This window comes from Ahaetulla prasina, chromosome 2 (assembly GCF_028640845.1).
Source record: "Ahaetulla prasina isolate Xishuangbanna chromosome 2, ASM2864084v1, whole genome shotgun sequence".
In the NCBI taxonomy this organism is placed as follows: Eukaryota; Metazoa; Chordata; class Lepidosauria; order Squamata; family Colubridae; genus Ahaetulla; species Ahaetulla prasina.
The window spans coordinates 253,465,265-253,526,724 of NC_080540.1; the positions used below are offsets into that span (position 1 = coordinate 253,465,265).

At 35.8% G+C, this 61,460-nt stretch overlaps 1 protein-coding gene and 1 long non-coding RNA gene across 12 annotated transcripts in view; one reads left to right on the plus strand and one right to left on the minus strand.

The window, feature by feature from the left end:
* The window catches only part of LOC131193258 (uncharacterized), an 8,040-nt gene extending 3,660 nt beyond the window's left edge, over nt 1-4,380 (minus strand). The window contains exons 1-2 of one of the 2 annotated variants that reach the window (XR_009153873.1): nt 4,183-4,380; nt 738-884 (exon numbers count right to left, since the gene is read on the minus strand). This is a non-coding gene — a long non-coding RNA (uncharacterized LOC131193258). The remainder of the gene's footprint in view (nt 1-737; nt 885-4,182) is intronic. The other variant, XR_009153872.1, reaches the window with a different exon arrangement.
* Nucleotides 4,381-7,308: 2,928 nt separating this feature from the next.
* Nucleotides 7,309-57,636, plus strand: PJA2 (praja ring finger ubiquitin ligase 2). 10 transcript variants are annotated; one of them, XM_058167468.1, is made up of 11 exons: nt 7,475-7,511; nt 14,799-14,912; nt 18,830-19,030; nt 20,871-21,918; nt 24,794-24,979; nt 30,659-30,844; nt 31,857-31,968; nt 41,983-42,024; nt 50,488-50,602; nt 50,806-50,927; nt 53,149-57,636. In XM_058167468.1, exons 2-11 carry the CDS (start codon nt 14,870-14,872, stop codon nt 53,275-53,277), a joined length of 2,184 nt encoding a protein of 727 aa, XP_058023451.1. In that variant the 5' UTR covers nt 7,475-7,511; nt 14,799-14,869; the 3' UTR covers nt 53,278-57,636. The 10 variants fall into 10 exon arrangements, with proteins under 10 accessions (XP_058023455.1, XP_058023448.1, XP_058023449.1 ...); XM_058167467.1 differs by lacking the exon at nt 7,475-7,511 and adding an exon at nt 10,510-10,597 and having other exon boundaries at nt 14,800-14,912; XM_058167472.1 differs by lacking the exons at nt 7,475-7,511; nt 14,799-14,912 and adding an exon at nt 7,309-7,355 and having other exon boundaries at nt 18,830-18,924.
* The last annotated feature ends 3,824 nt before the right edge of the window (nt 57,637-61,460 follow it).

The following is a 61,460-nucleotide window of genomic DNA, read 5'->3' on the forward strand; positions in this document are numbered from 1 at the left end:
CTAGAAATGTTTTGAAAAAAAATCAATATAAGCTACTTATTTGAAAATGAAATCTATTACATTTCCCTCATTTGCCTCTATAATTATAATATTAATAATGTATTTTTTTACTTAAAGCATCAGGAGAAGTCATTCTATTTAGAATTGGTACAGATAAGTCAATACCATTCAATAACGTGTCATGTGCTTGGAAGCGACATGTACACAAATTATTTTTTATGTAAATAATAACAATAATGACAAGTGTGATAGTAGAAGAGTACTATTTTATTGGACTACATTATTCCATTGTTCTTTTAAATGTAGATTCCCTCATATCATTTCAGTAAAGGATATTTCAAGAGAGAAAACAAAAAACCCTGATAGCAGCCAAGGGGGAAATCTTAGTTGGAACACATTATCAAACTGGCACAAAATTCCTATTTGCTATCCCAACTTACAAAGTCCTTATTAAACAGTACTGAGCAGATTTCTGAAAATGACAAGGATCAAATTGCCAATTATTTTGCCCAAGTATAGCTTCTGTGCCTTGGGAAAGTTGCACAACAAGATGTTGCTCTAAGGCAACCAATTGTGAAAGGAAATATGCTTCCTGTTCTTTTCATGCTTACTGAGGTGTGCAAATCACTGATGTAAATTATTATACAACAGCCCTGGATCAGTTTAGTAATATTTATTAAAAGTAAGAAAACTTCCCCATTTAAGCTTTTTCATCCCCCTTCAGAAAATAACGTCACCTGCTGGTTGCCTGTCATGCTGCTTCTAACAGGAAATTTTCCAACATAGGAAAATGGCTAGAATTACAGTGATATGGATAATGTCATAGGCTTTGAATTGGGTCTGCAAAGCACTGTGAGCAGGAAATCTCTTCTGTCTATGGGAACCTAAGAAGGAACCAAAAATAAGACTTAATTTTTAGCAGTTGCAGTAGGGAATATGTGGACCACAGATCATAACAGATGTTTGCCAATAAGTATGTATATTCTGGGCCCTTATTTCAAGCATTTCTTCTGCTGTTGGGGAAAAGTATTATTACAGTGTCTGTTAACAGACATTATAATACTTTTGTTTAACTTCCAAAGTTGCACTAGACATGCAATGCCAGCTATCTCCATTATGAATTATTTTTTATTTTGCTAGACATCAGCTCCAACAAGGTTTCTGTTGGATTAAATAAATGTTCAAAATTTTAAATATTCTGAGTTTTATATCATACAAACATCCTTCCTTTTCAATATTTTGTCTGTTTGTCAGAACCTTTCTCTCTAAAATTAATTTCCTTTTATTCTTCCAGCATGTTGTTCATATTCACTTTTGTTGAATTCAAGAAAACAAAATTATATATAGCTTATACCAGGGGTGAAATTCAGCAGGTTCTGACAGGTTCTGGAGAACCGGTAGTGGAAATTTTGAGCCGTTCGGAGAACCGGTAGTGAAAATTTTGAGTAGTTTGGAGAACCAGCAAATACCATCTCTGGCTGGCCCCAGAGTGAGGTGGGAATGGAGATTTTGCAATATCCTTCCCCTGGAGGGGGGTGGGAATGGAGATTTTACAGTATGCTTCCCCAGAGTGGCATGGGAATGGAGATTTTGCAGTATCGTTCTCCTGCCACGCCCACCAAGCCACACCCACAGAACCGGTAGTAAAAAAATTGGGATTTCACCACTGGCTTATACTTTTCAACAAACAACTGTAAATCTCTAAGCATGCTAGTTGATATTTTTACCATTTAACAGTGACCCAGAATTTTTTTTCCATAATGAGCTCTCCTAAATCTTTTATTTTCAACAAAAAAGTGACATCTTATCTCAAACTGTTAGCATTTCAACCTCCAAATTTGTTTCCAGCTATCATCCTTTCAAATCCTGCCATTCTTATATATTCTGTATTTAAATTAAAAAGATATGGGAACAATATACATTCTTGTCTCTTTTTTATTCTGAAGCATTCCTTTTCTCCCTTTCAGTTCTAATAGTAGTTCCTTGCCCATTATAAAGACTCCTCAGTGGAATAATCAGGTATTGTAGCACACCCATTAACTTTAATATATTCCACATACTAACGTGATTGACATATTCAAAGGCCTTGCTGTCGTTAATAACTTATTAACCATTATCCATTTTACTTTTGCTATCTGATCATGTGTTCCTCTTCTTCAAACTTTCTAGCCCATTTGACATTTTTCTTTGTATTCACTGCTTAATTCCTCTTTGTAAGATATTAATATTATAATTGCAACCTTGGCTTGAGTTCTAACTTTAGGGTAAGACATTTGGAAGATTGTCCATATACAAAGGGTTTCCAGAGTAAGACAACATGTTTTTCAGAAGAATATAAGGTAGTATAAGGACTGTGGAAAGGAGTGTGGCCCTGTCAAAATTGTAATCCCATAATTTTCAAGATATAAGTAACATTATTTGGCACTTTGAGTACTTTCCAACCTTATTTACTTCCAAAAACAATATTGAGAAAGATAATAAAGACTGAAGGGCTGTCAGAGTGTTTGGTTGCTATGACATGGATATTTCCTTTTGGATCCAGTACAAAACATATAGAGCACCAACAATAAAACTTCCTGAGTTAAATTTGTCTGATGTTTTATATTATCTTCAATACATATTTCATTTATACATTTAGATGGTTTTCTATTCATAAATTACTTAATAGTTCACTGGACATTTTGTTAATTCCTGCATTTTATTTTTAAACTTTTCTCAGTTATTAAAGCTATTATAGTTTTGAGGGTAGCTATAATCAGTAGGATATCCATTTATCTAGTATCTTTCATGTGTTTCAGAGTTCTTTTAAATAAAACATTTGTGACCACAGGTACGGGTACTTATTTTTGTTTTTAACATATCTCATGCATATTTTTGTGCATCTTTATATACATAATTTTATTAAAACTTTTTAAACAAGGATATTAAAAACTAACACAAACTGATAAAAAGTAAAGAAAAAAAGCAAAAGGTGCAAGAGAAGGACGAAATAAAGATAGAAAAGAAGGAAAAAATACAAAAGACTTTAATTTAATTGATTATTTGGAGCTTGTTGATGCATGGAGATATAAAAGGAATCATTCAAAAGAATATACTTATTTTTTCTGAAAGACAGGTATTTTTGAAGAATAGACATGATTTGGATTTCTAAGACTTTGGTTATTTGGCTATATTTATAAAGCAGAGATATTAACAAATATCTTTTCAGTTTTTTTATCTTGATTTCCAAGCAAAAACTTTTGCCTACAATTCAATTTTTCTATAACCTGCATTCATTTTTTTTCTGTTTTGACATATTTATTTGGTCAATTTTTTAATAAGGTATTTGTTCATCTCACAAGCAGAATTAGAACATATGATCTCATAGTATAATGGTTAAAATTATATTCACATATTTGCTGTTTTCTTGGACTTGTGATTTCAGACTTTTTTGCCTACCAGTTTAGCCTTTCACCAACTCACTTCTCTCTCCCTTTCTCTCTCCCCACTTCCTTTCCCTCTCTCTTTACTTTCTCTGAAAGTTAATTACAATTCAAGAGCTGCTACAATCAGGATAGAGCTACTCATTTCCAGCTTTCAAATCTTTTTCTTACGTGGCTGCACATTTTTGGAACTGAAATGTAAAATATCTGCTTGAGGAAGACTCTTCTCGAAATACTTGATAATGATCTGAATGTCCCACACAAAATACAAATAGTCCAAAATAATAATTCAATCAAATGTCATTAAAATATTATACCCCATGTATTTAAATTGGTGGCAACTTTTGGAGGCTGCATCAGGGTTTTTAGGAGCACTAGTGTCCTTGGGCATCAGCTTATACATTCCTAAGGGTAAGTAATATGAGTTTTGTTTTAGCCCAGCATTTCTAAAATTTTCTACAATCAGCAACTACTAATAATATTGTCAGAAAATGCAGGGATTCCCTAATTAACTAACCACTTCTTTCTATGCTCTTGTGTTTAAATATGTGAAAATTCACTTTTTTGATAAATAAGGGGATTATAAATGTATTCATGTATGCCTTTCCTTTGCTTTCATTTTTAAAGACCTCTTAAAATTAAAATGTGTATTTTAAAATTTAATCCAAATGTTTTCTTTGCCATTAGATTCATTCTATGCATCTTCCCCCATATAATGTATGGAGAAAAGCTTAATGCTAATATTCATGTCGATGCTTACCTAATCAGCTGCAAGCTCCAAGGCATTTTCAACCCACTGATCCATTTGCACAATCCAGCAACATTAACTTCTAACTGTAGTCTGTCCAGTTGACTGGGATCAGAGAACTGACAGCACAAGACTTGATGTTGCATGTTTTTGATGCATCTAGCAGTGCTAAGAGTGGATGGGGCAACTTTATTCGGGATGTTGGTGAGTAAAGAGGTAAAAAAAACCTACTTCCTTTCCCCCCCACACCACACCCATATACCAAAGGTATATGGATCTGGGAAACACTAACCAGAGCTTGACGGGTATATACATGCCCGCAGCAGCCTTAGGAAGCCAATAAAAGCAGGGCAGGTTCTCATTCCTAATTTTACTCCAAGGCAGGGGTGAAATATAAAATTTTTCCCTACCCATTCTGTGGGCGTGGCTTAATTGGTGGGCGTGGCTTGGTGGTCAGATGACCAGGTGGGTATGGCCAATAACAATAAATAATAAAAATAATAAACAAAGTACACAAAATAAGATAACTTTCACACTTTACACACACACACCACAACACAACACAACACAACACAACTGAGTCACACACAATGTAAAAGCAGCTGCACCTCATCCAAAATGGCCCCTGCAACAAGCAGGAACCTCACACAACCCCAAAAAGCCCCAAAACCAACTTTCACACTTTACACACACACAACACAACACAACACAACACAACTGAGTCACACACAATGTAAAAGCAGCTGCAGAAGGCTTCAATTTTATTATTAATTTGATAAATAGCATTCAGCTCGGATAAAATTCAGCCGGTTCTATCCGAATCTGTGATACGGTAAGGCCAACTGCGTGAAGTTCCGTCCACCTGCGTGAACATCATGACGTCCCTTTTTTGCGACAATTTTCAGCCTCAGTGACGACGGCACACACACATTTGTGAACCGGGAGGGAAGGTAAGTGAATTTCACCCCTGATTCAGCTGCAGAGAAATAGGAGCGAGATGTTTCTTTTTATGCCTTTTTCTAATTCTACATAATGTATCTGAACTAAACAAAATTATATTTGTTATTCCCTTACTTATGTAGACATTATGAAAACAAAGTAAATGCAGTAGCAAGAAAATATTACGATATTGTTGCAATACCATATCTGTTTTATAGCTTTATTTATAGAATAGAATAGAATAGATTAGATTTTTTTATTGGCCAAGTGTGATTGGACACACAAGGAATTTGTCTTGGTGCATATGCTCTCAGTGTACATAAAAGAAAAGATACCTTCATCAAGGTACAACATTTACAACACAAATGATGGTCAATATAGCAATATAAATCATAAGGATTGCCAGCAACAAAATTACAGTCATAAGTGGAAAGAGATTGGTGATGGGAATGATGAGAAGATTAATAGTAGTGCAGATTTAGTAAATAGTTTGACAGTGTTGAGGGAATTATTTGTTTAGCAGAGTGATGGCCTTCGGGAAAAAACTGTTCTTGTGTCTAGTTGTTCTGGTGTGCAGTGCTCTGTAGCGTCGTTTTGAGGGTAGGATTTGAAACAGTTTATGTCCTGGATGTGAGGGATCTGTAAATATTTTCACAGCCCTCTTCTTGATTCGTGCAGTATACAGGTCCTCAATGGAAGGCAGTATGGAATAGCTTAGTTATAGACTAAAATTGTTTTGCATGTAGGTCTGCAGTATAATCTTTGGATCTCTAATAAAACAAACATCAGATTGCAAGTATTAACGTTAAACAATGTTGACCAGAACGTTTCCTCGATGATTAAATAATTTGACCTACTACAAGGCAATTTGTATATCCCTTGGTAACATCAGGATGATACTTGTTTTTCCATGATGCGGTGAATTGATCAGTTTTCTAATTGCCATTATTTTATACTAGAAGAAAATGTCTTTCAACCTTCTATGTATTTTATATTTTCAAAGCCACAGAGCCTATTTCAGATGTCCTAGTTACATGCAGAAAATTAATCTGTATAAGGTGATTCTTCCTGAGTATGCACTCTTACTGTAAGCTAAATTAGGTGTTAAGGGAAGGAAATTTTCTTTTAAGTCTCCACCACTGACATGTAAAGCTGCCTGATTTTGAAATTAAGATTTATTTGATCACTGACATATTTAAAGAAAAATGCACAAACTATATGGAAACGTATTCATGTGTACTGGACACTTTAAAAACTTGGATGAAATTACCTTGGTGTTAGAAAAAAAATTCACGAGTTAAAACTTTTAAGTTATGCGGCTTGTACTTGTTTTATTTTTGCCACATTTGGGATTAAATCGATAGGACTGTTTAGGCTGGTAGTTGCATAACATTGCATGTATTCCTCATTATAACACCAGGATGTGGACATTATCAAGAAATTAAACATTTGGGGCATGAGGAATGGAAGCTGGCCAAAATATTCAAGAATAATCTACGCCTGATCTGTAGCAGTGGATTCCGGTGGTATGTTATTGCCTTTTGCATAAAGATTCGTTTCTGCTGATTTGACACGAGGGCATCGGAAAAACTCCTGCCTGAATCCCTGGAGAATTTGCTGCTGGACAATGAAAACTCTATTGGTCAAGATGGCCTGATTAAGAACACGGAGGGGAAAGAAAGCAAATGCCTGAAGAATCACACAGATGGAGTAAATGTTCTCTATTTCCCAGAGAGCTGGACACGGAATAGTGGTTTTTTTTAAAAAAAATATATTATTATCAATATTTATAAGAAGGCGGATTCCGACTAGATACCCAGGCAAACTTCCTAATGCGGAACTTGACAGTGGAGACAGCTACCTTAGGCAGCTGGAGGGTTTTCCACTGCAGGACAGCGGGCTTTCTTTTCAGCTGTATTTAAACTGCATTTCGCAGGGACTGGCCAAAATGGCCCCTTTCGGTTCTGCGATTCTGACTGAAATGACAGCAAGCCGCCCATCCTCTCCGGGGGGGGGCGGGGCGGAGGGAAGGCGATGGGGAGAATTCCGCGCTCTGCCAGGGAGGACAGGACGGGAGGCAGCTGTGCATCGCTCCGAATAGGCGGAGTCGCAGATGCGACGAGGGCCCGAGAGAGGCGGTGAGGACAGACATCCGCAAACCAACCCCCAACCCAACCCACAGAGAGCCGGGCTGCTCCATCCAATCTCTGTCTTATGTTCCACCTCGATTGGTCCCTGTCGGCTAGGTGAGAGCCGGGATTGGTCGGCGTTGCCCAGGCCGCGGGCGGGATTGGCTCGGGTAGCTTTCAGTCCCCAGACCGTCTCTGTGTGTATGTGTGTGTGTGTGTGTGTGTGTTGCGACTGCCGCTGGTGGTGCCCTCTCGGCCTTTGGCTTGGGAAGCGGGTAAGTGGCTGCGTCCGATGCTTGGAGGGCCGCCGAAGGCTGGACGAGAGACGGGCCAGAGATGCTAGTGTCTCTGTGGAGGGTGGGAAGAAGGCGAGGGCGCGGGTTGGTCCTCCGCCATCTACCTGTCCCGGCGTTGCGGCCTGTGCTGGAGGAGGGAAAGCAGGCCGCGCCTTCCAGGCCGGCTTTCCCCCGCCTGGTCTTTGGTGGCCGCAGCCCGAGCGAGGGGTCGGATTGGGTTGATGCCCTGGGTTATTCTGAGGCTGATCGTCAGGGTCGCTTCAGCTGAGGGGAGGAAGCGGCCGACGGTGACAGGGTTGCGCGATACCGGCATCCTATTCTGACAGGCAGGGGAGATGGGGGAGGGGAGGGGGGCTTGCGGACCTGAAGAGCTGGATCCTGAGCTCGCTTCTGAAAAGAGCCTTTATTCGGGTCAATGGGAAGACGTGGAGAATGCGGTGGGGTGAGGTTCAGCTCTGACAGCTTTGACAGGCTTGGGGCTGTTTCCAGGCTTCTGGTTTGGGGGAGATCGGAGACGTGTTCTCAATTGGTCAGTTTAGGCCAGAACCAACCGAATAGGCTCTCTTTCCCATTGATAATGTTTGCTTATAGTACACCAGAAACTAGGTAGGCAAGGCCTGGAGGGCCATAAGTCTGTTTTTCTCTTTTATCCGACCATTTAATTGGGACAGACATGTATATGGTATCTTTACTGTTTGTTTGTTTTTTCTCCACATCAGAGTGTTTTCTCTAATTTGATACCAGATCAGTCTTTTCAAGAGCTGGCTAAAACTTTTGGGTGAATAGAAAAAAGACCATCACATCTGTTTTGTGCGTATTAAATCCTGCTAGTCAGACAGTTCTGAATCATCCCCTCCCCCACCTTGTTTTTTTTTTACATCTTGTGCCTGTATATAGGATAGATATTTCTTATCCACTTTTGCTTACATCATGTATGCATTCATAAAGCTATACACATTTGAGCAGAATGTACACAGAATGATTCTATTTTCCTAGTCCATATTTCTTCCCTGTATATCATTTTACCTCGACTAATCAAAACTAGCCGTTAACTAGTATTTCATAGAACATCAGAACATTTGTTCTAAGTCTTGCTAAACATTTTGTTTTCACTCTTACCATCAAGCTGTGTCATATAATATATTGTCAGAAAAGGTATGCTCTTTTATAAAAATGCTTCTATGTGGCAAGCAAGTGATGACTTATGTCATCCACAAACCAGAATTGAGAATATTTAAAGCTAGGCACCATCTCAGAAAAGTGCAAGCGACATTCTTTTTTCCCTTAGCTGAAAATAAGAAAAAGTACCGAACCTAAACATATGGGTAAAGGTTTAGTGTATTGGTTAAAATAAAAATGAGAAAGCTAGTTTGTATTTATACAATCATTTGATTTTGATTAGTTGCAATACCTTCTAAAAGTTGTATACTTTTAATAAATTAAATGGAAAGTGGGTACTATACTAAATCTGGTACTGTTCTTCATAATTCTTAAAATGTCTTAATTGAAGTTGCATTTTCATATGTTGATTTATAATGTGCAGAGTTTATCCCTGCATTTAATAGACTCAAGAGAGCGAGGGCTCAATGCTTATAGACAGTGAACTTGTCAGCTGGAAAGCTGAAAGTCCAGGTTTGAGACCCGAGAACTGCATGACTTGCCCCAGCTGCTGCCCACCTGGCAGTTTGAAAGCATGCAAATGCAAATAGATAAATAGGTACCACCACTAAGGTGGGAAGGTAACATTCAGTACACCTCCACATATAATCATGCTGCACGCATGATCACAGAAATGTCTTTGGACAATCCTAGGTCCCTCAGCTAAAAAATGGAGATGAGCACCGCTCCTTATAGTGAACACTTCTCCCTAGAGTTGGACATGACTGGATAGGGGAAACCTTTACATTTACCTTTTTATTACACTCACATTAAATGTTTTAATAGTAAAAAGTGCTATATGATGGCCAGTTAATATGTAGTAGGTTTTATTAAAGTCAATTATTGTTAACATTCTAAGATTTATGCTCAGAGTGTTAAAGCTATTCTTCTTTATCAAAGTTAAAAAGAAGGTAAGTTCCTCCCAATTCTAATACGTTCATATATGGGTAAAAGTACAGAAAGCAGTTTTGTGTTTACACAGGTTTAGTAAATAATATATCCCCTTTTGCTTGATAATTATTGGAAAACAGCTTTTGGAGACTTATCTATATCTGAAATATACGCTGATCCAAGTCATGACTGTTTTGATATTTATAATATACAGAAAATATACAAAATAAATAATTATATAATTGTATCAGGAATAACTTCATATATTGTATGTATTGAAACACAGATATGTAAATGATTGTGCTGAGGCTGTAAAACTGAGACGTTAGAGAAAGAACTCGTGAGAAATTTTAATTTGAGAGTATGGAGGGAGGCAGTAGGTCTGTATTAGACCTAATAGCATGTAATCTGAATCAATGAAATACTATAAATGAATTAATGCATAATAAGTAATGAATATCATGATAAGATGTTAGGCCTTCTTATGTGGTGATTTAAAGTTAAGAGGCATTTGTGTGTAGTGTAAAATATTTTTTACAAAAATAAAAATAAAATTTCCTGGAGGCAGAGCAATAGAACTAGTTATCTCAAAATGGCTGATGCCGTAGTTATAAGAGCATTTCACTTTTCAGCTGGCAACAATGAAATATTGTATACCGTAATTCAGTATCAATGTTCCAGTAGTTTTAAGCTGTGTAAAATAAGGTATAAGAGTTTCTTACAATTGATTACTAATATAAGAAAAATATTATCGTAAATAGAGTATGAATAGATTCATAAAATCACTGAATTTTTTTTTACAAGAAATGCCTCAGAAAAAAAACTTATTTCTAAAGTAAAGTTCTAAATGATTTACAGAGAAAAATGTAGAAAAAAAGAGTCATTTATATGTGCTTGAAAGTATGTTTTTCAACTCTTTCAGGCTGCAGAACCTGTTAATTACATTTTTGGGACCCCTGATTCAAAGGCAAAGTGCTAATGACAGAAAATTGGCTATAAAATGAAAAATAAATGGTGATTATAAATTTTATTTGTTTATTGAAAGGATTTATTTAAAAAGTGTACCTTTTAAAGCGAATCCCATGCTGTCGTTTAGCAAGGATGTCACAAAGTCACCATTTGCGATTTCCTGCCAACTTCACACTTGACTTTGATTGTAGGAAACCAGTAAAGGTTGCAGCCGTGTAATTGCAGGAATATTGCAACAGTCAGAACCTTTGAGGAGCAGACATAAATACCACTTATTCAATATTGTCACAATTTCAAACAATAACTGAACAAGTGGTCATTAAGCAAGGACCATCTGTACTTTAAAGCAGGGTGAAAGACTACCTTTGTCAGTAATGGGACAAAATGAATGAAAGCAGATGTCAGGCCTGGAAGCTATCTTTTGCAGGTTTTACAGACTGGTAAGATAGAGTTGAAGTAGCTTAACTTCCATAGAATGGGCAAGCAATGGTCTTCCCTCAAAAACTGCATATTCTGATCAGTAGAGGTAATTCACAATACTTTTGCGATGATATAAATATGAGAATGGGTTGGTCTAATGTTCCAAGGTTTGATGTTTTTTTATCAGTACAGTGAGAATATGGTGAAAAACCTACCAAATATACTGTGTTTCCTTGAAAATAAAACCATGTCTTATATTTTTTGGAACCCCTGAAATAAGCATCGGGCCTTATTTTGGGGGATGTCTTATTATTTTGGGGCGCGTGGAACAAGACAGGCACATCTTGCCATCTTACCTGATTTCTAGCTCTGTCTCCCTAACCCTAACCAGAGGAAATGGCGGGGACCGGCTGCGCATGTGTTTAAATATTTTCGGGGAGGGCTTATTTTGGGGGGGTATTTTTTGGGGGGGGTGTTATTTTAGCGCATGCGTTCAAAAGCCCGATTGGGCTTATTATCAGGGGATGTCTTATTTTCAGGGAAGCACGGTAGTAAGAGGGAATAACATTGATTTTGGTATGCATTTATTTATTTAGCTTTCAGTCCTCCACATCTCAGATGTGTTTTTCACTTAATTAGTTCAAGAGAAAACTGTTTAAAGGTTTTAAAGATACTGAAGGAATAGAATTGCATTGGCTCCTGAATTGGCAGGGAAGTGCCACACAGAGGAAGTAATATTTAGCACCACCTGGCAGGCTAGAAGAGTAGCTTAGATGTGGTGTTAATAAGTCTTGACATTAGAATTACTTTAATTAAAAAAAAACACTGTTGTGATTTTTCCTAAAGTTTATGCAGAATGGAAAATTGCAGTAAATAAGTACTCTATGACTCCTGGGATGTTCTTGTCATGCAGTCTGTGTACATTTTTTAATAACAAAATGCTTCAATTTATCTATTTTGATCTATTGAAAGTATTTGAAACTATATTGAAAGTATTTGAAACTATAACTATGCACATTATTTGTTTATATAGTTTTAATTAACAAGGGTATATTGGTTGAATGGGGTTGGTTCTTCAGAAAGAGAATTAGAAGTTTTAAGAACAAACGACAATATATAAAACAGTACATGAATATGGTGGAAACTGGAATTGTTTGCAAGGATAGATAAGGAATATAAGAGGTATATTGAAAAGTATTGGTATAAAATAACAAATCTGTATTACTTTTTTTATCATTTTCTGCCTTTAATTTTCTTTGTCCGTTATATCTCTCCACTTCTCTGTACTTTGCATAATATTGTTTATCCTGAAAGGGAATGGTGTGGTGGGTTATTTCCTCAGTAAGAGTTACAAGAGACAATCAAACTTCCTAGGAGAAATAATACAGGCAAAACATACTTGTTGCAAGTTATTAGAACATGTCCTTTTGCCTTCATTAAAATAAAAAGCTCACAGGAAACAGATCTTAGAACTTTATAGTCACAAGAATTGTTCTCTATTGCTTTTTTTAGTAATCAAAAGAGAACTCCATCAATGTAGTATAGATATATTGCTACAAGAAGGTGTCACGAGTAATGAATATAGGAGCATTTGCAAATGATTCTAATGCATGTTGTCCATAATAGAAACTTTATATGTATTCCAAATCTTATCACCTGGATCAACCAGATTCATCAGATTCCTATTAATTCCCAGATAAGGCAAACAAAAATGGTTTCAGTGTGATTAAGTCAGTATTTAAGGTCCTGAGGATTAGAAAAGTATATAAGTACTAAGAATGTAAGTACTGGGTATTATCAAAATAGGATATTGTCAAAGTTAATAGTATGCTATACTATTGATCGATGGCCTATTAAGATGAACAGTCTATGCAGATACCAGATTTCTAGGATGTAATGATTAGAATAGACAGTAATCTTGAAATACCTTGTAAGTATATTGTAACTTGAGTTATCAGACAATTGATATGCTGGGAATTCTGTGGTTGTATTGACAGTATATCTATAAATCAGCAGGTTAGGAAATGCTGAATTAGAACACTATTCTCTCTCCTGATGCATTCATTGTGAGAACTGCATGTAGCTTGAGGGTGAAATTTCAAGCTTTCCCAGCTATCTTTTTAAAAATTAAAATCCAACATTTTTCAACTAATACAAAATGCATATTTACAATTAGTTTGCTTCCGTATTCTGACCAGAGAGATCAGGGCCAGAATAGTCTCAATTTTTAAAAAATAAGGGTTCATCCTGCTAATCTGAAATGGTATACGTTTCACAATTTCAGTAAATAAAAGTATTTTGTTTTTGCTATTGTTAAATAACTGGGCATTTTTGGGTGATGGAAAACTTTCCAGATGCCATTGTATCCCTGGTTTATAAAAGTCACATGAAAGTGGATTGCAGAAGGAAATTAGTGTAATCTGGAGCAACTTTTTTATCCTTCAGTAAAGCACTAACTAATCAGCTGGAAACAAATAGAGAATCTGCTTGCTGACTGTTGCTCATTTATTCTGAGGTGTGCTTTTAGTAGTTCAAAGGCCAAACAAAATCCTTGCCATCTGCTTTACGGGAAGGGGGGAGCCCACAGAAAATCTGGACTAACCTGAATATTTTTCATATAGTATCTATACATTTTCTAAACCAAAGTTCTCTTTAATTATATGTGTTATACAGGGGTGAAATTTACTTACCTTCCCTATGGGTTTGAAAGTGTGTGCTTTGCGTGCTCATCACATGCGATATTGGACCCTCTGCCGGTTCACCCAAACCGGTGCAAACCGGTAGCATTTCACCCTTGTGTTATGGCACCAAGATAGGCCTTTGCTTTAAAAGATAGAAATGCCCTCTTTATTTATGCTGATCCAAGACAGCATGTTAACTGTAGCATGTAGTTTGCTGATGTATTTATTGCCCAACTGTTTTAAATAATCTTGAGCCTAATCTTCAAAACTAGCATATTTAAGTGATTTCATTATGAAACTCCATGTCTGCTTGACTAGGAATATGTGATTGTTCCACTGTACAGTCTGGAAAGGGTAGATTTCAAATATTAAACTATATAATATTTGGTCCTCTTACAATTATCAGTATAAGAAGTAAGAAATAACAATCAACATTTTTGCTTGACTAAAGTGTGATTAATCTTATTTTACTAATTTTAAAAATACAAATTATGCTTAATACATAGATAGCTTGAAGGAATATCTAATGACAAATTTCATGTGATCTGAAACAGATGATTTAAGGTACACTAAAGTGTAATTAATCTTATTTTACTAATTTTAAAAATACAAATTATATTTAATATGAATAGCTTGAAGGTTAATATTAATATTTAATATTACTGAGCAGTATTCATTTGATTGTTTTATTGCTTATTCCATTGTCATCACAATAAAGTTGATTTACTATTATTTATTAAGTAATTTTATATGATCACGCATATAAATAAGATAATTTACCATTTATCTTTATAGAACAGCCTACTTTGGTAAATATTCAATTTACAACCCAAGTAATTGCATTCTTTAGGAATGGATATTATTAATCTATGGGCAATAAGTCCATACATTTTTTAAACCAAAGAAATTGAATTTGATATGGATGGTTCTATCATCACTGGAAATGTTCTGATGAAATGCTTACCATTCTGGCTCCCCATATGGTCAGTATCTTTTTTAGATTTCTGTAGAAGACAACTTTATAAAAAGCAATGGACAACTTCATTGCAATGTACCATTTCTTTTAGGCACTTTTTTAAAATAAAAAGTACTTTTAAACTTGGTTTAAAAGATGCTAATTAAAATCATGTGATTGGCATCATACAGGTTTCATGGACAAATAAAATGATAGATCAGATGGACAGACAGATGGCAGAAAGAGACATACTGGGAAAATATGGCTCAGACTGAAGTGCTTTCTTACAGGACCCTGCAGAATTGTAGGTATTCTGAAATAATCAGACTTTGATGAAAATATATATGGAATCCAGGAACAACTTTCTGCATACAAAGGACAGTTCAGCTGTTGCAGAGAAAACTATTGAAAACACATCATGAGTTTACATAGATTTTGTCTTGAGAGGACTCTTTCTTCCTCTATTCTTTGGCTATCTTTGGTTAATGTTAAATCAAAATTCAGAAAACCTCTTTAGCTGCAGTGTATAGACAATCTTATTCAGAATTGAAATGGATTGGGAGTAATGATAGAACCCCAGATTTGGCATTGTGATGTGAATCAAGATGTAGAAAAGGTAATGACTTTAAATTAAATATGAGCATGAAACATGTGCCTTGATAAAGCATTGGGCATTTGAACTGTTCAATTTATCTAAACCTATACAATTAGTATATACATCATAAATTATTAACTTATTGGACAGGTGGGATCTAGATGTTGTTATTCAAAGTATATTTTTGTTTCAGTTGTAATTTCATATTCCACAATCTAATTGTAATGTGAAGTGGATTATGTGGATAGAAATCAAAGCATATTAAGCAAATGTTGGCAAGGTTTTATGTTATTGTTTATATTATGTTGGCAATGTTTTATAGCACTTCAGTTGAAATCAGTAAGATTTACTTTTGATAGAAATATATATAATGGCATTATAGGTTTATAATAAGGAAACAGACATGTATACATATTTATATTTGGTTGAATATAAATCCAATGTATAATATATTGAATTATAGATGAAGAAATCATATTACTATGATTTATTACTAGCATTAACATGATGCAGATTAAATATAATAGATTAAAATTGTATAGCCAAAGAGAATGCTTATTAAATTTTTTCATTCAACTAGCAATATTATATTTAGACTTCATCTTAATATGTAGCTGGATACATTTGCTAGTTGCGACTCTGTTATTTTCCTTTGAAATGAATGTAATTTCAATTCCTGCAAAGAAGATACAGATATTCCTATTAAAATCTTCAGTGTCCTGCCCAAAATTCCATATCACAGGATTCATTCTCATTTCAATGATAAAAGGTAAAAGAATTAGAAAAATGAATTAAATTTTCATTCAGATGTGATAGACAATGGGTGTCAAACTTGCGGCCCACGGGCTAGATGTGTCACATGCTGGTCCCGCCCCCACCTGGTTTAGCGAAGGGGGAAAAAGTCCCAATATGTCACATGATGCCGCCATGATGATACGAGTTTGACACCCCTGCAATAGACCATCCAATCCAATTTGGAGTAGGCATAACTTCACACAAACAATGTGAATTTGGAAGAACGATAACTTGCAGAAGGAACTAAATACTGAAATAAATATTTTTATTTGTGTTGATCCTCCTGTGTTCTACATATGTTTCATTACACATATAGTTTTTCCCCCCGAAAAATTCTTAATTTTAGAATTATTTATTTCTATTATTGAAGTGTTGAAGAAGAGTTAACTTCTTCCATTTCTGATGTCAGATATCAGTTAAGAAGTTTTGAAGCTTTATATTGACTAAAGGCAACCAACCTCACCCTCTGTATCTCAGAGTTTTGATGCATCTGCTAAAGACTGGAATACAATTTGAGTTTTAAATTATAGTTTATATAATGCTACTCAAATGTTTTAAAGTGAAATTGACCTATATATTTAATTTTTCAAGACAAACATACTCATATTTCATCATCTTTAGTGGACTTGCTGGATTTTGTGGATGGTTTTATACATGCTGTTACAAATGTTTACAATCAGAATGCCTACAGTATGCAAAAATATTTTTATGGTAGGAATGGTGACATGCAAAATACCATGTCAGTTTTGGAAGACAATTTTCTTTTTGCTTCTTAACTGCCACATATTTTAGCTGAGGAAATTGGGAGGGGGTTGTTGTTGGAGCGGTAGAAAGTTAGTCTTAACAACATTCCGTATTCAAGGACATCCTGCGTCTGACGGAGACTGCCTGAAGATTGTATCCAATTGAGTGTGAAGAGTTGATTGGACAAGTGATGAACTTGTGGGTGTGGGGCAGGGCTATGAACTGTCAACTGGGTGTGGAAAACCTGGAAGCTTTCAGTTTCGGGTTTTCCCAGCTGTGCCAACATGACATCTCTAATAAATTGGAACTTTGAGGAACCTCAAGCCTCAGAGCCTTATTTTGTTGGGGGCGTTCCTTGGAACCCTAACATTCCAGTTATAAGAAGACATTATAATGAAGCTAAAAGATAAGTAACTGGCAAGGTGATTATAGTAATAAATTAGGATTAGGGGAGATCAGATTCATACCTAGTTATAGAGTTTCAATGATGTCTTGAAAAATATTATCTCCCAACCCAACATATCTTACAATATTATTTCTAAAAAAAAAAAAAAACCAGTGGAAATACTATAAAGGTTACCCTTGGGATCCTGAAGGAAAAATGGTCTATAAATCTACAAATAATATAAAAAAGACAGTTGCTGACCTTCAGAGTACAAAACAGTTTTTAACTTTATTTATTTATTTAGTCAGGTTCTTTTCCATTATTCCAAATATAGTTATGGAACATTTTGAGAAATTAAGGGATTTTTCCTCCCAAAAGATAGTTGAACATTTTGAGGAACATGAGTAAAATCTTACATTAAATATTCTATCTAAGATGATTTGTATGAAAATATTTTATTTAATATACACTATGAAAATGTTTAAGTCACTGTATAGTATCACAAAATGGTAAGTCTTTAACAAAATGAGCAATGCCCAAATTCAGTTTTATAACAATATTGAAAATCTTCCCATGATATTGCAAACGAATTCTAAACCATTCACTAATTGAGACAGATATAAATTACTTAAATAAACTAAGTTTGTGCTTAGTATCTGCCTGGTATGGAATTGTTTCGAGTTTTGTTTATATAAAATAATTCACTTATCTAGTTCAGTTTGGAACTCTTGTATACCTGCTCCCTTGCTATGTCCCCAACTTCCAGGTCTCTTCATTTTATTTCCCATAGCTCCCAGATTTATAAACACACATGCAAACACTTGCTTTACTTCCCCATTTCTCCTTTTTCTTTTATAAAGTCTAATATGGTTAAATCTAGAAGACATTGCAATAGCCTCTAGCTGAGTCATTGTTTCTCTAATGGAAGATTGCTTAGTACTAAGAAAACTAATTAGAATCTGAAAAGTGAAGAGTGATTTGTTTGACATTTCTTACTCTGCTTTCCAGCTCCCCTATATTAAAAAAAGCATACTTTATAGTATATATTAAAATATTAAAAATTAGAAATCCTTTACATGGTGCCAATGGCGTTCACCAATTTTATGATATACATCAGGGATCTCAAACTCAAGGCCCAAGGGGTGGATCCGGTCCGTTGGGGTGCTTAGATTTGGCCAATGAGGATGCCCTGGAAACAGCAAAGGATTGGCCAGTGGTGCCTCTGCCAATGAAAATGGAGCTCACGAGGGCCACGGGTGGCCCTCCCAAGCTCTATTTTCGGTGGCAGAGGGTTGCAGGAGGCAGTCGCAGGTGAAAATGGAGCTTGGGAGCCCGTTTTTGCTGGCAGAGCACCCAGACCACCACAGGAGCCCCCAACATGAGTGACGTTGAGCTGGCCATGCCCACTCTGGCCACGCCAATCCCAGCCCCCCTCCGATGTCAAACACAACCCTGATGCGGCCCTCAATGAAATCGAGTTTGACATCCCTGATATACATGAATCCTGTATTACTGTCCCTAGAATAATTGCGCTAATTGATTCTTTGCTTTCATGCTAATATCAATAATATTGGTATTCTTTTGTTAGCATTTATATTTATACCACAAACATGTTTAGTATTAAAATTAAATTAATTAAAACTATATTCTATTATATTTAGAACTACATTTTTCTCTTTTCCCCTTTCCCCCTCTCTTTCAGTGATGGGTCAGGAAGCTGGAAAACCCACATGGCCAAAACCAGCAGGAGGCTATCAAACTATTACAGGGAGAAGATATGGAAGAAGACATGCCTATGTCAGTTTTAGACCATCTCTGATGAATCAAGAAAGATATTCAAACCAACACACAGAAGAATGTGAAGGATTAGAACTAGACAGTGTTCTAAAAGAAAATTTATTGTGTGTGTGTCACATAATTACAAATTATTATTATTTGATTCAGAGAAAACTTTCTACTTTGGGCAAAGATTGTACAAAAAGCTAGGATGTTGTGAACTTAACATAATTTGGATATATCATATTGATCTTTTTTATCTATAACATATATCTGAACCTTATTTGAATAATATGTAGTTATTATGTGTAATCCAAGTCTGCTCCCAGGTTTGCATTATTTAATTTTAAGTAAGCCTGACATATAAAATAGATGATAAAAGTAGGTCATCAGTGTTCATTTTCTTTTGTTAATATTTTGGGGTATCCATAATTATAACATTATTTACCATACTATATGTAATTTATAATTCATTATTCTTTTCTGGGTTACTTTAATTGGTATAGTTTATGTTAGTTTGCCTTTCAAAATTATTAACATTATATGTTGCTTCTTTCTATGTTGAATACTATCAAATTTCTGTGATTGGTTTTGCTAAATCTGCTTGCATTTTAAATTTCTAAGAACTATTAGAAGTTTTCTTCAATCAAATTGTACAAAATAATATCTCTCTATTATATTACTGCAGTCATAGAGGCAATATTACGTAGGATGCCCTTCTATTTATTTAACACATTTACATAATATTACTTTAGCAAAGCTGACTCGCAACACATAGAATGTGAAAAGGATATTGTGTGTACCATTAGAATAGTAATCAGAAGCGAACATCAGTAACTAAATATCTCAAATTCCATCATAATGTTTTTTTCTAAATGAGAAATATTAAAGAGGAAGTTGGATGAAGGGAAAGAGGAAGCAAATCTAGAACAAATAAAATCAGTCAATGAAAGAACTGTTCACAAAGTAGTGACACTACTTGTACCATGTTAAATGAAATACTATATATTTGGGGTGATTCTGTTTAATATTAATGATAAAATACCCTATTCCTAATCTATAAGAAAATTATTTTTACTAGTGGGCAATTGCATAAGATTTTCAGAATAAGATTATTCATAATGAAGGCAGCAAATTAATACTGTATAATGATTTGGAAGTATATAGCATGCTATAACTAATTATATAATTTCATTGTTTAAATACATAGCCTGATTCAGCCATAGAGAGAAGTCAAAATGCTGGTTTATTGTGAATAGTTAAGCATGGTAGTGAATGCTGTTTTATTGCTAGCATCCGCTCTTTATGCCTCTTTCATTTTTTTAAAAAAAATCTTTATCCTTATTTATTGATTGATTTGTATGCCACCCATCTCATCATGAGGTGACTATTTAATTTCTTTATGATTTTATGAAGTTGTTCTTTGTTCTACAATTCTAATATAGTTCGTTGAGCAAGTTAACAAGCTGAACATTTTTCTTTTTATGTATCCCTGAACAAAATGGAGGGAAGATCAGTGATTTACTTAGTAATTTTTGCTGGCAAGATATGTCTAATTGGAACAATGGAACTGTATCCACCAATGTGTTTGATTATTCACAATAAACCAAAAGTTTTTTAAACTTTTTCCATTGGAATCATGCCAATAAATGGCATATTATTAACTTTATTGGTGTAGTATTGAAAGATGAGGTAGTATTGCAAATTGTTGGGAATAGATTTTCTTCCAAAAATGAGAAATAGTTGTTTTGATATCTAACCACTTTTTCTAAATGACTTACTATATATATTCATTATGTTCTGATGATTTATACTTGAGTCTTTACCACTTTGCTAGTTAGTTTAAAAAAAAAACAGCTGTAGATTGATACATCTTTAATTACTGATTTTATCATGTCTGTTTTACTATATAATCAATAACTGGTCTTATCCTTCCAATGTATCTTTCTTTATAATTTTATATAAAGGTTCCAATCCACATGTTCCAGTATGTTCTCCGTTGGTAGATGCATCATTATTACCAAATGGTGGATCAGAAGAACCTGTTTCTGAAGCTGATTCTAGCCACGCTATCAACATAGATACTTCCATGTTTTCTCCAACATGCTACAATTTGTGTGATCACCAAAATGTTGCCAACAATGAGAATTCTAATGACAATGTGGAGTCTACTTCTGAAGAGAGCAATAATATTCATGGCCAGAATGGAATTGCCTTTGTAAACATTGACTCTTATGAACCAGACAGCAGTGATGGAGAGGAAGATGGTTTCCAAAGTGCTATCACATTAGCTAAAGAAGAAACAGGACTATTTCAAGAAAAACTGGACAATATGCTTTCCAGGTTAGAAAAAGATATGGACTCCTTCAGTGATCTACAGTCACATCTGCCTAGTTTCAGTCATACCATAAGTAAAAGTTTTGAAGATCTTAGACTAGTGCCTTTTAGAAGACTTTCTAGCATAGAATCAGATACTGTTTGTCAAAATAAGTCACTTTCAAAAATATCAAATGAAGAAACTTTAGCAAAAAATAACCTTGTTTCTACTTACGATTTAGAACAGAGAAACAGTAGTACAGCTGAGCCTACAATTAGGACACATGTAGGAATTTGTAATGCACTGAGTACTACAAACATGAAGATGGACCAAGAGAATTCAGCTGAATTGGTAGTAAGACCCAAAGTTAGAAAACAGAATCCTGTTAACGAGATTGATAAAAAACAGTCTGTAATGAATGAAGAGGAAGAAAAAAGAAGTAGTAAAATGTGGACTGATAATGTGGATGACCAGCAATGCAATGCTGAAATTACCTCAAAGCATAATAAAGAAAAAAAATCTAATATGATTTTTGACCCCAAAGAGTATGAATTGCCTGAAAAGAAAGTAAAAAATGAACCAAGGAAACAAAATACAAGTCTTCAAGAAAAAAATAAAATAGATGATAGTGCTTTTTGGGACGAATTTGAAGATTGTGGTAGAAACCTATCTAGTTCCAACAAAGATGAAGATGACAGGTAAGTTTTTTTTAAAGAAGTTTAATTTTACATTTTCCAAATATTTGATTATTTTTGGTTAATATGTGTACATTTAAATTGACCAAAAAATTTCTGAATCCTCAATGTTGCAGTGTTATATTCCTTTTCAGATATCATAGTGATGTCTGAACAGTGTATTTCTTCCAATTGTGTGTTGTACTTCCAAGTGGCTGGATCAGACACTGTACCTTTAAATATCACAATCCATTTAGTTTCAGCTAAAAGTATTCATCTAATTTTTTCTATCAATAAGCAAATAAATGTTTTGAGAAACTATACAAAAATGTGGTTTACAGTACTTTTGTTTTTGGAAATAAATTTATTTTACCAAGAATACTTCGGTGACTTCTACAACAACATGGCTTAGATCCCAAATCATTTTACTGGAATAGAAAAACACTCAAATGTGTTCAGAGAAATCCCACCAAACTCCTTACAATCCTAATTTCCTGTATAAGCCAGTGTGGCTAGTTTTTAAGATTAAAGACAATCCATTAGTCTTTTGAAGTGTTTTTTTGAGGGAACAAGTAAGAAGACGACTGTTACATAAGAATTCTGCTCAGTAATCTCTGAATCGAACATTAACAACAAAATAGCATATGTACTTAATGTTTTCTTCAGTGGTATTGTCTAAACATCCTAAGAGCATTTAACAATTTTATAAGATATTATTGGCATCTGATAGAAAGTTGCCTATGTGCAGTACTGTCTCTATAGTTAGCTAAAAAAATAGATAGCAATGAAGAACTGAAAAGTGTAAGACATGATTAAATGCATAGGTAATATCCGGTTTCATACGATCAAAGAGAGTTTTCCTCTTAATTCTCAGACCTTCAAAAGTTGGTCCAAAGGGTTGGGAAACCCTCCAGAGCAAGTACAAGGTAAACAATTACCACCCCTTCATTTAATTAGTTCTATGCTTCAAGACTTTCCATTGTGTTCTATTTGTTTTCTGAACTGCGTAAATGCAGTGTTAATGCACTTCTTAGGTTTGATTAAGCTGAAGATTATACAAAACTATACAACCTGTGGTAGCACTAATATGTTCAAACTAAAATGTTCCATCTGCCAAAACTATTTCTGAAACTTAAGTTGCAGGGAAGGTTCATCATACATAATCACTATTAAAGGATTATACTTCCTAATAAATTAGGTTTTTGGGGGGTGAAAGGAATACATCAGAGCTTACAATATTTTTTCTGAATATTTGAATGTATTTCCTTATTTTTCACTTATATCTCTGTCAAATATGAATCTTCCAGAAATGTTCCTCCTCTCTTAAATCTGTGTTGAAGAATTGAGAAATGCTCACCTTGAACCTGGCTTCCAAAAAAAAGAAACATTAACCTAAGATTAAAACATTACTCCAACCTTTCTCCCAGGTGATTGCCTTGCTTTCCTTGGGGATGAGGAATATGCCATTGTGTACACTTGGGGTCTCTTGAAGATGAAACATACCTTCAAATAAAGAATGCAAAGAAAATTTTGAAAGACTAAGATGGAGGCTGAGATTTTTTGGAAGTATCAAACTGATTTAGATTTGCTTCTACAGTAAAGTTAAGGAGATAGTAGATTTGTAACACAAACAAAAATATTCTGAAATTATGCCTACCATTTTAATATTTAAATGGGAAGGCTTTAGTTTCATAATTTTAGGATGGTAAAAGTATTTTATAATAAAAATATCACCTAGATTTGATGAAAATGAAATCTTCAAGATTTTTTAAAACAAAAATCTGTCGCAAAGACCAATGCTATTTTTCTATTCATATTATTATTACATTAGATTTATATCTCTTTTATTTTACATATTGAATCTACGTTGTGATATAAGTTATTTAACAAGAAAAATAGAAAATAATGGTGGTATTCATAATAGGTTTTAAAACTGGCAGCGTTCCAAGTTTGCGGTTAATCATTTCCTTAGTGCTTACAGGCATTGCTGTCCAATATCATTAGGAAAAGGCTTTCGATTTTAAATGTAATTAGAATGTACTGGAATTTTACAGGGGTGTCCTGTTAGCAAATAGTTCAGAACTGGGATTGTGTAATGTTGAGGACAAGGGATAAATGAAAAATAGTACAAAGACCATGATTTATATATAAAAATAAAAGCTTTAAAATATTCAGGAATTTCTATTCTGTATCTAGCTCCTTGTGATATGGTTGATAATCTTGATGTTTATAGGACCATATTATGTTTAGCAAATTTGATTCCACCAAGCTACCAACTGCTTATTCATTTATTATCTATTTATAATTTCTGTTTAAAATTTAGGTACGTGTAAGAAGAAACAGAGAGTAATATATGAATGTCCATAAAATAGTTTGTTTCATCATGTTCTCAGCATATTTATTAGAAGTTTAAAAGATGTTTATTGCCAATCCTGTATTATTAAATACACATTTTCATATCATAAATGAGCTTAAAGAAAGTATTATCTTTCTTTGCATCAGGCCAGTTCTAGTATGATGCTGCTGAGGAATCTAAAGTCCAAGAAGGGATTTTTAATAAAATAGATCCTAATTTTCTTGGTGCGCCTTCAGATTACAAATATTTTATTTCTTTGGTAGGAGGTAAGATTAGGATTTCAGGATGAAAGAAGCAGTAGCTTTTTCTTTTGGTCTCACCTGGGAGAATTCGTAAGGGATTTTTTTTTATATAGTATGATTTTAGTCAGGAATGATCCCCTACTCTTATGGACAGAATCATCCAAACTTGAGCATGTTCATATCCAAAGGGGAAACTAGACATGCTTTTAGATCTTTTCCATTTTATGCTCAGCTTGATTGAATCATGGCAACTATTAACTCTATCAATCTTTAAGTACAACTGGACTCTCTCAAATTGCAGCTCAGAATGCAGTGATGGTGAATGGTCGGCATCCCTGCCTTCTTATTTTTCTGTGACTGTGAAAGATCAGTCTTCCAGTGATGAAAGCTGGGAGACACTTCCAGGCAAAGAGGAACAGGAACCTGAAGAGCAGAGTGATAGCAGTGGTGTGGAAGAGGAACATAATGAATTCGGTTTCCAATCACGGTATGTCATTCTACTAACGAAGTGCTTTTTTATTCAAAAGGTTTTACAAATATTTTTACCCATACTTCCCCCCTCCTCCCTCCAACCCTTACCCTATCCCCTCCCTCCACCCCACTTCACCCAATCCCCCCACCCCCGGGCTTCCCAGAGCAAAATACAGGATATATTACCTAACAATCATAAAGTAGAATAAGCAAACAATCCATAAACTTCCATCCCTCCCCTAGTACCTTAACTCCCCTTATCTATTCAAAAAAGAAAAGAAAAGAGAACAAACTATTACAATTACATTCTATCCATTCTTAAGCTTTTCAATCCTTCTTCTCCATTCCAATATTCTTTCGTAGACAATCTTTTAAATACTCTAAAGTTTCTGCTTTCTCTTTTAAGTTCATTAATTTTTGTATCCAATCTTCAACAGTATATGATATTCCATCTTCCAATATTTCAGTAGCAAAAGTCCAATTGCTGATATTAAAATTAAAATCAATTTTGCTCCCTATTATTCTTTGAAGTAATATCTTGTATGGTCCACCAGATTTATAGATCCATCATACATAATAATAAATAATACCATTTTTATCCAATCCTTAATACTCCATTTCTTAATCTATTATTATCATTACCTTATTTTTTATCCAAATTAATTTAAATTTTAACAAATCCACATATACTCAGCATTATTACAATCACTCCAACATTTAGAATATAAATTCAAACAATACCATTTACATTTAATCCCAATTCTTCCCCATATTTCCAACAATATAAATTACCAAATAATTTGTAGCCATTTTCATGCTTAATTGTCCATTTCTTGTTCTGTTTTTATCAAGACACCCCAAAATCAAATAATTCAATTGTTAACAATTCAACCATATATAAACAGATAACATCACTACGTCATATCTCCAACATTTAAATTATAAATTCAAACAGATACAAATAAATTTTACAAACTCCAAATAACTATTCTTACAAACATATATAAGTTAACAAAAGGTAATTATAATCTAACCTTTCCCATAAAGAGAAACTCTGTTCATTTGAAATTGTTATTTCTTTACTCCTTGTTCTTTACATTTAATAACCACCTGACTCGATCTTTTCTCCTTTATATCCCCTACTTTTTCCAGTGCTTCTTCTGCATCAGTTTTAATCCCAACTATTTGATGTGGACTTCCAGCCTTTAATACATTAATATAAAAATCTCTTGCTTTAGGTACTGTATTAAGACAATATCTTCTTCCTATATGATTTACTGTTAAACCAGCTGGAACATCCCATCTAAACCATATCTGACGATTTCTAAGCTCATCCACCAAAAAAGCAAAATCCTTTCTACTTCTTAACATTTTAATAGGAATTTCTTTCAAAATTAGTATCTCTTGACCTAATATTTGGATTATATTTTTATAAGATGCTTGTAAAATTTCATTCCTCATCCTCCTGGTTGTAAAATAAATCACAATATCTCTTGGTAGCTGTTTCTGTCTGGCAACCTTAGAATTAACATGATATATTTTTTCAATTTGAATTACAACATCTTCTGGTTGCTTTCCAGTCACCTGTGCAAAAACCTCTGCAAAAATTTCTTTTAAATTCTCTTGCTTATTTTCTTTAAGTCCTCTAACTCTCAGAGCAAACGCCACTGATTTAAATTGCGAAACCACCAATTCATCATCTACCTTCTCCACCTTTGTCTGAACCTCCTCTATTTTATTTTCCAAATTCAAATTAACTTGATTAATTTCTTCTACTCTTTCATCCAACTGGATCACACATTCACATAGTCGTTTAAATGCTGCCAACACATCATTTCTTATATCCTCATTCTGATCTTTAATTTCCAGGATTTCCTCTTGAATCTGCTTAAATTTTTGATTTGTAACTGAAAATTGTGACTCCAAAGCTTCCTTTAAAAGTCCCTTTAATTTTTTTTTCATATCTTCCTGTAGCTTATGTATTTGAAATGACGAGACTCCACTATCCTTAACATTAAACTTTGTATCTTTAAGATCTATTTCTCAGTTTAGTTTTATACTTTGCAACAATTTCAGTAAGTCTGTAATCTTTTCAAAAAAAAAAAGAATATCTTATTCTCCTTATAAAATCTTCATGTAAGTGTACATTCCAACAAGTTTAAATGGAGCTAAGAGTGCTAGCCTTGTTAATGAGAACTTCCTTAACTTTCGCTTTCACGCCCTTTTAGATAGAAACGCCATTTTCTTATTCTTCTTAAGTACTCTTCTCAAGTACTATTTAAAAACAGAGTTAAGATCTGGTACTTGCATTTATGAACCTTCCTGACATTGCTCTGTCTGCGTTGCCATTTATCAATTTAAATTATCATATTGATCGCAGAGATGGTCGCGGTGATTTGGTCTGCTAAAAAGCAGACTCGTCCCAGATCCGGAGCTCTCGGCCTTGAAACAGGGAGCTCTCACCCTCAAGCCTCTAGAATCACTCCTGGGGCTTTCCAGGGAGCTCTACCTCCGTCCATACGCTCACCTTTCCTTCTTCTCCCGAGGGAAAGGTTTCCGAGCCGTCAGACAGCTGATTTGCGCTGTCTAGACAGCTCTAACGTGATCTTGGGGTTGGCAGTTTAAAAAGACCGTCTCCATCACCAGTGGAGCCAACCGGAAGTCCACGAAGTGCTTTTTTAAAAACAAACTATGCTATACTGTATGCACTATATAATCTACACACAATGTAGAAAATTTACATACACGTATGTTTATATTGTGTACTACTGCATTATATTATACTGTATATATACAATGTAACAGAAATTGGGTGAAAATTGATCATAAATGGAGGTGCATGGATTAAGGAATTGCATATGAGATTTTTTGGGGAATATGTGTTTGATACAGTTTTGGAATGCTTTTCTGACTTGAGCTGCTGATCTTCCTGTCCTTAGCAGCAGCGATCAAATCACAGAATCCTTGAGTAAGAAGAAGGACTAAAATTCAAATTTAAAACATTCTTTTAAAATCCCTAACATAACAAAAACTTAAAATAGAATTTTCAAAATATATTTGAACAGGCTAAACATATATTAAATTTAAATAAATATATAGCTTGCATAGGTAGTCCTCAATTTACAAATAATTACCACCATTCAAGTTATGACATCCTCAGAAACGGTGCTTTTTGCACAATCTCTTTCCTGAACCCAGGTTTCTGTTTTCAGGAAAAGAATCAGATGAATTGAGCCATAGTTCTTATTGACAAACTTATTAACAAATGACCAGGCCTGAATGGCATCCACACAGGGATTATTAAGGAGTTTAAAGTTGAAATTGTAGACCTCCTAACTAAAATATGCAACCTGTCTTGCAATACTTGTGCAAAGGACTGGAAAGTTAGCTAATGTAACTCTTTATTTTTAAGAATGCCCCACGGGGAGATGAAGGGGATTATAGGCCTGTCAGTTTAACATCTGTTCTAAAGAAGTTAGTGGAAACCGCTATTAAAGATAAAATTAACTTTTGAAGACACAGGCCTTGTTCAAGAATACCCAGCATGGGTTTTCTAAGGGAAAATCTTATCTAATTAATTGAACAGAGGTTTTTGAGGGTGTTAATAAGCATGTGGAAGGATGAACCAATAGGAACTGTCTGCTTAGATTTTTCAAAAAGCTTTAGATAATGTCCCTTTTTAAAGACTTTTCATTAAGCTTAACAGCGATGGAATAAAAGGGCATATCCTTTTGTGCACTAATCAAATCAAATCTTTTTATTACAAGCAAAGACCAGCATAAGAGGGTGGGATACAGTTAAAAAGCATAAAAATACATCAGAATAATTATTACATATGAAAAGTTAAAAATCTAAATAAAAAATCTAAAAGGATTCTAAAAAAAACTAAAAGGAGGAGCTGTGCACTGGCATAAGGAAGCACAACAAATGGAATCTATTTCACTACAACTGACTCTAGAATAATCAGCTGTGTGCTCATTAAAACTGGTTTATGGTATCAATATGTTTTATATTTTTTAGGTCTTTATATGTAATTAATGCTATTTAATAAGGAATTCTAGTAATAGAACTTGTATGGGTTGTGAAGATCATAGGGTTGTATCCAGTGGTGGGATTCAGCCAGTTCACACCACTTCAGGAGAACCAGTTGTTAACTTTCTCAGCAGTTTGGTGAACTGATTGTTGGAAGAAATCATTAGGCCAGAAAATCAGTTGTTAAATTATTTGAATCCCAAGACTGGTTGTATATGTAACTTATCACTAGGCCCATTACTACATGAAATGAGACTGTTTTACAAAATGGCAAGTGTAATTCAAGGAATAATTCATAAGATAATCACCACCACACAAAGATTTAGGCTTCCATAAAATACATTTTTACAATATATTATACTCCTGTTTTATTCCTCAGTAATTAACAAGGAGTTCTGTAATATATATACTACTGTCTTGCTTTTCCTCTCTGGTAATACATGTTTTTTGCCATTTGTATTACTGTCATAATGCCAAAATAGCAAGCAGCACAGTATTTTTAAAGCATTTAAACACTTTAGAAAATAAACAAAAAAGGAGAAACCTGCATTCCTGTTCTGGGTAAAACAAAGGGAATTGCTTCACATGCATTCTGAAACATCACAATACTCCATGCAGACCTCATTTAGCAACTTCCTCAGTCAGCAAATATTTGGAGTTTTAAAGATGAAAATGTAACTTTGCAATCAATGCCCACATTTATTATCTTTGCAACATCTCTCTTTCCATCGCATATTTGTCATTACAGTCTATTGGCAATGCTATTTTGTGCCTGACCCATTTTTTTAATCTTCCCCTCACAGAGTGAAGAGATTGCCTAAACAAACAATCTCTTTCTGAGCTGCTTTTCTCTGCAGTGCAGCAGTTTCTTAAAAAGTGCTAACTGCAAGTTAACAAGTCATTTTTGTGATCTTAATTAGTCTGCTTACAGCTGCCTGTAACTGACAAGACTTTAATCATATAGTAACATGGTGTCACTAAAGCCAATGATTTCTCTTAATGATTTAACTTTTGTTGCTCTTAAATAATATAAACAATGAATAGAGCAAATATGAAAATTCATTTATGGGAACACAAGATAGTAAGCATGTCTTCCCTTGTCCTTCTTTTCATTAAACTATAAATATTTTGGCTGTTTTTAACTATATTATTGTTTTATTATATGGTTTTTTGGCTTGTTTTAGTTGTTGTTGTTGTTGTTGTAGTTGTAACTGACAACTCTGTTAGTTGTCCACAATTATGTATCTGAGATGGGCAGCCATAGAAGTAAAAGTATTTCTTTCTTCAGTCCCCACCAGAATAAAATTACTGTCTTGCATTCTCTTAATATCATAGTAAAAACAATATCTATTTATTTATTTTTAAAATATATAATAAACATTTTAGGTTATTGCTATGCTGTATGCTGTTATGTATCTTAAGATATATATATATATATACATGTCACATATAAACATAGTTCATAAAGCATCACATTTTAGCTATGTTGTTGAACTGCGCTATTATTTTTAAAGTTATGTCTGTTGAAAATAGATTGCAGGTATTTGACTGTTAGCGCTCAGCATAAATAAAGGATTCTGTACTTTCTATACTATTAGCTTACATGTAATTTAAATTTCGTATTTGCTATATTTTGTATAGCTTTTCTCATTTTTATATAAAGGGAACAGACCTCTCTAGAGGATGGAGAGATTCCTTGGTTGCAGTACCATGAAGAAATTGAAAGTAGCAGTGATGAAGAAAATGATCAAGCTAGCCATTTTGTACATCCTGGCTTTTTTATGTTAGATGGGAACAACAATCTAGAAGATGATTCCAGTATGAGTGAAGACCTAGATGTTGAATGGAGGTTGGTAGAGTCTTCTGCTATCTCCGGTACTTTAACCTAGCTAAATGGTGATTGGGAACATAATCTGTCTTATATTTTATTTGAAATAGAATTGCATAATGAAATCCTTTGTCCATGTTAGGTGTAAGAGCTTCTTGTTAATGTCGTATCAGAAATATATGACAGTAGTGGGCATCAGAACCAAACTGGGCTTAATAGTAGTTGCCACTTGCTCCCTGATTGTCATCCTTTACATTGGATCCGGCCCACAGGGTACTTAGATCTGGCCCATGTTGCTGCCCTGGAAACAGCAAAGGACTGGCCCGCAGTGCTTCTGCCAGTGAAAACGGGCTCCCAAGCTCTGTTTTTGGTTGACACGGCCTCTTGCAACCGTCTGCCAGTGAAAATGGAGCTTGGGAGGGCCATTTTCACTGGCAAAGCACTCAGGCCACCACAGGAACCCTCAATGAGTGACATCAAGCTGGCCACGGCCACCCTCGCCCTTCCACCCCGGCCCCCAAAGGTCAAACACAACCTTGATGCGGCCCTCAATGAAATAGAGTTTGACACTCCTTCTTTACGTAGATCAAATGCTTAATAGTTTGAGAGAGATCTGAGTAAATTGGAAGCGTTACAAAATTAGAACGCTGAAAAAGGTGGGAGAGACAAAATAAGAAAATGTTATTTTGCTAGGTCTCTATGTAATTCCAGTTTCAAAAACTGAACTCATATGTTGGAGCTCATCTCACATGGGAATAAATGGCTTTTCCTGGCAAGGCTGTGTTCAGTTTGTCACTCAGTTCATTAATGTCCTGAAATTCTAGAAGTAGCCACATTAAACAGCTAATCTCTTACTGTTTACATTCTATTTATTTTCATGTCTGAATGTGAAATAGCAGAAATATTTATTTTTTCACCATGTATAAATTAATAATGTAAGGTCATATTTATTCAGAAACAAACTTTTAAGCATTGTTACACATGTTTTCATCCCTACTTAGAGATTAAAAAATAACACTATATTTTCCTATAGGCTACTTGATGAATTTGGGGATGGTCTTGGGGTTGCTCAAGCAATTTCATATGTGGATCCCCAGTTCCTTACTTATATGGCCTTGGAAGAACGATTGGCACAGGCTATGGAGGTAAGTTTTAAGATTAGATAAGGTGAGGAAAAAACATGGTGTGATGACCCAGGGAATGACACAAAGGCAACACAGCCAGAGAACCGATATGAGTCCCTTTATTATCACCAACCGTACCCCCAATGTTCCTTTCAACTCTCCGGCCTGGAGAGAGCTCTTCCACCAACCTGTAATAATCTTTGGCTGGCAATATCTCAGTCCCAAACGTAAGAAGAAAACTTCTAACAAAAAATCCAAAGGCAAGACAAGGTAATTAATCCGGCAGGGCAAGTAAAATAAGGAATTCCACAAGTAAAGTAGCACGGCAATAAATCAAGCCAGTTGAGAGGATCCCAGGATTCAGAGAAACACCAAATAAACTCAGTGTTTGTTCCTGACAAACGCTCCTCCCATTTTCCTTTCCTTTTAAACTCCACCAGCACCTGTGTCATGTAAAGAGGATCGGGTCCCTTTCCTCCGTCATAAGCCATGCAACCCACATTGCTCTCTTCTCCATTCCTCCCTGCACTGCCTAGGATGAGGAGGGCATGGGCCTTGTTCTACCTCTCCCCTGCTCTACCTCTCCCCTGCCTGATTTTGCTCTTCCCCAGTTTTTTCCACAGCCAATGGAAAAACTCTCTCACACTCTATCAGCCGTTTCTCTTCCCCTTCGGATTCAGACTCTGACTCTGACAGGGACATGATACATGGGTTAAGCCTGTTTATCATTAACTTCCACTGTGGATTTAGATTTTTTTTAATATATGTAATGTAATATATCTAATAATGCAATATATCTTTTTATCTAATCACTGTACCACAATTACCACAGAAAAAGTAACTCCAATATTGATGGTATTTACATTTCCTCCTTAAAATTCAGTTAATATTTACCGGTCACTATGCTGCATACAGATAATATCTGTAGTACCATTCAGTGTTGTGATAATGTTGCCATATCTTTTTAGCTTTCATGCATAGATAGTGTTCTGTTCCCCCCCCCCCCCACACCTCAGTCCGGGAGACATTTGAACTGACTCAATTAACCAGCAATTTAGTCCACAGCAGCTATCAGCTCTGGCAGCAGACCAGCGAACGTCTGCCAAAGTTTTCTTTATCTTCCCTGATGTTACCGGAGCAACCAGGAAGTCAGGAACAAACAGCAGTCCAGGCCAAATGCTCAGTCAAGTAGTTCAGCTCAAGTTTTCTCCAGTCAGTTTGTTTTGTCCATCATGAAGTAGTAGAGCAGCCTCTCCTGCTTTTATACCCTGTGGGGTTTGGCTCCGTGACTCAGCACTCTCTAGGTCTGCCCCACCCCTTCTTTTGTTGTTCCCGCCTCTCTTGTCTACGAAACCTGGGATCTAATCAGGACTGATTGTCCACAGCTGGTCTGGAAGTGTTGCCTGGGTGGGGGGAGATACAGGAGACAAGAGGCCTTGTCACCTCCTCCACCTGGCCTGCCTTTGGCTCCTAGAGCTGAGCCAGACAGGCCGGCCCTGCAGAGGGGAGCCCTGATGGCCCTTTTCCCTCACTCTCTGAGTCACTTTCTGGCAGGGGGCCAGGCCCGGGGGGGGGCTGGAGCCACAACAGATAGCTGCAATAGACAGCTATTGACACAAATATCTACAGGCTCCAGGATTTATGAACTGTATCAGATAAGTCATTCTACTTGCAGTAGGTGAATGCTATAGATCCGTGATGGCGAACCTATGGCACACATGCCACAGGTGGCACGTGGAGTCATATTGGTGGGCACGCGAGTGTTGCTCTAGCTTACCTCCGCGCGCACCGGGCAGCTGATTTTCGAGCCTTCTGGGCCCACCGGAAGTCTGGAAACAGGCTATTTCTGACCTCTGGAGGGCCTCCGGATGGATTGGGATGGCTGTTTTTGCCCTCCCCAGGTTCCAAGAAAGCCTCTAGAGCCTGGGGAGGGTGAAAAATGGTCCTACTGAGCCCACTGTGCCATCACATGCCAAAAAGTGGGGGAGTCACGCAGCCCCGGGGGGATGGAGCACATTAAATTATAGGTGTGGGCACACATGGGTATGACCACCCCCTGTGCTCCTCCCGCTTTTGGCACGTGACGGCAAAAAGGTTAGCATCACTGCTATATTTAGTCCTTGACTTACAACCAGTCGCTTAACAGCCATTTGACGTTATGAGAAAGTTAGGAAAAATTAGTCACAAACTATATTTGAAGCCTTGAAAAGTTTTGTACCATTCAGAAAGATTGCATTCTCTAGCTTTCTGGCTGGGAAGGGGAGGGGGGAGCATGGCTTCAAAATTATGGTAAGGATTGGCAGGTAGAGATATTTAAGCTTACATAGAATGTCAGTTTGGTATAGTAGTGAAGGTGCTGGCCTAAAAATTAATAGCCTAGGTGCCCCTTAGGCATGAAAACTGGCTGGGTGACTTGTGACCAGTCACTCTCTCTCATCCCAACCTACCTCACAGGATTTTTTGGGTAGGGAAATAGGAGGCATGTATAAAAATATAATGATAATGATGCACCTGGCTGTTCTATGAGTCAAGTGTACAGGTGTTCTAAAAATTGAAGAAGAATTATGCCCATATAATGTGGACTGAAAGTCTTAACTTTGTAAATTTGTAAATGTGCTGCAAATTTTTGCAATATGCATGTACCTGTATTGGATGGTTTGTCCTCTAAAAAAATGTGTCCCTTGCTAAAAGCTACTTTTGCAGCCAGAAGCTTTTTATTTAAAAAAATAACAGTTCCATTCAGTTGGAAAAAGAATAAAATGAACAAGGCAAGTAATCCAAATACTCCTGTTGGGGAAAATTAAATACATATTTTTCCAACTCCGCCAAAAAGTTGTGATCATATATTTGTTCCAAGACAGTTCTAATGAGAGTCTCATGCAATGGTGGTCTTCTGAAAAGAAATCAGGATGTTATTCAGGGGCACTACCACTTATTTATGCAAAATATTGAAAAGTGTGTTCTTCATGAACCTGAAGAAGACAGCCGGACAATGAACCAATTCATATCATGTATTCAAATTTGCTGGACTTAGCATCAGACACTATTATATTCAGAATCCACATTCATTTTGATCTAATTGTAAGTGCTTCATTAGGTGAGTGAAGACTGTCCATCAGATCTGAAATAAGAGGCAGTCGATTTTGTTTAGTAATGGTTACAGAGTTAGGAAGTCTTTAATGTTATTTACTAGTTTGTTAATTTGATTTTAAAGTTGCCCAACTTCAATTGACTATTGGCAGCTGACAAAATAATGAAAAATAAAAAAAAACAAAATACAGCAAAATAGACAAGCACAAAATGCAGAATTATTACAAAACAGCACTCCACGCGGCACATCAAAAAATAAAACATCAGAAACAATTGCCTAGTGCTGTCAGGAATTATTTTTCTTTGGAGCAAAAAAAAAAATAGGGGTGCAGAGATGTAGAAAGAAGGATAATTGAAAACTTCCTTCAAATTGTAGTCTGGAAACTCATGTAAAATAGCAAACGTTTGAATATATATGGAATGTTGCCTTTTGCCTGTGAGCTGGGCTGGGAGCTTGGAGTTGATGGTACAAGTTAAATGAAGAGGCAAATTAATTGCTACTACTTTCCTCAGAACATCAGCAAAATCAGTCTACTTTTTGTGCAGGGAAAGAGATTCAGGTAGCAGTGCAAGAGGGAGAGGGGAAGAGGGATGCTTACAAATAGTGTGACTGATATTTTTGACATGGAAAATAGATCTTTCTTCCCTTGCTTCCAGTGGACCTATGAATTAGAAATTATGTGCCCAGAATTATTGGAATGTGTAATTTAAGAAAGATATGAATATAGTGACAAGAATGTTGTATAATCATTTATTTTAGTTGCAGAGGAGTTGTACTTTATAACATAGGACCAATTCCAAGTGATGGCTTATCAATTGTTTCAATTAGCATGAGGTTGTCTAATAACTCGGTAGATAATTTAATATGATGCACTGTAGTCTCATCTATGAAATTAGCAGTTGTGCCAGAATCTAAAAGGGAGCTATATTTCTCTGCCTAAGGGGGAGTAAAAAGTTACAAGGATATTAAAATTCACTAGCCTGTTATAAGCTATTTGAGCTCATCTTAACTGACCAAGAATCCTCCTGCAGAACTCAAGAGGAGAACCCAGAGGTGGGTTGCTGCCGGTTGTAACACCAGTTCTCCTGGAACCGAAAATGTGAGCGCTTGTGAAGAATTAACCTCAGCAGGGCAAGCCTGTAAAAGCATAAATCAGGGTCTCTGGTTTCCTGCTGCAAACAGAGAAACCTATGTGAATGGGTTATTTCCAATAGAAGAGAATATATATAATTCAGGATTGAGCTTTGAGGTTTATAGTTTGGTTGCTTGCTGGTAGACATTTCATTACCCGACTAGGTAATATCATCTGTACTAATGAATACAGGGTTTGCTCCTTGTTTATATATAGCAGCTTGTCCTGCCAGTGTTGTGGGTGTATGGTTTTCCCCTTGATAGTTCTTTGATTGGGTTATTGTTTTCTGCTTGATTGGTGGTCTGATGTTAATCCCTACTTATCTGAGTATAGGTTGCTGGAGAGGATGGCTGATTTGTTTCAATGCCAAGCTTCCAGGAATTTCCTAGCATTTTTGGATTTAGTTTGGTCTAGGATGCTCAGTTTTTCAGTTAAAACTATGATGGGTCTGTCAATATGTTGTAGGATTAAGGAGTTTTTATTGTATCTTCTGACTGCTAATTGGTGTTCATGGGTGCACTCTGCTAGTCTTTTAACTATCCTACATAGTGTCTGTTATAGACTTACATTGTATGTTGTAGATGACTTACGTTTTTCTTCTGGGCTATTAGATTTTCTGGTTAAGATGCATTGAAGGACTTCAATTGGTTTGTGTGCTATGGTAATATGTGGTTGTAATACTCTTGATTATTTTTGAGATATTTGAGATGTATGGCAATGATAAGTTTTTCATAGCTTGTATTGATTGTGCTGTAGTGGGTTGAGTGATAAGGCACTTTCTGATAAAGTTGCATGGATATCGGTTTTGTTGGAAAACATTGTGTAGTGGTCTCTTTCCTTTTCCGAGTGTTCTGGGTTGCTGCAGTGCATTAGTTTTCAAACAGAAAGTAGGTAGTGAAACAGGTACTTCGATCTTAGTGAATTTGGCTAGATCGACAGTGTTGTTTAGTAGCAATGCCATGGATTCTTTCGCTAGTTCTGGATCTATGGATGTAAAAATAGTGTGACATCAAATGAAAGCATATTTCGTATTTTTCTCAGTATTTGGTTTGAGTCATTGTAATGGGGATTTAATAGAATATTGACTCCCCTCTGTGAGATGTCCTAACTTTTTTGCAAGTTCTTTGACTATCTTTCATGTTATGTTTCTTTCTTGTATGGCTGTGTTTCTTTCTCCCTAAAGAAAATTTAGGGAGATTATTTCATATGTTGTATATTGGGGTCCTTGGTAATGATAAAATTGGTTAAAGAGGTATGTGGGACTTGTATATTTTGAGAAATCGATAGAAGCATGGGAGGATAGATACACTGCTTTTCATCCACTGCTGTGTTTTTTGTGTGTGTGTGATTTAATCTTTCTTTGTTAAATTGTTGAGTGAGATCTTGATCTGATTGCCTGGTTTCTGCATTGGTTGGTATTTACTGAAGTGTAAGTTTCTTTGTCTTCCAGTAATTCTTTGTCTTTGTCTGTGTAAAGCTTGAATGCCAAGCTTCCAGGAATTTTTACTAGCATTTTTGGATTTAGTTTGATCTAGGATGCTCAGTTTTCCAGTTGAAAATATGACTGGTCTGTCAATATGTTGTAGGATTAAGTACTTAGCATCAGCGTTCGTCATGTATTATTTTCATAACAATTCAATCATTTCTTATTTATTTTATATTTTAATATTATTTGGGGAGATTAACTAAAAGGCAATAAAGTTAATAAATATTATTGAAATACTAGACAACCATGACCTGTTTCAGAGATATTTCCTTACATAAATAGAAAAAAGGCAAAAGATCACAGGAATATGAGCGACTTCCAAATTTCTGTTGGTTTCTCCATTGAGTTTCATTGTGGGAAGTGATAATGAACATCAGAAATTTTCCTTCCTTCCTTCCTTCATTCATTCCTTCCTTCCTTCCTTCCTCCCTCCCTCCCTCCCTCCCTCTCTCCCTCCATTTTCCTCTTCTTCTTTTCTCTTTCATCTCTACTTTCTTCCCTTTTTTTCTTCCCTGCTTCCCTTCCTCTTATTCCCTTCCTCTTCCCTCCCTCCCTTCCTCCCTGTTCTTCCCTTCCCTTCCTTTCAGGCAGGTATGTGGCTGCTGACAGGTATGGGAGGGAGTAAGGAAGTATGCAACTGGCCAGTGTAGTGCAAGTGCAGAGGGACTGGGGAGGGTGGACCATTTCTCCATTGAGTTTCTCTGCATGTTTCCCACAAATAAAGACTTTAATACTGGGAAGGTGGCAAGGAGCATTGGCAATCATATCAGCTCCTTGTGGGCTCCCCACTGACTTGTGAAAAGGTGTCAGGAAATGTTGAAAACGAGGTGCATGTGATTGTGGCTGATCATGACAGGATGAAAGCCATCTGAACAGCAGAAAAACAATTTCCCAAATTTAATTCCTTTGTGAGTATTAGTTCCCAACATTCTGCAAATTAGCCCATTTGAGATATCTTTGTTGGCAAAGTTTTGCCTTATGATGCAGTATTTTGTTCAATTGAAGATTACAAAGTATTAGACATAAGAGTTCTAGTAATATATAGATAACATGGTTTCTGAAGATTTATTTTTAAAATAACATTGATCATGAGTAATTTAAATTATAGATCAAAGTTTGTCACTGAATACTTAGCAAATAAAAAGTTATTTTATAATATTCCCATAACTTTTTGTTTTGTTTTAGTGGACAAATAGAAGTGAGCAATTCTGAAAACTTTCAAAAAAAAAAAAAGCTTAACTGATTTTAACAAATGCAAACATTTTTCCATTGTAAAATACAAAATTGCATATAGTATAGTGCTAACTTTTTTCCATGCTGCCTGTATTTTTCGCAATAAATATTTTATTTTAAGTCAACTTATGCTGACATTTGAATGCTTTCCCAACTGCAATTTTAGAATCTGCATATACGTATAAATAGAAAGATGTCACATCTGGATCTTCTGAAAATGATTGTATGTGTGCTTAAATATATAAATTCTAAATATGGACATTTTTATAAACCATCAGAAAAATGGTCAAATATAAATAAAGCATGAGTTATTGAGAGCATTGGCATCATGTTTGCTTTCTATTACTTAATGACAGTTTAAAGGTCTTTAAAACTCTACCACACATGCCTCCACTGTTCATATTAAGAGCTTCCAAAATATTTAAAATGTCAAAGAAGCAGATGCCATTTCTGATCAGTTTTATTGTCAAGATGCTTCTTCATTACCTTTGCAATCATGTTAATAGCAAAGATGTTAATAGCAGCAGCAATCTGCTGACAATGTTGATAAGCTCTGACATTTGTCATGTTCTGGCACTGGACTTGCAGTTGTTTCAAAATCCTGCTACCATATTTTTCGGACTATAAGACGCACCGGTGTATAAGTCGCACCAAGATTTTAAAGAGGTAAGTAAGGAAAAAAAACAGGGTTTCCCTCATCGGCCCCCAGGAGCACTCTGCAGGGCTCCCAAAAATGGCCCATTTTTGCAAAAAAATGGGGCGAGCAGAAGGTTTGGGAGCCTGCAGAGTGCTCCTGGGGGCTGGGGGGGGCAAAAACGCCCCTATTTTTGCAAAAAAAGGGCCCCTTTTTGCAAAAACGGGGGCATTTTTGCTCTCTCCAACTTCCAGGGGCACTCTGCCAGCCTCCCAAACCCTCTGCGCACCCTGTTTTCATGAAAAATGGGACGAGCGGGGCGGGGCTTCGGGAGGCCAAAAATGGCCGTATTTGGTGTATAAGATGTACCAACATTTCCACCCTCTTTTAGGAAGGAAACAAGTGCATCTTATACTCTGAAAAATACGGTAATTCTTCTCTGGGCTTTTTTAAATACAGTGATTTAAAAAACTAGCATCTTTTTCGCTCCCAAGTAAAAACATAATTTGAAATATATAGGAAACACAATATTTTAAATCCATAAGTAAATACACATAAATGATTTTGATATTTTAATAGATTTTACAGTTTAATAATTGCAATCCCTTTTTTCCAAGTACAATTAAATAAAATTAAATATTTTATTCCAGTGTATAATGCTAGGCAGTAAAGAACATTTAAAAACCATCTTAGCATTATCCCAGCACAGTACTTCAGTTGTTTTAAAGTAGGTCATCTTGTTAGTAAATGGATTATCTATTTCAGTTGAATTTAAAACAAGCCATTCTGTTTAATCTGTTGCCAAAGACTCCTTCTATTTCTTATGTTAAAATGGATTCCTATTCCTTACCACACTTCAGATCTTTTATATAGAGAAACCATTGTTAGTTGCTAATAGTAATAATTCCTTTTAGGAGATTTTGAGCTTCCTGAGCTTTGTGAAAAGCAATACTGTACAACTTTTGAACCAAGCAATGCATGAGTCTGTACATTAAAAAAGTGTATATTCTTTGAAAATACTGTGTATGCTTGATAAATGTGGCTTAATTTCAGTAGGAAAACACCACCAATGTAACCTGGAAGTTGAGTCATGGCAACTGAACTTGTTTTCTTTTGTGGTTTGAAACATTTTTCACTGCTTCTTCAAGTAGCTTCTTAGTTGCCATGACTCATCTTCCAGACAACTACTGCAAATCTTCATTGACATATTGCCAAGCACCAGTGTAATGTAAAACTGCTAGTCAAATATTATTTTCTCATTTAAAACATATTATTATCATTTCTCAAGATACTGCTTTAAGCAACTTAAATCCATATTAAGAAATTTTCAATAAAATGTTTATAGTTCTAGCTAAAAAATAAAAATAAGTTATAGCCAAATAAGCTTTTATACACCATTATAAAACATTATGCTTCTAAAAATCTATTCTATGAAAAATAATAATTATGCTTGTTTGCTATATTGTAAAATTATGAAATAGCATAACTTTCATAACTAACTTTCAACATTTCATTAGTTACTTGTGATATGTTAAGTGAATCAGTCAACTTTACAATAAGACTGTTCCTCTTTTCTTGTGGTGAGTGAGAGTAAGGTATAAGATGCTGTATATCGGGGTGCCAAACTGGCTGCCGGATGCGTCACATGCAGGCTACTCCTACCTTGGCTCCGCAAAGGCAAAAAAGTCGCAATATGTCACATGATGCGATTGAGTTTTGACAACCGTGCTGTATATCATTAACTAACTGAAATGCGTAGAAATTGTTATTTGTTGAGAAAAAACACCAAAAAGCCAAGGCAGCAATTTATGACATGAGGAAAATTCCCATAGTTAATGGATTTTGTCTTTTATACTGCCCTTGTAAATTTAAATATCTATTTTGACATCATGTCCAGCTTAGTAAAGTGTACTTGGCATCTTGAATTGGATGGATTTTTGAAGTTTCAAGTAATTATGTAAATTTTGACAAATGATAGGAAATCTTAGGAAGATGAAATACAAGGGTAGATAAAAACAGACTCAACTGCATCTTCTCTAATTTGAGATTTTCTCTGTATTAAGTTATATTAGACTTGCTTTGAATTTTCTCTCCAGGTTTCATTGATCTGAAAATGTTTGAAGAACCTTGTATATGAATATTATTAGTTTTGATAGTTTTAATATATCTGTACTCTGGTAATGACAATAAAAACACCTCTAGCTAAACCTAATACTTGGAGGTTATAATTTGAAGCAAACAACCTAAAATAGTTTACCAGCACATACAAAACCATTGTCCATTTAAATGAAAGCTTTCATTTAGTTGGGGCGGGACAGGTAGATCCCTTCAGTTGTACTACTCCCAAAGCAAAAGTATTTTCTAATTTTCATAAGTAAAATTCTATAGTTAGGTGTGGGGTACAATTTTTAAGAAAGTTGTGCTCCTCCCTTCACTAACCTGAATCTTTTCAAATTCAGGTAACGAGCATGTTCATGGAAATGACTTATCAGCGTCTACAGGTACTTGCAATTTCTGATTGCCTACATTCCACATGTAGATAATATACTTAAATTGAGAGGTAGGCAGCATTTTATTTGTATTTATTTTTGTGGTTGAGTAAGTCACTTACGTGTGAGTGTGTAGCAGTGATCTCTTAAAATGCATTGCACTGCAGGAAATTTTTGCATGGAGGTTTTGGAATTCCAAACATTCTAATTTCTTTAAAATGACATAGTTTGAAATGTTAGTAGCATGACGTAATTAGTACATATTATTGGTATTGATTCTTGCAGTTATTTAAGCTATCTCAGTTCTACCTTAGCTACGATTCTGCTCGTATATATGTTGGAAATCATATTAGATGTACCTTCAACAAAAATCCAGATGGATATTGTTTTGGTTTTACTTCAGACAATCCACCAGAAGCAACCGATTTCTATATGTTTAAGGAAAGGTTTACAACTTCAACTGAAAATACACCCTTTCCATAAGAACTATATTTTAATAAAATTGCTTTAGAAACAGTAACTGTGTATTCATACTGAAGGCTTTAAAACTCTGCACATTGTAATGATAATAGCATGTAGGATAAGTATACCTGAATTTTACAAAACAAGAAGGGGACTGACTAGAGTGAGTTTGACAGTTTGATTTCATTCGTGTAGAATTAATATAAAAATTAGCCAAAAAACAAAAACCCAGCAACCATATCATTTTGGCTTCCGCCGTTAATGATAATTTAGCTACATCAATATCGATGCATTAGGAGTGATGCACCTGTAATAACTGTTATCTACAATGATTTCCCACTTATTTTATTTTAATCCAGTTTAGCATTAAAATATGAAATTGCTGTGCATTTTAAGGCCACAGAACTCTGCGAGGAGGCTTTCAGTGGCTTGGAACAAGAAGAAAATTTAGGGAGATTATTTCATATTTCATAAATGGGATTTTTGAATGCTTTACTACTTTCTGGATTATTGCTACATAGATCTATATTATTTAGAGAGGTAATTAGCATAAGAATGCCATTAAGTACATTTGTAGCCTTATGTTATAATGCTATGATGATAACTTTTAAGTTACTTTAAGTAAAATGTTAAGATACCAAGATCTGCTTTTTAATGGAAACATTTTCTTTATCTAAATTATGACTAACAATAGCATTTAGGTTTATATACTGCTCCAATATTCCACTCTCTGGGCAATTTGTTGACTCAACAAAAATCCAGATGGATATTGTTTTGGTTTTACTTCAGACAATCCACCAAAAGCAACCGATTTCTATATGTTTAAGGAAAGGTTTAGAACTTCAACTGAAAATACACCCTTTCCATAAGAACTATATTTTAATAAAATTGCTTTAGAAACAGTAACTGTGTATTCATACTGAAGGCTTTAAAACTCTGCACATTGTAATGATAATAGCATGTAGGATAAGTATACTTGAATTTTACAAAACAAGAAGGGGACTGACTAGAGTAAGTTTGACAGTTTGATTTCATATTGCCCCAAACAATCTGGCTCTTCATTTTACCAACCTCCCAAGGACAGAAGACTGAGTCAGTCTTGAGCACTATCAGGACTGAACTCCAGACTGTGGGCAGAGTTTGCCTGCAGTACTGCAGTTTAACCACTGAGCCACTAGGGATCTATCTATCATATTTGGATGGGCACTTTAACTTTTTTAGTTTTAGCTAATTTTTAGTTTTCCCATTACGCATATATTTTAACTTTCGTTTTTTCAGTGTTATGCAAGTTATCAAAAAAAGCCCCCTACTTTGGACTCAATTTGAAAGTTAACTGACTTCTTGACATCACAGCAGGGGGGTATCTTCACTTTCAGCACTTTCAGCAGTAACACTACTATATTCTTGTTTAAAGGCTATGGATATCAGGATATATTAAATTGAACTCTTCACCTAGCAATGGTAATTGGAAATGGCAACTCTATTGCTAAGTGATGCATAAAGCACATCACATGATCATGCCAACTTTACAACAACTGTTATGGCAGTTGCAGTTGCTGCTGTGACTATGCAAGATTATGAATCCTGCAATTAGTACAGCATCTCAGGATCATGTGATTGGCATTTGCAACCTCCTGCCTCCTTCCCCACAGGCTTTGCTTGTCAGATACAGGCAGTGAAGGTTGCAAATAGAAATCACATGACTGCAGGACACTGCAGTGTCATAATTGTGACCTGTTGCCAAATTCTCAGCATGTGATCACTTGACAAGAATGCTTTGACCACCCAACTATAGCCACCCTAAGTCACCTTTGTTCAGCCTCTTGTACTTTTGTACAGTCGCTGAACGAATGGTCATTTATCAAGGACTATCAGTATCTTTTAAAATATCTTTTTAATGAATAAGATGAGACTCAACAAAAGATTTTGTTTTATGCTTACTGAGTATAAATTGGTTCTTACTGTTTTTGTCTCAAAGGAAAATATTCATTTAAACTATGTTAGCCAAAAAAGATCTGCATAAAACACATCAGAGATAACATTATTTTCCTCATATTTTTCTTATAATTTGATTAAAGAACAAAAAGCTTTTAAAACATTTCTGTAGCTAACTTGCTGTGTTCATAAGAATTATTAATTATTGCTATTGATTTTTTTAAACATTAGGCTTTGTAAATTGAAATTTAACTTATTTAAAAGCCAAAATATGTCAACAAATAAATCATGAGACTTCTCTCTAAGTTTAAATTAGCATTGTTGATAGAAGATGTCACTCAAGGAAGAACAAAAATTCATCTTTAATTTCAAAAACATGTCTTTATTTTGATAGCCATCAAGCCATGAAGTATAAAAAGAAATATTCAAATTCATTTCTCTTTTTTGCCTGAGATGATGATGATAATGGTAACAACAACAATATAATTTGAAGTATAAATTATAGAATGTATATACTTCAATACAGTCTTGAACAGTCTAGCACTACTGAACACAACATTCTACAAAGTAAGGCCAGTATAGTACTCTGTACTGCTTGGTCCAACACATCTGCTTGCTCCACACATCTTTCCAGTTAATATTGCTTTGAATAATAAAATCACTGATCGCCCAAAATGTCCTCAGGTGTTTTTTGAATAAAGCCTTTGAAACCATATCTAGTAAACTAACTTTTTGCCAATAGGAAATAGATAACTTGTCTTGATTATTGATTGGAAAGTTCATACGTAACCAAAACTTTTTTTATTGGAAGAATACATTATTAAGTGTAATTTTTTTAAAGTCGAAAATAATTCTTCGATAGCTCTTGGTGAATCATACTTAAAGGTATTTGATTTTTTTTTAGGGAAGCATCCTAATTACCGTATATACTCGAATATAAGCCGATCCGAGTATAAGCCGAGGTCCCCAATTTTACCCCAAAAACTGGGGTAAACTGGGGACTCGAGTATAAGCCGAGGGTGGGAAATGAGGCACCTACCGGTTGGGGAAAGCCTCCTCCCTCAGCTGAGAAGGCTGGCGGCCCCGCCCGCCTCTCACTGCACCGCAGGGCTTCCGTCCGCAAAATGTGAAAAAAAAAAACTCGAGTATAAGCCGATATACTCGAGTATAAGCGAGGGCTTAAAAAAAAACACCTCGAGTATAAGCCGTATATACTCGAGTATAAGCCGAGGGGACGTTTTTCAGCACAAAAAACGTGCTGAAAAACTCGGCTTATACTCGAGTATATACGGTAGTTCACTTCAAAAGATGCACAGGTAGTTCTCATTATCCAAGATTGTTAGTTCATGTACAAATTGACAGTCAGATTTTTGTGTATCCATAAAGTTAATTCTTTTAAGGCTTAAGTGGCCTGATTACCAATACTGTAGTTGGAAATTTCAAAGCAATGGTTACTTTATTCCCTTCTGAACAGAATATTGGCAAGTTTGCAACTCTTCAGAATATAAAGAAAATGAGTATCTGTATATTTCCCAAGAAGTAGTATTTTTTTTCCCCACAAGAACTGATACTGAGTCATAGATCACATTTTGGAAATACTGGTTTATAGGTCAGTTTTCTGTGCATTCTGACATAACCGCAGCTTCTATAGCTTGCATTGTTAGAAATGACTTTATAACAACTGGAAGAAAGGTATATTAATTTGGAATTAATTCTGAGCTTCAGATAACATACATAGAAAGGATTTTTCGAAATGACCATCACAGCATTAGTATTTCCTATATTATTATTAACACGCTCTGATGCTAAGGAGTTCTATTCCCCCTCCCCACCTGAAAAGAAATCTGTTCCAAATGCAAAACACAAGCAGAGGAGAGGAGTTTCACTTTCAGTTTTACTTTCACAGCAGCAACCAGGGGATAGGATATGGGAGGCTTCTGTGGGCAAGCCTGAGGGAGAGAAGGAGGATAAGATAGGCTTCTGGGGGGCAAGTCTGAGGGAAAGAAGGGGATAGGATAAGGGATCCTTCTGTGGGGCAAGGCTGAGGGAGAGAAAGGGGATAGGATAGGCTTCTCTGGGGCAAGGCTGAGGGAGAGAAGGGGATAAGAGAGGCCGATTGTAACTACTCATTAATTTTCAAGCTGTAAGTGTTGATTTATCAAGCCCCATTACATAGTTTCGTAGTGAAGCATATATATATATGTAGGTCTTTGGTTGTTCGGGTTTTCTCCCGTGTAAAATTGGAAGTGTCTTGGTGAAGTTTCGACGAAGTCTCATTCGTCATCTTCAGGCTTCAGCTTCGTGCTTCTGGGAGCAATGTATGATCGCAGCTGTTTCTTCCTTTTAACTGCTAGTGAAGGTTTGAACTGATTGGGTGGGAGCTTGGCTGTTCTCTGATTGGATGGGGGTTTTTTTGTGCTCTGATTGGCTGGGGATGTTTCCTGTTTGGGTGGGAGCTTGGTTGTGCTCACTTTAGTCTGTGTTGCAGGGGGATTTCCCTGGTCCAACACTTCTTCCCTGGTCCAACACCTTAAAGTCACAGGACATGATATTGACTTTAAAAAGACCAGAACTATCGCCAAAACTGAACACTTTAACAACAGAATAATCAGAGAAGCCATTGAGATAGAAAAACGCCCACACAGCATGAACAAACGAGATGATACCTCCCGCCTACCAGCCATTTGGAAACCTGCCCTTATTGACAAATGAGTCCCTAACACGAGGAATTACACCAGACTCACACTCACGAGGTCCACACAGGATGTCACCACCGCACATCCACCCAGAAAGCAAACCCAAACCCACACTGATCATGAAGCATGACCAAGGACCAGAAGCCAGACCGCAGCTGCAACATTAGCCATTTCAAACCCCTCCAATCCATACATGCAGCAGACTGACACCCACTATGAAGATGTAGCACGACCATGAATCCAAACAACAGCAATGCAGCTCACCAGCTCAAATCCCCCTGTAACACAGACTAAACTGAGCACAACCAAGCCCCCACCCAAACAGGGGACACCCCCAGCCAATCAGAGCACAAAGAAACCCCATCCAATTAGGGCACAGCCAAGCTCCCACCCAATCAGTTCAAACCCCCACTAGCAGTTAAAAGGAAGAAACAGCTGCGATCACACATTGCTCCCAGAAGCACGAAGCTGAAGCCTGAAGATGACGAATGAGACTAAACGTCGCCAAGACACTTCCAATTTTACACGGGAGAAAACCCGAATAACCAAAGACCTACATATACACACACACACACACACACATCTATCTATCTATCTATCTATCTATCTATCTATCTATCTATCTATCTATCTATCTATCTATCTATCTAATTGAACTACAAGTAATTTCTCAATTCTTTTCATGTATTCACTTTCCCACTTTTGTGTCTACATCAATGCTGTGTGCACAAGGGCATTTAAATATTCATCAGTTTCTTTTCATTTTGTGCAGAAGGCAGAAGAATCAGGCAATTGAAAACAAGGCATGTCTAATTGGAAACAGAAACTTTGGCCCAACTATATAAAAGCAATACATGGCACTGTTTAAATTCTTACTGTGCAATGTATGAAAGCATAATATCAAAGATTTAATTAATAATCTTAGCAATGAAGTAACAGTGTTACCATCTAACACTGTTGGATTGGGTTGTGGTTTTTTCTCAGACAGTTTGTCATACACTAACTACAGAATCATTTTGAATGTAAATGTTACAGTATAACTTAGTTTTAATTTATTATACTTGTCATAAAGTTTAAGAAAATGTAATTTCAAAAGTGCTTAAAAGATTACATTTTCAAAGTGTGTACTTTCTCACTCTGAACAATATTCAGAGTTAATTTATTAGATTAGTTGCACGATGCAGGGGTGAAATCTACTTATCTTCCTTACCGGTTTGGAAGTGCGCACGTGCGCATGTCACATGCACGCACAGACCTGCGCATGCACGCAGACTGCGCATGCACAGAAGGTAAAAAACACATTACTTCCTCGTTAAAACCAGGAAGTAATGACACGCGGGTGGGTGGAGCTTTGCTCCGCCATTGCTACCGGATCGCCGAACTATCGGCCACAATCACTACCGGATCGCATGACCAGACCGATCTGGGAGCATTTCACCCCTGATATGATGGTTTCCTAGTTTTACAATGTACAGCTAGACTCTTGGGAATATTAGCTCTTGGTTTTTATTTGATTATTTGTTCATTTGTTGTGTGCATGGGCAAAGAGGCAAACAATATATGTATATTAAGACACCATGGTAAATGTTATTTTTATTTCATTGCTTTTTTAAACAGAAGCTGCTATCCTAGTCACCTTATGTACTATGCTATGATGGTTTTGAATATGTTGCTTTCATTGTAAACAATCATGTTTCTAAACTGCCAATAGTGGAGTTTATCAGTTGAGATTTTTCTGTGCAGTGGTAACCAACTAGTAATATGAATTGAGGAGCAAAAAGTGTTTTATTCTGGATTCTCTCAAGCTAAATTAATTCATCTAGTAACTTTCTTACTTGATTAATAGTTATCTGAACTTTGAAAATGTCCCTATGAACGGACTTTCATTAGATAGGTAAAGAATATTTTATCATATGCATAGATAATTACAATAATGCATTTTATTGTTATTGACCCAGCAAAGTGAGATTCTGCCAGATATATGAACAACTTCAGTGAAATACAGTAAAATCTTGAATTAACAGACTGGGGAAAAGGAGGTCTGTTCAATCCAAAGATCCATTAAATTCAAATTTATCTCAATGACATTATGAAGGCTATTATATAATGGACATATTTTGTGAAAGGACATAAATGAATAAATGGAGCTTATGGAAGCACAGATAATTAATTATATTGCCAGAATTGGTTTCAAACCTTCTAAGAACAAAAACCTTAGAATTTGGCTTGATACAGTCAGCTGAGGAATTCTGGGAGTTGAAGTCCACAAGTCTTAAACTTGCCAAGTTTGGAAACCCCGGATGTATATTTTCTTAAGAACTGCAAAGTGCTTTGTAATTAATGGATAGAATATCTTCCCAGTATCTTCTCAGAGACATAAAATAAATGTACTAGCCATTCCCTATGCTTTCTGATCCATTATTGAATATGAAATTTGGCATTTGTTCACCAAGCTTGGCAATCTTTTCATATTGTATAAATTTGGGGTTTGATAAATGAAAACATGACTGAAAGTATAACAAATGGAACCAAGATGAAAAACAAGCCTTCTCCAACTTGCTGTCTTTCAAATAAGTTGAACTGGAATTCCACAATTCTAACTAGTATGGAAATTATGTTTGCAATCTGAGAAAAGGGGTGTTCAATTCCAAATATATGGAACTGCTCTTTATATCATAGGCAATTATTTTACATAGATTTGTCTTGGCTCTCAGCTTGGTGGTGACCTGTCTCTCCATAAACATTCTAATAAGATTTTTTTGGAAAGTTATGAACTAGATAGTAGTGGCTGCTTAACTACTTCATATAAGCATGCATGGTGGACTGTGCTTTTCTCCTGAGCAATACTTACATTGATCAATGACTGAAATAAAGATTTGACTTAATGAACACATGCATTAAGAGAGATGGTTATTGCTTAAAAATGTAGAAAACTGAAAGAGAAATGTCTGTGTGTGGCATTTCAAAAAATGACATTATTTATATATACCTCCTTAGTGTTAGATTATTGAAGCCACTATTTTTATGGTCCAATTTCAAGTTACAACTGCAAGTAATTGAAAAAAATGTCATAATTCATGACATTGTCACACTGTTACTAAAGCAATTGAAATTGGAATAGACAGTTACCCACCTTAATAAAATACACTCAAGTTAATTAACAAGGTTTATATTATAATTTCTCATAATTTAATTAATTTTTACTATAGAACTTTGTTAATGTCATGTATATTGATATGGCCTTTATTTCTGCAAAATAGAAGCAATTAATTTATATCTAGTTTATAGTTTATATACTGAATCCTATACAGTGATTGCACAGAGACACATACTTACATGTATATATAATTATGTGCTTGTTTCTTTTCATGTATTTTTCTAGACCGCTCTGGCACATCTAGAGTCTCTTGCAATTGATGTTGAGCAGGCTCATCCACCAGCTAGTAAAGAGAGCATAGATTGTCTGCCCCAAATTATTATTACGGAAGATCACAACGGTAAGGATAAATTCCATACTCACTGTTTTGGTCAATTAACTTTATATGATCTAATATTATGATACGTTATTATCTTTTACAACTTAAGTTGGTCGATTATGACTATTTTCAAAACTATTTTAATTTATTAATAACTTTTTCACCATAATTTTTAATAACCTAGTTTTACATTTGTAAACTAATATGCACATTTTTTTCCTAAGCTGTAGGGCAAGAGCAGTGTTGTGCTATTTGTTGTAGCGAGTACATCAAAGAAGAAATTGTAACAGAGCTTCCATGTCGCCACTTCTTTCACGTGACATGCATAACGCTTTGGTTAAAAAAGGTGTGTAATTACGTTATAGTCTCATGCTGCTTTAAAACTAGTTTTTTTAAAAAAATATGTCTATATCTCTATCATTGTCTCTCTCTTTCTCTCTCCCCCATGTGTGCCTGTCTGTCTGTCTGTCAATATCTATCTATTTTCTGTGGCCACCCATCTATCACAAGAAACTCTGGGCCAACAATAATAAAAAATACAGAACAAAAATATTTTTAGACAAACAACAACAAAAGCCCAATGTTGAGACTCTGATAAAACTTGCATTCATCAATCAAACATAATAAGCTGATCCCATCCATATCCTGGTCCCAGTACCTTGCCAAAAGCCAGATCTTTTTGAAGATCTGTTTTCTGGAAGGCCGACAGGGTTGGACCTATCCATATCTCTAAGGCGGGCTGTTCCATAAGATAGGCACTGTGACAGACAAGACATGCTTCCAAGGTTCCACAGGTGACCGTTTCATAAGGGAATTTGTTGCATTCCTACCCCATTAGGGGTAGGCAATTGCATAAGTAACCTGACCCTGAGCCATGTAGCATTTTAAAGATGATAACCAGTACTTTGAATTACATTCAGAAGCTTAACGGAAGCCAGTGTAGTTCATCAAGGCATGGTGTTACCTAAGCGTACTGTGATATGATCACTACTGCCTCTGTATCTTCTAAATGCTTTCAAGGACATCCCCACATGCAGCATTTGCGGTAGTCCAGTTGACTAAGGCGTGAGTGACCTTGAGCAAGGTCTCCTGATCTAGGAAAGGGCACAACTGGTACATGAGATGTATTTAAGCAAAGCTCTCCTAGCCACAATTAAGCCCAGAAGAATCTTCAGATTGTGCACCATGTCCAACTACTGGTGGAGCATAATTGTAATTTCAGGCAAAGTTAAAGATGGCAAATCACTAGATGGGGGAGAGGGGGCAAAACGCACAACCATTGAGTCTTGTCAGGGTTGAGTTGAACCCAGATTATCTCTTTTAGATTTGTATGCCAGGCACTAAGAAATGCCCATTGATTTTGCTGTTTAAGATCAGTCTTTAGTTCTAAGAACTAAACTTTTAAGAACTTTAGTTCAGTCTTGGTTGGAAACACACCAACAATAGCGCTGTATATTGATGTGCATAATGGTGATTAGCTGTATTGGTATGTATCTCACAAGGTTGCTATTGTGGGTAAAAAAAGCAGCAGAAAGATGTGTTAGAAATGTTTGCTGCCTTGAGTTATTTGTAAGAGTAATAAAGCAGGATACAAATAAATAATCTTTAAAAAAATAAATTTAATGTTTTCTAGGCTTGGGCAAAGCATTTGAAAAGATGCTTTGCAAAATGAGTTGTATGATCCAAGCATTATCCTTGAAGAGTTAAATTATTTCTCAAAAGGCTTAAGATTCCATGCTATGGATCACTATGAAAGAGACCAGAAATATCATTTCCACTAAGTACCAGGCAATTAAATACATCTTCATATGCCCTAATAAGTGAGTTGAATACTGTTAAGAACACTCAGTCTACCTAGTAAACAGTTTCAAATTGACAGCTACCCAATGTAAAGAATATACAGTCACTTCCAGATCTCACAGCACTTCTGATGTGTGTATGTGTGTAGTAAAGAACTAGAGAGAAATGAATTAGGTGTCACATAGAGATTGCCATTTGATCAGAAAATATCTCAATTTAATTTAAATGTATTTGCCTGCTTCCTAGGATAATATATGGTAGATTTTAAATACACGAATCTTATGTAGTGTCTAATACTAAGCACCTTATTAAAACACCTAACGATATCATGTAACATTGAAAGTAAAAGGAGAAAGGGATGGCAGAAGAGAGATGGTTGGATTCGTTGATGCAATGAACATGAATTGGTGCAAACTCCAGAAGACAGGGGAGGACAGGGGAGTCTGGCATGCTCCATGGAGTCGCAAAGAGTCGGTCATGGCTTCATGATTGAACAACTATCTCACATGAATATATTCTTTAATTAAAATTAATACTTTTATCAAAAATAATATTTAATTATACCATAGAAACCACTACGAAGCCGACATGAGCCTTTTAAAGGAGGCAACATTAAGATGTGAATCTCTGTCTTTTTAGCCTTTTTTTTTTTTTTTGCTTTCTTTAATTTGCAGTCCTTCCCTAAATATATTTGAGACTGTACATTTGGCTACTCTTGAATTCCTGACCTGAATTGTACTTACACGGTGGTTTTTTCTCTTGCCTAGTCTGGAACATGTCCTGTGTGCCGCCATGTGCTTCCTCCTGGGCTCTCAGAGTCATCCGCTCCCATATTCACCTTCTTGCCCGATCAGGATTCTACTCCTTCAGTCCAGAGTGCCTCGGGAACACAATAAAGGAATACCTGAACAAGAATTTAGCCCATCACATTGTACTGTAAAGTTCTTTTATTTAATGATAACATGAAATTGGTTTTGTATGTGCGCCTGTGTATATGGCATACTGTACACACATACACAAAAACATGTAGAAATTCCAACACACATTTTGCAAGAATATACAAGCTTACAAAACGGTTTAGAATTATAATAAGAATAACAGAAGATTGCACTAGTTTTCTGTGATAAACCTATTGCTCTTAACTTATGTCTAATGGTAATTATTCAGTTTGTCTTGAAAAATAATCATTAATGTGGCACTTATATTCAAAGTAATGCAGCTGCAGTGCAGTTGGAGCTTACACAAGTTATGCATATGATATGTTCTACATAATATAATTTTAGAGGCTGGGGTTATTTCTTTTAAAATAGTGCCACTTAATTACTTTGTATATAACTCTTTCATATTTGCATCAAATGTGAAGATGTTCTGTGATAACATCAGTAGCATACTTTGGTTTCACTGAAAATAAACAGCATATAATCAAAGAATTACCCTGTGATTTCATCATGACCTCTGTGTGCATGAGAGCTTTTGTGACTAGTACAAAATAGGTTTAATTTGGATTATTTTACACAGTTCAAAATCTGCACTTTCACATTTCCGATATAAGAATTGAGGAAAAAGCAATGGAATTATAGAAGGATTATAGAGCTAAATGATTTGATATTAGAAGAATCAGCAATAGCCTTTCATTGGAGCGACCGAAGTTGAAATCAGGATAGGCACATTTTCATAAGTACAAGTATTGCAAAGCTGTAATATCCATCTAATACTGATACACAATGGAAATCAGGTGAGCTCTTATTAGAACAGCAAAACAGCTTCGAAGTGTATTTTCTTTATGTATTTAGTTTCTGCCTCCTTATAGTATTGTTTTGAGTGAAACTGCAGTTCATTTCAGTAAAATACTGAATTAACCTATTAACTGTATTCACTACTATATATTACAGAGAGATTAATCAAAACGAAAGTTTTTAAGTGTTAGAAATTAGTTTCTTAATTAAATAGAGATATAGCATACATTAAATGGAGATAGGGTATAGGTTATTTTATTGTACAGTGCCATAAGATATGCTTTCAGAGGTCCTACCCAGGTCTTTTTCAATTAATTTAATACTAGCTGGATTGAGCCTTTATAGAAAAAGAATCTATTTAATGGCTACATTTTTTTCTTCTTAACTGTAGTTAGAATCTATCTTCCATTTTTCCCCCCAGGAAAAATACATTTTGCAAAAAAAAAGCACAGTGAAGGCTTGTTGGAAATCAGTTGAGGGAATAATCCAGTGTTTTATCCACAAGGCCATCAGCTAACAATTTCTAGGGTAGAAGAGAAAAAAACAGTTGGGCTCTGTTTCAAAATGGAACAGACTAATTATTATTAAGACTTCCAGAGCATTATTGCACTCCCACTCTTGCAAACTCTTGCCTTGCTGAAGACATCACCTTACCATTTTTTCAGGACTAAAGAAAAAGGAAATTATGTTGCTAGTTGCCTAGTTACAAGATGTTTTCTTTCATCTTTTCTAAAAAGACCAGCTAAAAATTTTACCATAGTGCAGGGGTCTCCAACCTTGTTCCCTTTAAGACTTGTGGACTTCAACTCCCAGAGTCAAATACCTGACCTTCGGACCTTCCGCCGCGAATTAAAAACACATTTATTTATTCGCGCGGGGCTGGCTTAAATTTTATTGGTTTTAAATTTTTATTATTAATTTTTAGTGGGTTTTAGTTTTTATGTTCCAAAGTTTTAGGCCAATTATGTAATAAGTTTTTTAATTCGTATTTTAATTGTATATTACATTGTCTGTTTTACCTTGGCTGTACACCGCCCTGAGTCCTTCGGGAGAAGGGCGGTATAAAAATTGAATAAATAATAATAATAATAAAATAATAAAAAGCTTTCTGTGGCTAAAAAAGGAATTCATCTTAACGTCCACTATGGCAGGGATCTCCAAACTTGGTCCCTTTAGGTTCCCCTGGCTTCTTGGTGACATAAATCTATGGTGACAAATATTGGGTATTTTCTATTCTCCGCAATATAAAAGATGCTTCGTGAAAACTAAATTTCATAGACTTCCGAAATAAACAGGCAATCTGCAATTAAACTGTATTGCAACTGTGTGACTTTTTGTACAAGTATATAATCTAGGGATATAATTAAAGTATATGACCATACAGCTCACATATATTCTGTATTGCAGAAATAAAGCTGCAGAGAACTACATTCTGTTCTTTCTACTTTCATTAGGATACCCTCATAAGTCTAAGTGCTATTGCTATTACTAAACAGGCTTACATGCTTTATTGCTTTAACATCTTATAGTTTCCAATGTTGAAAGAAGTACCTTTAAACAGTATTATGGCAATGGTTAGTTAAGTTGTAACTACTTGTAACCTGAGGAGTAAGCATACAGCAGATTCCGTGTTGTAATGTTTCTTTCAATTTGAGGACTGAAGTCTGTAAGTTGAACTCGAAAGAAGCAAAAAACAGCTTTCTTTAAACTTCATAGGAGATAAATACAAAGATTGATCCTAGCACCTGTGATGAGCTATTAGTCCATAAATCTCATGGAAAACTCAGTAAACAGAGATATTGTGTCATGTTAATTTTCCACCCTGCATTTTTGCATCTGAACAGCCATTCAACCAGTACTGTATCTATAGAAACAGAAACAGAATCTAAGGTAATGACTGCCATGAGCATATGGGAACAAATTTTATATTCCTGTCTGGCCATATAAACAGAGGGAATATATATATGTATATCAACAAAATGTCTGCAACTCTTAGCCAATCCTAACAACCAGAAGCTACATAGAGAAGAAAAGTTTGTAATTCTCTCCATTGATAGAAGAAAGGTTCTGTACAATCAAGATTTCAGCCATTTGAATTGGGGTGCTGAAAGCTGTGTTGGGAAAGTAACGCATCTACTAGAACTAAGTGTTGAGTGCTCAGGGAAATAGCTTTTAGCAGGCAAATAATGAGTCCACCAATCCAAGAGCTGATTCGGACCAATAGGAACTATTTCTAAATCTAAATTAATTGGGTTTGTGTTCCTCTAGTATTAGATTAGCTTTTTCTTGTATTGCCCTAATGCCACCATCAGTTTTATTCCCTAGAAAACTTTCTTTTTGGATAATAGCCTTTGGGATGTTGTCTATATAAACTTAACATGCTGCCTTTTATAAATATTGAAATAAATCCCAAATACTGCAAACAACATTTTTTTGTACAGAAATCCTTTGGCATGCTGCTTCGGCAGCAGGTAAACTGCCTTTCCTCTGTTGTCTCTAAAACTTTGACCCCATTGGCTCCCCTTTCATTAGAAATCAAATTTCTCTTGGCCTGTAAAACTGTTGTTCACAGCTCTAATAAGTGTCATTTCATCCAAATTTGAATTTGAGAATTTTCTTTTAGCCTTTTCTGTCTTTAGGATTAGAAATGTTAAGTAGGATAACCACAGTGGGTAGAGTTGATTATATTTTGGATGTATTTCTATAGCCCAGTAGTGGGTTTCCAATTTATTTTACTACCAGTTCTGTGGGTGTGGCTTGGGCGTAGCATGGCTTGGTGGGCGTGGCAGGGGAAGGATATTGTAAAATTTCCATTCCCTCCTCAATCCAGGGAAAGATTACTGCAAAATTCCCATTTCCTCCCAACCAACTAGGTCTTGGGAGGCAGAGAATAGATGGGGGCGGTGCCAGTCAGAATTTTTACTACCGGTTCTCCGAACTACTCAAAATTCCTGCTACCGGTTCTCCAGAACTGGTCAGAATCTGCTGAAACCCACCTCTGGTATAGCCCACCTTTCCGTTACAAGCTAAAAATGACATGTATAAGCACTCTGCAACCTTGCAAAACCTGTTAGGTTAAGGGAGAGTGGTGGGTTCAAGGTCACCTACTGGGCCTTCATAGCTAAGGTTGGACTTGATTAGACCAACTTAACCAGGATGCCACATGGGTTTTATTGTTTGAACAGGTGCCTCAGATTTTGTGTAGGCTAAAGGCCCAATAGAGACCTTTTAAAGGATAGCTTTCCTCAAATTAAGATAAAGAATAATTGAGCACAACAGATACCATACGCTCCTACAAGATGCTACCAGTTTCACCCTTTAAATCCTAGTACACACCTCCATTCTAGTAACATCCGTCATTAGCTACAACCCCTTTAAGCTCATAGAAGGATATAAGCCTTTTGGAATTGCTTCCCTGGCTTTAAAAAATTGCACAACCTTGTGCTATGATGTGAGCATGTACACTAAACTAATTTTCTCTGTGTAAAATTGAACTACTTTCTCCATGCTTTCTGGTCGTGTGTAAAAAATAAATAAATTGTTTCTCTGTTTGAATATTAATATTTGTCTGAGTTAATTCTTCCTTTGCTTGTTAATGTAGAAAATGAACCTGAATTAGTTTCCTTTAATATTTCTATTTCCCAAAGTGCAAAATTAACAGAGTACAAATTAGCTGTGGTTTGCACTGCACTGCATTTCAAAGATCCATTTCTTTGGCTTATGAATATATAAATATACACATCCATGTGCGCAGGAATCTCTAGCAACAGCAGCAGACTGGTGCATGGGAACAGCTAGAAAAGGAGATGAACCATTAGGATCCAAGCCATCAGCTCTACAAGAAAATATCACTTCAGTATAATTTCCTCCCAAAGCAGGGGGGGCGGGGGAGAGGAGGTAACAAGCCCTCCACATAAAGTGTGGCTTCTTCAGTTCCATTCTAGCCCTGTAAAAGTATCCCAGGATGTAATTAATGAAACTATACAGATAGGATTCCTGGCTACAGACTCCATTAGATCCTATAAAATACACATTTACAATCTCCGTTGAAAGTAGATTTATTCTTATTATAACTTTGATGTTGCAGAAACTAGGTCAATAAGAGAAATTGAGCAAGTCTTCAACCCTGTTCCAAGATAATTTCACTGCATCCTGTCAGTCCTTGATTCAAGATCTCTGAACACATCTAAGCTCCAGCTTGAAGGCTTCTAGTTAAGCATCTACATGAATGACAGGTCCCATTACAACATTAGCTAGGAACACCATGGTAATAACTTTGTAATAACTTTGCAAGAGAGCTACAAAATTTAAAATGATACTGACGTATAACATTCAAAATGATATTGACATACAAAATAGGCTGGAAGTACAATGAAATTTAGCAGAGATAAGTGCAAACTCTTTCAGTTAAGAAATAAAAAATGCTACATACAAATACTGCAAAAATGCTGTAAATTAAGAATGCTTTCAGAAATCAAAGTCTTAATAGTTTATTTTTATCAATTAACAAAATGGAAAATAAATGAACAGAAGAAAAATCCAAATCAAATCAATATTTAGTGTGACCACCCTGTGCCTTCCAAACAGTATCAATTCTTCTAAGTATACTTGCACACAATTTTTGAAGGAACTTGGCAAGGTTGTTCCAAACATCTTAGAGAACTAATCACAGATCTTCTGTAGATGTAGGTTGACTCAACTCCTTCTGTCTCTTCATGTAATTCCAAACAGACTTGATGATGTTGAAATCAGGGATCTGTGGGGACCAGACCAGGACTTCTTTACACTGAAGATAGTTTTTAATGTCATTGGCTGTGTGTTTGGGGGCAATCCAGAGGTGAGTTGCTACTGGTTTGCCCCGGTTCAGGCAAACTGGTGGCAGCGGCAGGAGGTCTGTCCACCCGCCCGGACACCATCAAAAACGCTCTGCGCATACGCAGAAACTTCTGGGCATGCGCAGAAGTGCCACGTGCTCCCAATAGCAAACCAGTAGCGAAGAAAATTGAAACCCACTACTGGGCAATCACATACCTCCCTGGTGGTATGGCATGATAATAAGTATTTGCCTATATTTCTCAGCATTGAGGACACCATTATTTCTGACCAAATCTCCAACTCCATTTGCAGAAATGCTGCCCCAAACTTGCAAGGAACCTCCACCATGCTTCACCGTTGCCTTATTATTCTATTGCTGTCCAGCCCTTCAGCAAACAAACTGCCTCCTGTTAACAGCCAAATATTTCAAATTTTGACTCATCAATCCAGAGCATCTGCTGCCATTTTTCTGCACCTCCATTCCTATGTTTTCATGCATAGTTGAGTCACTTAGCCTTGTTTCCACATTGGAGGTGTGGCTTTTTGGCTGCAATTTTTCTATGGCATCTATTTCTGGTCAGTACTTCTCCAGACAGTAGATGGGTATAGCTGGGTCCCACTGATTTCTGCCAGTTTTGTGCCAATAGCACTACTGGACATCTTCTGATGTCAAAGGGAAGTAAGCATGAGGTGTCTTTCATCTGCTCCATTATGTTTCTTTGGCTGGCCACTGTGTCTACGGCAGGGGTGTCGAACTCGCACCATCATGTAATGTATCACAACTTTTTCCCCCTTCACTAAACATGGGAATGGGAGTGGCCAGGGTGTGACGCATCCGGCCCATGGGCCGTGAGTTTGACAGCCCTGGTCTACAGTTCTCAACATTGCCTGTTATTTTGTGCTTCTTCTTGAATAGCACATCTTGAAACCCATCTGCTTTGAAATCTTTGCCTGGGAGAAACCAAAACTACTTTTGTCTTGTTCCTGTGCTCAGTTTTGCCATGATGTGTTTCACCTTAGTAGCAGAGTTTGGCTGTTCCTCGCCCAGTTTTAAGCCTCCTACACAACTGATTCTGTTTCAGTTAATGATTGTGTTTCAACCCTATGAAATTGATGATTATTAGCACTTGCTTGGTGTAATTGGTTAATCGTACATCTGACTCTCCTCCTACAAAATCTGACTTTCTGCAAGTGTAAGAATTGATGCAGTTTGGAAGGCAAAGGGTGGTTACACCAAATACTGACTTGATTTGGATTTCTCTTCTGTCCATTTACTTTTCATTTTGTAAACTGATAAAAAAATATGCTATTAACACTTCTATTTCTGAAAGCATTCTTAATTTACAGTATTTTTACACTTTTGCATAGTACTGTATAGGGTGTAATATTCCTGGTTTGGTTACAGCATCTGTGGAAAAAATTGTGGAGTAATAGCTGATTGCAGATTGCATATAACAGCAGGGTGGCGTGGCTACAAAAAAAAAGGTAAACGCATTGCTAGGCTGAATCAACAAGCATAAACGCTAACCCAAAGATGTGTGCTTTCTCCACTTCTCTATATATCAATGAATGCATCTCAAATGATCCATTTGTTAATTTACTGAAGTCTGCAGATGATACATTAATTGGTCTCATTCGAGACAACAATGAATCTGCATACAGACGGGAGGTTGTGTGCGCATGTGCAGGGGCAGGGCACACTGAATTATGGGTGTGGGCACGCAGACATGTGACCCCCTGCACTCTCCCCGCTTTTGGCACACAACGGCAAAAAGCTTAGCCATCACTGCACTAGGGAGAACCTGGCCTTTTCTAACTTATAATTATTTATTAGAATTTGACAGAGCAGAAGATATAGTAAAAGGAGCTATGATAGCCTGGGCTAGAAATATTGGGCATAATATTGAATTAGAGGATTGGGAAACAATTTGGAACAAAAATTATAAATTAACCAGATCGGCAAAATACAAAGAAAATCAATATAAAATGTTTTACTGTTGGTATTTGGCACCTTCTAGATTGGCAAAAATATAGCCAAATTTAAACCCCAATTGTTGGAAATGTGGACAAAGGCAAGATACCTCCTTTCATACACGATGGTCATGCTCCGAAACAAAAAAATACTGGATGAAAATACATAGTTGGATAGTAACAGGCTTCCAGATTAGAATACACACTAGAGCTATTTCTTCTAGGAATGATGAAAACAAAATATGGGAAAAAAAACACCAGCATGTATTATTTTAGTTATGTCAAGATATGTAAATGGTCACAGTCATGCATAAGAGTTGAATGAAAATTGTATAATTGTTAAAATTTAATAACATTTATAATATAAAATAATAACAATTCTATTCTATTCTATTCTAGAACAGTGGGCTTTAGTCATGGGTTGCAACTACCAGCTTGACTTTTTTTTTTTTTCCACTCTCATGGCACTGGTGAGTGGGCCTTTTTTTTCTCCACTGTTCTCAATTTATGTATTTTATCAATAGCTTCTGGCTTTGCCTGCTACTATCTTATTATTT

What these genes read in the sequence shown, in the direction of transcription:
- PJA2 (XM_058167468.1), top strand. Translation starts at nt 14,870, where the DNA reads ATGGCTCAGACTGAAGTGCTTTCTTACAGGACCCTGCAGAATT. An exon ending in TTACAGGACCCTGCAGAATT is followed by an intron (nt 14,913 to 18,829) that starts GTAGGTATTCTG and finishes CCTCTCTTTCAG; the next exon opens with TGATGGGTCAGGAAGCTGGA. An exon ending in TCTAAAAGAAAATTTATTGT is followed by an intron (nt 19,031 to 20,870) that starts GTGTGTGTCACA and finishes TTTTATATAAAG; the next exon opens with GTTCCAATCCACATGTTCCA.